The sequence below is a fragment of the Labrus bergylta genome, chromosome 2 (assembly GCF_963930695.1).
Source record: "Labrus bergylta chromosome 2, fLabBer1.1, whole genome shotgun sequence".
Lineage (NCBI taxonomy): Eukaryota > Metazoa > Chordata > Actinopteri > Labriformes > Labridae > Labrus > Labrus bergylta.
The window spans coordinates 12,160,917-12,219,593 of record NC_089196.1 but is presented as its reverse complement, the minus strand read 5'-3'; the positions used below and the strand labels follow the sequence as shown (position 1 = coordinate 12,219,593).

The window sequence follows — 58,677 nt, the reverse complement described above, 5'->3', positions numbered from 1 at the left end:
CCTCCTCTGATGGAAAAAAAAGAAAAGCAGAGGATGGTTAACTAACTCCACATGTTCACATGTTGCATTATGTCACATGCACGAATGGAGTGAGCCATCTTGGAAAGTATTAGGCCCCATTCAATCCTCAGGATATGTGGACAGGCTGCAGAAAAGCTTCTCTGGTGTTAATCATTTGTGACATAATTTGGGGGCAGTGCACAGGACATAGTTGAAGAAGGAGCTAAAGAATTTCTCAAAGAAAGCGACTCTGATTAAGATCTGACTTTTTATTTTGTCATTTAAAGTTGATCCATATGCAAGCACATTTTCTATTGGGCAGCTTTCAGTGGATTTCTCATGTCAAACAAACTCAGTGCAAGATGTAGGCTGCTGCCAGTTTGCGTTTCCACTGAGTATGCACCAATACAGCACAGCTGTCTAACATATATAAACATTACATCACAGATTATATAGATGACACGGACTGTCCCATATGGTGAGATTCAGCAACAAAAGACGCAACAGTTATGCAGCCTGCTATCTACTTTCAAGTAATTTTTGGTTAGACTCAGTTTGAACCCCAGACTTTAATTAGTGACTGACAGTTTATTGAAAGATTTTCCTCCAGACTCTTTCAGCTTTAAGTGAGAACAGCTTTGTGTTAAACCAACAGTCACTAGTGTCAGGTTTACATACAACTTGTGAGGTGGATTAGATTATAAAAAAACAGCTCATGTGTTCTTATGGTATGAGATCACGCATTAAACTCAAGTCCATATGGTTATCTACATTTTTCATCAACTTCTGATATATTTCAAATCAACAAGCCTTTTGAACACTGGGTTTCAAAGCTCTCAATATCAAGACAACTATTAGGTACAGTTCTGCAAATCCAAATGTTGCTTTAAAAGCAGTATAATATTTAAACATTAACTTTAGGAAAGTATTTCTGCTTTGATATACTGTTCATGAACTTATCTGTTTCATTTGTTGTCTCAAATTTCTTGAGGCTACTTGAATTACTAGTAAAGATACAGGAAAAGTCCAACGACTCAACAGGGAGATCTGTCAAAGCAGTCGTTTAAATTGTAGATTACCTGAGATGATTTTTTAATAAGCTTTCCTTATTTCTATTTTTAAAACTGTGTAATACTCAGATGCCTTAAACTGCTGTGATTGGTTATTCACGTTGGTAAAGGACTTGGGAGATACTCTTAGGACGTTAATGTTTCAGATTTGGCTCCATTCAACTGAAAAACTACCCATGATGCTCCGTGTGATTGGAAAATGGAGATCGACTTTGTCCAGAGCTTCAGCTGTTGTCTATGATTACTCTGCAACAGCAGTAGAGGCCATTGTTGTTGTCAGTCAGTGCAATGAAATCCTTCTGAGCATCGCACTCTCTTTCCCCAACAGTTAAGCATTTTACCTTTCAAACTTGATGAAGCAGAATCCATTTGTAAAGTTAACGCTGGCAGGTTTTCTGGACCAAGATGCACAAGATGTTTCGCCTGGCCTTCATAACACACCTCCAGAAACAACAGCTGCTCTCATTTGAGCCGCGGAGGAAGGAGAGGAGTTGCCAAATGGTTAAAGATGGTGCTGAATGCCGTGCGAGTTCTCTACAGATGTTCACTTTCTGTTTGCATGACCACCATGGCCCTCATCTATGCACAACTGTTATCCCTGTGCAGTGTTCAGACCCAGTGTCACTACACTTACGATTTCATATTTCATATGGATGCACCGAAACATTATAGTCCACCTTGCAGACTGTGACTGGTCACTCCTCACAGGCACTTGAAATCATTTGGGATCTGTCAACACTCATAAGTAGTCCATGTCTATTACTCTACCGCCTGTTTGAATAAAATGATTGTGAAAGCCTTTTGATCCCCAATATTTACATTTTCATATATTATCCTCCTTTTCAACAAGTTGAAAAATCTCAGAGCCGGCTGTTTCTGTGTCTACAGCTTTAAATGCAAGTGGGCTGTGTCTGACCTCGCCTCTCTGGAAGGGGATGTGGCTTGGGCTTTCTCGCTCCATGCCCTATTGTTTAGAGTAAGAAGGTAGACTCAGAGGGCAGAACAAACACCTAGCTGTGGGAGTGTCACTGCCCTTTGTGATGTCTTGAAGGGAAAATCTCTAAACGGTCTCTTTGAGCACACATTTTCTGAAGAATGGAGCAGGCAAAAAACAGAGAGGATGGACTTTTCTTATAATTGGGGGAGGGGGGGGGGGGTTAAAAGGCTAGGGACACATATTAATGTTTGACAAACATGTTTAAGGCAAAGTGTATTTTGCATTATGTATGTGACCTTTAAGACACTATTACAAACTTTGCTCAGACACTTCAAATGGGAAGTACTTGACACTTTATTGCATCAGCTCCACTAATAAATAGTGCCCCCACACACACAGAAATCCATCAGTCAGAAAATCATCATCTAACAGATTTCAGGATCAGTGTGGCGTCTTTTTGTCAATGTTCTTCCAGTCTAAGTAATCAATGGGGGGTGACAAAAGTACCTGTAATAACATCATCTAGTTTTCAAACCTGTTCACTGGCTCAGAAGAAGCTCAATGTTAGGGAAAAGAAATGGAAAAACTGAAAGAAAAAAAAAGGAAAGTTAAGGCTTGATTGTAAAGGTAAGATAAATGCATTTCAACTAAAATATGTGAGGAGAAAAACAAACACGCAGCTTAAATTTCTTCACTACTTAACTGTGTGTAACACATCGTCCTTTCCTTGGCCCTATGAAAAAGACATTTGGGCACGCACACACACAGACACACTCAGCTGGCATCTGCCTCTCTAGAGAAACATCTACAGTCTGACAAGCTGCCATAACAACCGTGTGAATGCCCACCTTCTCTCTTCTTCACACCACACAACCTACAGTAACCATGTCAGTACAAGTTTGGCTACAAAACAATATAACATATCAAATATATATGCATGTTTTGGTGTATAACTGCCATCATTGTACAGATTTTTGGTTTAACAGGACATTTTTAAATGACAGTAACATTCACGTTTCAAATCAACAAATAACTTTGTAACAAAATAATAATAATAAAAATAAAAAGCTTCAAATGGTCCCAATATTGCAGCAGTCTGTTGGCAGATTGTGGTCTGTTCTTCTACTTCAGGGTTTTAACTTCATATAACTTTAAATTTCTTCAGTTTATAATTCAAACGCATAGGAGACCAATGAGATCTCCTTTTTGAACAATGAAGCAACAGAGTTTAACACAAGATTCCAAAACTAAATGGTGCATGAAAAGCTTTATAGTAACAATATTTTGTAATCCAGATGCTTTAGTTCCAAAGAAAAATCAAAGCCAGAGTTAGAAATCTGATAGTCTTAGTTCATGCAGGATAACAAGCTTCACACAGTTGTGTATTCACAAGCGTTCCCATCATCTAACTTGTGATGCTGCTCCTGCTGTAAACTTTCGCGTCCTTAAAAGAAGAGAAACTGAGTCAAAACTGACAAACTGTGCGGCAATAATGAAGTCCTGACCTGTGGAATGATTTAAGCTTACTTCAACGGTGAAAAAAAAGACACTTTGAATGAGAAGCTGCCAAAGAAAAATATCCCAACTAAACGACGAATCATTGCACTGAAAAAAAGTAACAAAAAAGGAAGCCAACGAGGTCTTTAAAAATCTAGATTCTCTCAGTTAACATCAGCTTTAAGAGCCTTCCACCGAGACTAAACACCATATATTTAAACAACTGTCCAGGGTGAAAGTGAAACGACCTTAAACTACCGATGTCAGTTACTACAGCTTCAAAACACCCACACAATATAAAGGTTATAAGTCAGTGCCAGCCCAGACCTCGCCATCAAGGACAGAACTACTTCTCTAACGACAATACGACAATAATGAGAAGATAGAGGTGGAGATACAGAGAATATACAACAGCGAGATGCAGGACTGTTGATTAAGATTGCATTAAAAAGGGCTGTGACATCAGACAAAAAAACAGGACATTATCTTCTCTTGGTTTCTGCGTACAGACGCTCCCTGGTCGTCTTCACACATGTTTGTGTCTGCCAGGCTTTTGTTGTCGAGTGATGAAGGGCGCGCTTCATTCCACTGTCACAGACTTGGCCAAGTTTCTTGGGCAGTCCACCTGTATTCAAATGAAAAAAATTTGTTTACCATGTGGGGCATGACAGAGCTAATGCTGCTGACAAATTGCTACTGTCAACCAACTAAGTTTGATGTACCAACATCACAACATAAAACTAACTTCTATTTGTGAGCCAGACATGTGGCAGCAAATCCTAAGAGCTTTTAAATACTTGGACATAAAGAAACGGAAGTGTGGGCGTGTGGCAGAGCTGTGTTCACATAAGTGTTTGCTTAGAACAGCAGAGCGATGTGACAGAGTTGTGAGTAGTGAACTTAAAACGTCTGAGCCGGCTGCACTGTCGGGACATCTCTCTGAAGAAAAATGCTCTGTAAGCAGCAGAGCTTGTATTTACATGCTGAGCTGTAGTTAAGCTGTTTACTTTTAGCTTTAGCATCCAGTAAAGCAAAGTACACAATGGAACAACAGTAAGTAAACACTATCTACATCAAAACACCAGGAACAGTGTCAGTTTTGTTTAAAGCTAAAAAAAAAAAAAAAATTCACTGTAAGTCTGAATTTTGCGTTGATTGAGGTATTTACATGGGACTGTAATTGTTTCAATGTGGCAGCTAAAGTCACCATCACCTTCAGTGCAGTGTTCTGAAATAAGGACTACACATGCTGCAGCCAAAATGAGGTGAGTCAGAAGATGTAAACACTGCGTGTTTGTTTCTGCCATTTGTGCTCAGTGTCTTCAGAGCAATCAAGGGCTACAGAGCAGGTTAATCAGGGACACTGAGCTACACACCACTTATAATGAGCTGCAGCATATTTAGGAAAATTCACCTTTAAATGTAAAAATATCTATTATTTCAACTGTTTTCACAGATATATAGCACATACAGTATAAACACAAGCACAGTAGTGATAATAGAAGGTTTAGGGTGGATTAACAGTGCTTTTGAAGGGGGAGTGCTGAAATTGATATTTGACCACATCTTTAGTGAAAGATGACGTAAAGAGGCTCATATGTTAAAATAGTTAAGAGTCTCAGTTACTGCCGAGCCTGAAGGGTGAAGACACTTACATCGTAACCTCGGAGGACAGCCAGGTGGAAGGACAGCAGCTGCAGCGGGATGACGCTCAGCACGCCCTGCAGGCAGTCGACACAGTGAGGCACTCTGATGGTGCGACACGAGTTCTTGACGGTCTCATAATCATCTTTGTCGCAGATCACAATGGGGCGGCCCTGCAAAAATCAAATAAAGCAAAATCATCATTCAGCGTGTTCCTGAGCGGGGCAAGATTCACGAAAAAGCTTGATCTGAAAAAATACCAATATCCTCCCCCTCTTTTTCTCTCAGTTGATTTTAACAGCCCTTAAACCCACATCTGCTACAGATTACAGTCAGTAATGATGTCACGCTGAAGCACCCCCTCCCTGGGGTTTATTGAGGTGAAGGATCAGAGGTGTGGCACAGACAAGACTGTGGAAATTGACCTAACATGCACAATGTGTATTTTGATATTTTGATTGTATGCACAATCAGTATTTTAAATGTAAACTTTTAAACTCCCTCAAGTGTAGTTTCAAACTTCAGATGTTCTGGTTGGTATGATGTAATGTTGTACCTTTTTTGTTTAAAACATCACAGATAAGTTGTTGACATGTAAAAAGCATGTGTCCTGAGATTTGAACTGAGTGAATGAACAAATGACAGGAACAGGGTATTATAGAGAGGACTGATTTCACAGAGACACCTGTCTTGTAGAATGATCACAACTTGCTTTAACATTACCTAAATATATAAACATTGGCATTATAATAACTATTTCAGCAGTGTTGTGTGGTGTGATTGGGCCTTACCTGGCGGGCGACAACTTGCTGCAGAGCGTTCTGACATTTGGTGTATGTGTGATCTCTCATGATGATCATGATGACCGGCATGAGTTTATCAATCAGAGCAAGAGGACCGTGTTTCAGTTCTCCAGCCAGGATGCCCTCTGAATGCATATATGTGATTTCCTTGATTTTCTACATGAGAAGAAAACATCCACAAACATGATGTTATTATCCACAAGGGACGACAGAAATACAACCTTTTCTCTTTTTAAAGTGAAGGAGGTAAATCAGCTGTCAGATATTCTTTTGATAAAGTTCTCCATAGACATTTTGTTAATCTCTAATGAATACAATGGGAACAGTGGAAAATCTGAAAAATATTTTACTGGTAAAGACGGAAAACTTGCTCACCAGTGCTCCTTCAAGGCAGGTAGCATAATGGTATCCTCTGCCCATGATCAGCACACTCTTCTGCTGGTACAGCTCAGTCGCCAGCTTCTGGATCTCATCATCCAAACTGAGGACCTCCTTGATCAGATCTAACAAAGAGAGCAGAAAAAAAACACATCTTTGAGGATTTAAATGTTAATCAAAAGTGTCAACATGCTGCTGCTGTCATGTGGGCTCATAATGTTAGGCAGGGAGTGGCAGAGAGGCCAGACATTCTTGATTAGTTTAGGGTATCCCTAACTGAACCTGAAAACGTTTGTCTTTAGTTACCTGGAAGCACTCTCAGGCCCTGGATTATCTCACGCCGTCTGGGCTGCATGGAAATCCTGTCATCGCACATCAGGAGCGCAAACATGATCAGGGCAACAAACTGGCTGGTGTAAGCCTGGAGAGGAAAAAGTCAGAAAAACAAGAGTGTAGGTGTGATTCATGCAAGCACTTAATTAAGAGCCGTTAGTCCTAGCCATTGTGACCCATTTACTAAATGCATACGAGTTTGATGTTGTGCAGCACAATACTAAACACAGAAAAGCAGAAACCTAATAGTGCTTTAAGAGTTGCTTGAGTCTGTGCTTCTTGTCTCTCTGTTTTGATAGGGAGTTCTGTATCCAGTTTATAATCTGCACCAGATGAGAAATGGAAGGAGAGGAGGGTTGAGTACACGCAAAGCAGCAATAAGATTCGTGCATTTGAGCTCCGTCAAGCCATGGCTTCTCATCCCGGAAAACTATGTTAACACAACACTACAACACAGATCACTCTTTCTGGTCGCTAAAAAAAAAAATCAACGCACATAACCTCATAACATTTGAGACTTGATGCAAGTCATCATCATTTACCCGCTCTCTCTTTCTCTTTCTCTCGCTGTTCCTGCATCTCTGACTACCTCGGAGGCCATCCATGCCCATTTGGGAGGTTTAATTTGAGCACAAGTAAAGCCAAGTCATTTCACAGGACCCTGCAGACTCTGAAATGCCAGTGTCCAAAGCCAAGAAAAAAAAGCTGTAAAACCTTTACACTTTATTTCCTCATGGCAGCACGCAAACCACAGTCCCTCACAACTCTGACAGTTTGCTCTGTCGGGTCAGATATGGCATTATGATTAATCCACATTGTAAACTGTGGTGTGTTTTCAGTGTTCTTGTCACCAACTTTTTAGTGTTTTTGTTGCAGAACAAATGACCACCCTAACAGACAAGCTGAAACATGACCAGATTTGTCCAATGTAAATTCCTATAGATTCTTTCAGTTAATTCAATAAGGATGTGTTCTTTTATTAACTATCAGCTGACCAGCCAGAGGGGTTTGCCTATTGAAGCATTGAAGTATCTTTAGTCCTAACTCAATCCACAAATCTTTAGTAGGATCAAAGGAATAGTAACACACTTTTTTCTCCCATTTTCCAGTTCACAAAAAAGTCAAATTAGCATGAAAGAGAGAAACTAGAGGCCAAGCAGAAGAATTTGGATTAATTTAGTAGTTGGTTGCAATACATGTTCTCTATTGATTTGATGAGCTCGGCTGTGCAGCATTTGGTAGAGCTGGGTGTGGGGATGTGGCCCAGCCAGCCAAGCTGTAAATGATGGCGTCTCTGAGGCGTGCTCTGGGACTTTGGAGCAGCACAAGAGACGCTAAGCCAAGCCGAAGGGCTGGGCCAGGGAAGGACCTGCTCCCCCCCTTTTCTCTCTCTCTCCGCACTAACTGGGGCTCCAATGCTCCTCTGCTTTGCTCAGAGTCCAAACTGGCAATCCTTAGGGTTCTGTGGAGCAGGTGGGGGGCTAGGCATAAAACCAAGGATCCTAGCTTTGCATGATTTGAGATGAGATTTTCAGGCTTCTTTAATTCCCAGTGGGTTCAGAGGAGGAAAAAGTCAGCTTCCAAGGGGTGGAACCATACTCACAGCAGAGTTTTCATCTGGGTTTATTAAGTATCGGCGGTCGTTGAGTTCATTTATAAGATAATGCAACACATTTGTGCACAGTTTCTTGAAGCTCAATGTAAAAACCTGCAGTTTTCTCACTTGCTCTTCATTAATGCAAAGATGTACAGTATGGTGTAAAGTGATTTCAAGTGCACTTCCAGAACTAAGGTGGCAGTTCTGACAGACATGTTCTTATGAAGACATGAAAATAGAGACACAGGTTTGGAGGGGCGCGGTCAGTCATCAGTGTCAATGCACAAAAACAAAACAGAAATCCAAAAAATGGTAGGGGAACGTCACTTTAAACACGGGCTGTAAGTGATTATTCTTTTCTTTGTCTGTTGGTCTATAAAATGTTATAAAAAAATCTTTAAAGACATCTTAAGTTTAAAATGCTGTTCTTGTCTGACCAAAAGTTGAAAACCCAAAACATAATCAATTTCCCATCAAACAAAAAAACACAAGATTATGGAACAAATTAATAATTTAACTTTTTACGTTGAAAACGAACTAAAACATACATAAAAGTTTGATTCAGATACATTTGCTTTGGGCCAAATGAACAATCGATCAACAAGCTAACAGTCTACATGAAGATGAATGTTTGTAGATGTAGATATTATTTTATAGATTAGCATGTGTACTGCTTTATAACACAGCATGAAAAGAATGTGTCTTAAGGTAAAACCATTCAAGTGCCACAGGCTCACCTTGGTGCTTGCTACTCCAATCTCAGGGCCAGCGTTGATGTGGACTCCACAGTCTGTCTCCCTGGAGATGGAGCTGCCTACTGTGTTTGTGATGCCCACAGTCAGAGCCCCTCTCTCCTTACAGTAGTGCAGAGCCATGAGGCTGTCAGCAGTCTCCCCTAGACGATTGAAAGAAACGGAATACCATAACAGTTTATAAAATGTTACAGTTGTGGCAATAAAATGATGATGATTTATTAGTTTGTTAGGAAATAGCTTTTGCATCACACAATGATTTGAAACAGAAAAACCACCACAGTATTAATCTCACATCTTGCAAAAAAAAGAGAAGTACAGTACAAATACAGAAAACTCAACTCTACTGGATAACTGGCTAAGACTTAAATTGAGCACAAGGAAAGTTAAATCAGGAAGAAGCTGAGTGACCCCCGGGGATGGAAAGTGGAAGACAACTAGGGAATGTGCACTCAATCAAGTCCAGATGGCAGCAGCCTCCCCACCTGACTGACTGATAAAGAAGCAGACATCGTCTCGGAAGACAGGAGTATTCCTGTCCAGGAAGTCGCTGGCCAGCTCCACCATGACAGGCAACTCGGTGAGCTCCTCCAGGACCTGGCGGGTCTGAAAAGCAACAGAGCACTGCTCAGCGTCATTCTGTTAAAACAAGCCAGTCGAGGCCAAGCACGGAGACTGTGCCAGCACACAACCATTGCACCTGTGTCCACAAGACAGACCTCACATTTCCTGCAAGTCTGCTGGATTCAACATGGATGGCAGTGCAGACATGTTTCCATTATGTGCTTTAATAACAAAAAAGAAAAAAAAAGTCAGTGGCTACTCACAGCTACTCCAGCATGGTAGCTGGTGCCGCATGCAATAAGGATAAGTCGCCGACACCTCTGGATCTCCTTGATGTGGTCCTTCAGTCCACCCAGTATCACTGAAAGTAAAGCCAACAGCTAACTCATCATTCGGTTCAAAGATCTTTCACCTTACCACAAAAGAGCACCGGAGGAGAATAATGAGAAATAATGCTACATGGACATTTTTCAAAGAATGTATATATCCGTGTTAATCCTTTGAAGATGAATGAAATAATCATAATCATTCCTTTTCAGAAATCTTGGATCAAAGACATGAATGTGTCAGCGGGAAATGTTTGAGGCCAGAGTGGAAAAGTGCATTAACAGGTGAGTAATTACGTCAATGCTCCACAGAGGAAAGTGATCAGACAGCACTCTGACCTGTGTTGTTGTCAAAGTTGATTCTCCCTCTCATGGTGTTGACCACAGACTCTGGCTGCTCAAAGATTTCCTTCTGCATGAAGGAGCTGTAGTTTCCTGTGGTGAGAGGATCAGAAACAGGGGATCATTTCCAACACTAGTAAAAACAAAATGAAGGTAAATGCCACTTAAGAGCATAGTGATGGACTTTTTTATAAAGTGTGAGCCCACAAGAGGCTTTCTGACAAGGGTCTTATTGACTTACATGAAGTACCTGAAAACACAAACCACAGCCTCCTGGAAGAGTAACAAAACGGTTTATGTTTGACTGAAAACTGGAAACTTAGGGAGTCTTTAGTCTTCTTTATGAACATTTTAAAAGCTAGAGGGTAGGTCACTCCTAAAACGAAGAAAAACCAAACATGATACATTGGAGAGATGGTGTTTTTCCATCAATAAGAAACTGTGACAGTAAAATATGTGAACGTTTGTCAGTCTGCCTTTGACAGCAATTTGGGTCACGCAAATTAGGTTATTAGGCAGAAAGGCTCCAAAAACTGAAATGAGGAGAGAGGCCGAGTAATGACTGGACCACATAGGAATGTAGGGACCAGCCAACATCAGTTCAGCTCTGCCCTCTGCTGGTCCACAGAGGGAGAGTCAGAGGAGAAGAGGAACATGCAAAGACACACAGAATTACACAAACAAGACACAAAAGCAGGAAAATGCAAACAACTTCTAATTCAGCTTTTGTGTGTTGTCATCGATTGTGTTTGCATTGGACTACTAGTCACTTTGGTCATGGGGAGTGAGACTAAAGTTTTAAAATAACACTGAACAATGTATTCTTCAAGGACATATTCAGCAGATTAATCAGTAACAGAAATGGTGGAATATTGTTAATGTCTTCTCATATATCCCTAAGGCTTATATGAGAAGTATCACTCTTGTAAAAACAGCACAAAAGGAGCACACTCGACAGTAAACAACGATTTCAGGTACACGACCGCAACAAGAGTAAAAAGAGACAGAAAAGTCTGCTCACAAATGTCTTTTTAGTTTCCTTTATACGAGTAAGAATATAGCAACACAACAACGGACACATTTCAGTACTAGGCCTTCATCAGCATTAAAGCAAACTAAAAGGACATTTGTGTGCTGACTTTTCTGTCACTTGTGTGCCTGCAAGGTTAAGTTTAAGAGCTAATCTCTATTTACAATCATTCAAATGCAAATACACACAGAACTACACAGATAAACTGTGGTAGTGTTCTTGTTTCCGTTTCTAGTACATTTGTGGTCCTAGTTGTATTAACGAATTACATATCAGCAGACTTTGGTGTACGCAGAAGAAAAAGTCCATGTAGGCACAAATAATAGGTGGAACGTTATCCCCACTAATGACATGCCAGCTCCCATCGACGGTATCCTGACAATGATTTATTTGTCTCTATGTAACGATATCTGCATAAAGGATCCGCTAACAATCCATGAGTGATCAAACATTTCAACTTGAGCCAAAAAAAGAATCAGCGTTTAGATTACCTACCTGAGATAAATCAGAAACAATGGAACCTGCCTCCTTTTAACTTTTTTTTTTCTCCTCTTGAGGACAGACCTGATAAAGCTCAACCTTGTATATACCTGCATCATCAAAATGTTATTTCTGCTGAATTAATTCCCTTAAATGGCAAGTACATATCAAGAAGATTTCTTTTCTGGGCTCATAATACCAAGAAACAAGCATTTATTATTATTATTTTACTAAATTCTAATTGGTGTGCATTAGTCAATTTAACAATTTTTTTCAGACTACTTTTTGGTTAATTACTTTTTCTGCACTTTGAACTGAATTTGAATTTGTTTGAAAGGTGCTATGAAAATAAAGTGTGATTGATTGATTGATCTGTTCCCAGATAACTTTCATCGATTAGACGATGATAGACAATATAGATGGAGCGGACCACCAGTTAGTTTAGCTTAGACCTGGCGGGAAACAGCATGCTCTCCTAGATGTTAACATCTTCTTACACCTATTAACACATGATACCTTGTGTGTCTATAGTGTAACATCAAATTGGGTGTGACATGTTCAATTCACAGTTTTACAGGGTGTTACTTAAAATGTTTTACCATTTTACAAAGTGTTACATGCCGGACTACTTCTTTGCTGGAACCAGTTACTCCCTAAGTTCCAAAATGATTGCCTGGCCACTGTTTCCAGCCAAGAAGGAATCCCATAACCTCCTTTAAAACAGTGAATCATATATATTTTTTTTTTTGGAAAAGTAAGGAGGGTTAAATTCTTGTAGATGAGGGTTTATTTTTATAGCAGGTGCTCCCCTGGGGTTGAACTAATCCAGCAGGGTTGCAATCAGCTGAATGATAAAGGGAAGGCCTCGGGCTGCATGGTAAAAGTCAGCTCAGCTATAGGAGCGGCGACTTTAAAAGGAACACAATAATAACAGGGTTCAGGACATAATTACAAGGCAGTGCACAAATGATTTATTTGCAAACATAGCCAGGAGATATAACCAGAACAAAGGAGGACCTTGCACTCACCCTTCATGATCTGCTGCAGCTCCATCTGCAGGGTCTGGATGGCTCGGGCTGGGTAGTCTCCTGCCCTGCGCTTTATCCTGTGAATGGACAATCGGCCTTCCTTCACGGCAGCCACATCATCATCCTCCAGGAAGATCACCCGGTTTGTGTGCTCGATCACAGCGCTGGCATGACAGGAGAAAACCATTCCTTTAATTTATAATCTGCAGTTGGGGCTGAGACATATGGACTGAGGAGTATGTTTTACAGAGAATCTTTAAAGGCTGTTTAAAAAGGTGGACACCAAGACACAATTATCCGCTTACCTTGCATCAGAGGCAAAATAATACTCCACAGCTTTTTCGTCCACAGGGAACAAGCAGGTGTCCTGATCTGTCCTGGGTAGAGTGGCGCAGCCTTTCTTGTCTTTGGCAGCTGAGAAAAGAGAAAAACTGGGTCTCAGTCACAATTATGCTATCACGTGTGGACAGATTATACTCAAAACTGAATTTTAAACTCACTAGAGCGGTAGAGCACAGGGATATGATCTGCAGACAGCTTGTGATCACATCTCACTCCCATCAGCAGGGGACTTCCTCTCCTGTGCAGGGACATTTTTATGAGCAAACAACAACTTTTTCTTAAATAACCCACCGCAGTTTGACTGCCTGACAGTGGAAACATACCTTGTGCCAACTGCCTCTCCGGGGTAGTGAACGCTCTTGAATACCAGGGCAAAAGCTCCCTCCTGACAGGCGGAAGAAGAAACAATTAGACAAGCTATTTCACCTTCTGATCACTACAGGAACATCTGTGTGCATCAGCAGGTCCCTACCAGCTGCTGGGTCACCCGCTCCACCAGTGTAGCAAAGTTGATGTCATCATTCTCCCGGTTGTCATACATGTACTTCACCAGCTTGGCAATGGTCTCTGTGTCAGTCTCTGACTCAAACTCGTAACCTTTGCTCTCCTTCAGTGGTGGAGGTTAACAGAGTTAGTCCTGTCTGCTCCCAGAGTGATGAAAACAATATCTACAATATTTTCATGAATAATATTTGCTCACCAAGAATTTTCTCAAGTCTTTGTAGTTAGTGATAATTCCATTGTGGATGACGATGAACTCTGCAGAGCAGAAAGACAAACTTTAGGTGTCACATTGAAATTGATCAGGGGAAATGCTACACTTTGTGGAGTAAATGAGCTTTCTATCCTCAACACAACTGACCATTTGTCTTGTCAGATCTGTGTGGATGGCTGTTAACTGGGCTTGGTACACCGTGAGTGGCCCAGCGGGTGTGGGCGATGCCGACATGAACATCGAACTCCACATCAAGGTCAATATCCTGCTGCTCTAAAGGTCAAACAAACACAACCCGACACAGCCAAATTTAGGCATTCCATCCTTCCAACAGATTACAAATCAATGCTTTATATGTAAATGATTAATTTTTTTATTAGTAGGTTAAACACTTAAACTGGACTTACTGTGTATCTCTTCATCAAGTGCCTTCACTTTTCCACGTTGCTTGATCAGTTGGATGGACTTTGCATTTGACTCCCAGTCCTTTCCATTCCCACCATCAATACCCACACCTGAGGAAATTTAAAAAGAGAATGATGACGTTTGCAGGTTTCACAAATCCCGAAGAATAACTTTATTACTACTTGTTTTTAATACTATTAGAATAGAACAGGCTACACTCTCCATGCAAAAATAAGCTACTGAAACTTCCTGAAACACAAATGGACTTAACATTAAGTAAATTATCTCCATTAGTGGTTCACTTAGTCCAGTCCAGCAACATAATGCTTCTTTAATAATTCAGAATAAACATCAGTCTTTCTTTGTTTTCATATCTCATTAGAACAAATACAAAAATCATGAAGAGTAACTGATGAGAATAATGCTTAAGAATAATATTCCCATGACCAGGCAGTGACGAAAAAAAGCTTGAAAAAACAACAAGTGTCTGATGTCTTTTCCATTTCTCACCTGCTGAGTCGTAACCTCTGTACTCCAGGCGCTTGAGACCTTTGAGGAGGATCTCAAGGATCTCACGCCGAGTCCTTGGCACATGGTAGTTAAGATAGGCAAAGATTCCTGAGAAGGGAAACAAAATGTGAAGATTCTGTGCTGCAGCTGAATGAAATAAGACTTTTGTTCATTCATTTTTCCTTGAGAATATGTGAATGCTAAGATGTGCAGCTGAAAGCACAGACTGATTAAAATGCCTGTCAGATATACATCTACAATTAACCCTTTTGCAACTGACAGAAAAGATAAATCCTTCACAGTTCACAGTCTTGCATCAGTATAACCCAAAGTTGTGGACCACTACTTGGGCCGTGTAAAGATGTGTTTCCATTATTGAAAAAGCATGTACAAAACAGAGAACAATCTGTTCCTTTGCAAGAAGAAACCGTTCGTCTGTATAATTCTATACTCACCTATGTATTCAGTTTTGCCAAATCATACTTTGGCAATAAATCTGACGAGAGATTATTATGTCGAATTTCTGACAGATATATTTACATAGGAAACAAATGTCAAAACAGCTGCTGAAACCAAGAGGAATGTAATGTTGTAAATCCTCAGGAAAATGACCCAGTTAGACAAACATTACTTAGTGGTGTCATCCTCAGTATTCCTTTCAAAACCACATGTTGAATAATCCCAGAGAAACCAGTCTGTACAGTCTAAACAGGAGTATTTACAGAACTAGAAAAAACAGTCTTCTATCTGGGCAGACCTGCTAAAAGACAATAGAGTGCGTCTATCCATTGACCTGGGGTTACGCAAGTTGATATCTTCTGCCTACAAGAAAGGATAGGAAAGGAAATAACTGTCCACTGTACTATAGAACAAAACAAGTAACTGTGATGGTACACTCAAGGATAAGTAAGGATATGATACATCAACAGGCTATCAAGACTTTGGAATTACACAGACACATGTCAGTACATGTCCATCCTTACTGTAGACATTTAGCATCCCCAGAAAGTCTCATTTCTATCCAGCAAGTAACTCTCATGCAGAAGTTTAACCTAAATTGGCCCCGGGGCACCGCATAAAATGCAGCACTGTTTAACAACTGAGAGCCAGGGTGGGCTGCCTGGTTCAACAGAGAATTCATTCAGATCAGCAGTTGATGGGAGGACGGCTATGTGGGGCAAATTGCCAAGAAGAAAATGTTGCAGCAAGAAGAAAGAAAAAAACAACACAAAATGTACCTCTGCTTAAGAAACAGGTTTAATAAAGAGATGAAAACAAGTGCTGCCTGATGTAACACCACACTGTGTCAGAAGGTATTAATAGAGACATTTGTTTGGGGTCCCAAATAGTCTATCTGGTCTGATTGGTGTTTTCAGATTGCGGTGACAGTGATGGGAGACAGAGAGGCATCAGTCACAAGTGTGTGAGACAATCTGGGACAGTCTCAGATAAAAAAAGAAGAAGAAGAAGAAGCTAATTATTTAAATTTAAATCATGATCCCTTCCAGCTACTTCCTCAATCAATGCAATCTGAAATACTAACATTTTAACACCTACACCTGGCTGACCAAAGCTTTCAATGCTGCAACATCAAAACCACAGATGAACATGTTTAGTTCAGAGTTACGCTTTAGCCGTAATGGTCCGTAAAGGACATCACTTTAAACCACAGGGATGAATGTCGACTTGACGGTAAAACGCAGTATCCTCAAACTATAGAGACAGCAGGTACAATAAAGCGAAACACGCTTAGTGGTTTCTATATATTCTGGTAGCTTACAGCATCAGCAGCACTAGCCCTTGTTCGCTAACTCAGTTTAGCCACCTTTAGCTAATTTCAACTTATTTACATCATTAGCCTTAGCTAACAATAACAGCAGTAGTTTACATGTGTTCGCATTGCTGTTGTGATAAGTTATGAATACAACACATTCCCCATTAAAAGTGGTAAATGTAGAAATTACTCAATACTCACCACACATGTCTACAGCTTCGGTGCCAGTGACGGGTAGCTGCGAACGCCTGTCAGATAAGCGTCGCCCCCCCCCCTTTAGTTTTACTGACTCACGGCCCGCCTTCTTTCATGGCGCCTTCTGATTGGACGAGCGGCCTATCAATCAATTGGTAGCCACCAACGTCCGCACTCATGACGTGGCATAAGGATGCAAGACACAAACAGATCCGGCTGCTGTGCACCTAACATCTACGTTTGCCTTAAAAGAACAGGCTGGCAAGGTTTCAAATATTCATCTTAATTCATAAACATGAAGAAAATGTGGAAGGAAAAAGAAAAATCATAACTCTTTAATTTTAAATAATTATTTTTCTCTTAAACTATTCATGCTGGGGTCTATACAAAATGTTATTATCTATACTTCCTATCTAGTGAAACTGTTGTATGAAAAGTATGCCAAAGCCAGCACTAATATGAGGCAGCATAGTGCCTCATATCTGGAATTCATATTGGCTATAACATTCAAATTCAATTTGTTTCTAAGAAAAAAAGTTCAGACATGAAATTGTTAAAACAATAATGTTAGAATCAAGTTTTTAAAAAGTGATCCATGTGTTATGTAATATAAATGCCTGAAACGGGTAAGTGTATTAGGGTATAAGCCTAGAAATATCTCTAAAATTACACAACTGGTTAAAACAAAAATCACTATTACATGTTATGAAATGCATCAAATGTATCCTCAACTTTTTAAACCACATACAAATTGTCTAATTACTGCAGTGATATCTAGTTAATGCAAAGGCACAGTGCTCATAATGAAATACTCTTACATTAGGAGGCAAAGCATTGGTATCATTTTTTAATGAACTTTATTCATATAAACACAGTGCATGTATCCCAGCCATTAAGGCTATTTTTAACAAGGGACTTAATCAGATAAGATCCAACAAAGTGAAATAATAAATATGTTTTATTTCAGCTCGACAGTCTTAGGTTTCTATTACAGGGCTCTTCGTTCCGTACTCTTTAAATACTGTCATTGTACAGAGAGTATCTTCAAAGGTCAATGATAGCATCTGAATTATACTGCATTCTTTCACACAGCTATGCTATACAGAAGCTAATTGCATAGAAACTATAGCATAACAGGAGGTGGCTGGAGGGGGAGGGAGGAATGTGTAAATGTTACTCTGGTTTTTGCATTTTAAGCTTGGGCAGCGTCCTCTTCCTCTTCATCCTTCACCTGTAATGAAAAAAAGGTTTTGTTGACATATTTAGATCACATTTTCTTTAAGTATTTTTTGCCTGATAGTGTTATTCTTGCTGACATATATATATGTTAACATTTAACATTAAGATTCATACAGCAGTTATCAACTATGCAATAATTAGAGTCCCTTTTTATGAACAAAAACATGATAACACTAATGAGTAAGTCAAGATAAATAAGTATGTATTACTTTTACTACATTAAGCTGTATGTTCCTGTAACATATCTTCAGACAGGCGAACAAACCTGCTCCACTGATTCAACCTCAGGGACGTAAAACTGCAGCATGTTCTGGATTCCACTCTTCAAAGTTATAATGGAACTGGGACAACTTGTGCAAGAGCCCTGCAACTTCAGTTTAACAATGCCATCCTCAAACCCACGATACAGAACGTCCCCTCCATCCTCCTGCACTGTTGGTCTGGAGAAGAAGAACATCAAAGAGTCAAGTAAGGAGGGAACCACATGCTAACAGGGAAAAGCCATTGTTATCTTTACAGGACATCTTCACATGCAGCTACCTTATTCTAGTATCCAGCAGTTCTTTGATCATAGCAACAACTTCATCGTCATCATCTGAAGGTGCTGAAAAAAAGGACCTTGCTTGGACATTGCTTGGAATTCTTAAACAGGTTTTGCTAGAAAGTGCTTCCTATTTCAGTGTTTCTCTATGAACAATGGGTAAAGATGTTTACCTGTGTCTGCGTTGGGTTTGCTGTCCTCGTTTACAACAGGAAGTCCGGAAGTGAAAAAGTCCATGATGGCAGCAAATACATCAGGCTTGATTACTTTCCACTCCATGTTATCATCAGCCTACATAGAGAGAAAAGAAACAATTTGATATTAGGCTAAACTTAGCAGCATTCTTTGTATACAACATTGACCTGTTACATGGTCGTTTACCTTTGATATGGTTATGAAATCGGGGCCGAGGAAGACACCTTTGACTCCATCAATTCTAAACAGTTGTCTGAAGATGACACATAAATATCACTATGTAGTTTGACATCACATTTACATTTCTGTGAAATAACTGAAAGAGGGGGATAAAATTAAGAAATGCAAGAAAAGTGTAACTTTACAAATTTTCTATGAACGAGTATGACCACATCAAACTTTAAATCTAACATACATTATGTATACAATTATTTGAATAATTCATTTTAGTCATTTAGGACTGTTGAAACTTAATGATTTAATCCTCCAACAAGCAACCACAGTGAGAGAATGTAATGATTGCATGGTAGGACAACTGCATTGTGTTTCACATATTTATTCACATTGACCCAGGTGAGACAGGAGAACAGTGTGTCTGGCTTGAAAGACACTGGCTACAGACTCAAGGACAACCTGCGTGACACAGAGAACTCTCTCTACTCAAGTGTTCAAACGTATTTGTGAGTACAGACATAACACTAGATCTCTGCTACTGGTACAGCAGGTTTATAAATCACCAAAGTATCAGCGACGTGAAAATACAAGAGTTACTGATAATGAGAACAAATGCTTCCATTTTATTCTGGAGCACTGGAACAAAGCCAAAGTCAATATCATGATGTAACCTTATGCTTCTCCTGCTACTCCATATTAAAATTCCTGCGTTGAAAGTAATGTGTCATTGTGACAGTGCTTCTGTTTCATAAGTTTTATACCTGGCTAAAGGCGAGCAGTGAGCATCTCTAGGGCCAGCAAAATTCAAAGTTCCAGATTCAAGAACCGTGCGACCAGGCAGAAACTTCAGGCTGTTTGGATTCGGTGTGTCCTGTGTCTGCACAAACATTGTTCTTCCTGGAAAAAGATCAAAACACAAAGAATAAGATTGTGAGGTAGTTCTTATAGTATTTTGTTTTTGTTAAAGTTGGTGAGTCACAAGGATTCTGTAAGAATACAAACCAGGAATGACCCAATGGGGGTTTTGTGGCCATCTGTTTGGGAGTCCTGTGCTATGTGAAGGCAAATGTAACTTTGCACACTGAAAGCCATTGCTGGCAAGACTGAGACAACATGTAAGAGAGAGAAAAAAGGTTACTAAATTAAAAACTGTCTAGTTAAATAAACAACAGTTAAACAAATGTACAGTATTTATTTTTCATGTTTTGTATTCTTTATTTCAATTCACAAATTAACTAGTTACTACAGCTGTCATAAAAATGTTACTGAACTGCAGAGAGTGAAAGTACGACTAAAAAACTTAGATAACACATTAATGCTGCTAACTAAAAAAACATTCAAGCATGCCCTCTTAAATCCCTCCTAATAATGTGATGGTAACAGTTTTGTAAAAGAACCGTTAGAGTAAGTCCAACTTCTTTATGCTCCTCCTTTGTGCACAACACTAAATCCCTTTGTAAATGAAGCAATAGGTTGACTAGCATAGCTGTGACTCAACCTGCACATGTTATGTTTTGGTCATAACGGTCTTGTCTTCACCAAGGGGAATGAACAATATACTGACTTAAAAACATACATCAGGTTTTATGGTTTTCTGTGAACATGAGCTTTACGATGAAAATCACATTAGTTGTAGAGGCCATTTTAATCATGATAACTTTAGTTTCAGAAGTATGGTTTAAGTTTGTGCTAATAGAGTATATTGTTTGTGTTGTTAGAAATAAGTATTAATTTATGAGAGGTACTTGATTTGACATGGAAACCTTTATGGTGAATAATGGATTTATTTGGGCATATTTTGTGTTATGGGTGGAGCCGAGTTAATTCATTTGGGTGCGATGCACAGGTGGTGAGAAAAAAGGTAGATCGTTTTGTTTGTGGACTGTGGTGGAGGTATAGGAGCCACGCAGCAAATGTTTTTTGATCGTGACCTTTTGTTATGAGTTTTGATATATTCATTTTGGATCTGTTCTGGAAAGTGGAATTAAGAATAAAATAAGAAATCAAGTGAAACAACAGATCTGTGAGTATATTTAAGTGGACACGCATCAGGAACGAACAGGTTGGCTCCTATGACACAAGTGACAATTTTTATATGACACACAAGAAGAAATTGCCACTACATTAGGAATGAGCTCTTTATATACAGATCATTTTCTGGGGTAACAAGATGTCAACAAAAAAAGTATTATCCTGTAGTTTTTAAATATTTTCCTACTTTCAATTTAAATTAATTCAGCCTTTAATTTGAACTGTAAAACAGCTCTCTACTCTGTCCACAGCCATGATAAAGTTATAAAAAATGCATTAATGATGGTAATTATTTTAAAAAAAATTCTAACTCCATAAATATCTCCTGGCACACAGAGAAGTGGAATCATATGCAATGCTCAAAATCACGAAAGTAAGAATTTTGGCGCACGAGAGGATGGATTTGATTTTAAGGTGACGGCAACTCTGAACATGGAAAAACAATGTAACCCAAGAAGGTTAAAACTTAAGCATTTGTAAAGCAACCAGTTAAATTGTCATTATTGCATGCGCGGATGGAAGACATTTAAAACTGAAAAAATTAAAACACTTGTGTCCAAATAGGGACTGAAGTCTACCTTCCTCCTACACAGAGAACAAATCTGAACAATCTGCAGACATTTTTTGCAAAAAAAAAAAAGCTGACATCGTCGACTGTGATATGAAGGAAAATAGAAAAGTGCATTTCATGTTCAACTTTGGTCCCTCAGCTGGTATTGAGTGGAAACGACCTGTTTCCAACACAAGAGGCGAGTTGCAACATGTCAGCTGTGCTCTAGGTGTTGAGTGACGTAGGGCTCTGGACTAATATACATATATATATACATATATATATCTCCTATGAACTTGCATTAATAACATTTCCTTTCCTTTCCATAGCTTACTGTGATTTATAAAGTAAAAGCTATACAAGTCAAATGCAATTATGACATCACATCTCTCATTTAAATCAAACTGCGTCAGTGTGCACCGTCGCTAGCTGGCTACCTAGCAGTAAACCAAAGAGGAGCTCTGAGCATTAAAGAGCTCGATGCATCCACACAAGCATTAGAGGAGTAAAGTAGAAGGACTAGACTAACAAACAAGTTGACTTACGGACGTGAAAGTCTTGCTGAAATACCCAACAACCTGCCGACCTGTCTGTAAGTCGCCATGTTTGTTGTGATTATCTAAAGTAGAACCGGCAAAAAAAGAAACGGAGCCCGTCGACGGAAGTGACGCAATATTATTGTACGTTTGCAAAAACTGTCCCCTTTTCACCACCATCTGCTTTTCGTCAAGCGACATTTTACGAAAACTTAAATAAAAAAGCATTGAAAATGCCGTGCGGCAAAAACTTTCGGAGGAGAAGGGACTCATCAGATGTGGAGGAAGATGAGACCACTGAAGCAGTCAGGTAAATTACTTAAACTAAACGACATCAACACAACACGGTCTACATTGTTTTGTTAGCTGACGTAGCCGCCTCTCTGCGAAAGTCAAGAATGATAGCTTCACTGTTTCACATACATTTTTCTTTAGTTTGGGTTGATTCAGTTGAATAATTGTGTGTTGTCAATGGTTGTTTTTGTTCAGATCAAAATTAGAAGAGGCTAAAGAGCTTCAGAGTTTGCGGAAACGACAGACCGGAGTCAGGTAACTTGAATGCAGCACTTGAACATATTTACAAAGTTTAAGTCTCTGCGGTATTAGTGATATTATGAAATACAAATCCACATTTTACTTTTGTTTAGTGTGGCCGCCCTGTTGGTGGGAGATATGCTGCCGCCAGATGCTGAAGTTGATGTAAGTCTCCCTTTGTAAATTGTATCAACATGGATCACTTTTCAATTGTATTCAAGTTCAAATATGTATTCATTTAAACATCTAAACTTTCTCATGTAAAGAAGGAAGTGGCCTTTTTGAAATGTGATAAAATGTGATTTATCTGAAGATGTGTTGTCCAATATTGGACTATTATATCGTTATATTACAATTACACATGACATTATGTCCCACAGAATGACCCCTTTAAACTGAAGACTGGAGGGGTTGTGGACATGAAGAAAATCAAAGACAGGAATAGGGACATGTAAGTAAACCTTGTTTTCGCTTTCATTATTTGACACAGAATTGAACATATCCTATAAGTGCTAGTGTGTCATTTAAAAAAGAAAAATGAATGTCATCAAATCGGACCCTGATTGGACCTCTTTGATTTCTGTTCCACATGCAGGACAGAAGATGAGACCGACCTCAACCTGGGAACATCCTTCTCTGCAGAAACAAACCGAAGAGATGAGGATGCGGATATGTACGTATTACACATTTACAATTGCACGTCAATGAAACACATATACTGATACACCCTCACTCAAAATTCCATTAGGCAAACACTGTTCAGACTTAAGTTAGGCAAACAGGTTCATCCAAAACACAAAGCTTAAAATGCAGCACCTAATTCTACTTACTAGTCATTAATATATTTATTTTGAAAGAGCGACATTGAACATTTGCTTTGTCTAAGCAATAGTGCTAGCATGCTCTGTTTGTATTACTTTTTAGTTATAAAGTTAAGGGAATGTCAAAGATTGTACACCTAAAATAAAGGACAGTTGTGTATACCTTCACAGTTGTGCTTCATGGATGTATTTAAAACCTCTTTTCATGTATCTACTTGAACAGGATGAAATATATTGAGACAGAGCTGAAAAAGAAGAAGGGGCTGGTTGAAGCTGAGGAACAGAAAGTTAAGGCGAAAAATGCAGAGGATCACCTGTATGAGCTGCCAGAGAACATCCGAGTCAACTCTGCCAAGAAAACAGAGGAGATGTTATCCAACCAGATGCTGAGTGGTATCCCTGAAGTCGACCTTGGTATTGAGTGAGTATAGACTATTCTTGAAAAAAAAAAAGGATTCAACTTCAATTAGAAAGAAATCGATGAGTAATGACATCATCATCACATTGGAGCAATTTCCTTTATTTCTTTCCCAGTGCAAAGATCAAGAACATTATCTTCACAGAAGAAGCAAAGGCTAAGCTTCTTGCAGAACAAAGGAACAAGAAAAAAGACAACGGGACATCTTTTGTACCCACAAACATTGCTGTCAACTACGTCCAACACAACCGCTGTGAGTACTTTCAGTCTAAACATTTAGTGCCAGTAGAGACTGAGAGGTGAAAAGGTGGTGTAATTTACTAATGAATTTGAATTTTCCCAGTTTATCATGAGGATGTGAATGCACCACAGAGGCACCACAGACACAGAGAGGAGCCCAAAGCGAGGCCGCTGCGTGTGGGAGACACTGAGAAACCAGGACCAGAGAGTAAGACACGCTGTTAAAGAAAGCACATTAACACTACAATGCTTTTCAGTTCAGATCTTGAGCATTTCAAAACATTCTTGTCATTGAGGAGTAAAACTTTGATCTTAACAATATCCTCTGTTACTCGACAGCATCGTCACCACCGAACTACCGCAAACGTCCAAACAATGAGAAGGCCACAGATGACTACCACTACGAGAAGTTCAAGAAGATGAATCGGCGATATTAAGAGGCTGGATGTTTTTGTTTTTATTAATTTCTCAACTTGATGTCTTTTTTTTTATTAACATTTGAGCGTCCAAATGAGCTGTGACAAAATTTGCAGACAAGATTTATCTGAAGACTATTGACAAAAGGACTCCCAAGACAGTTTTGGTCTTGTATACATTTAATTTGCTTTGTCGTGGTTTATATAAAAGGCAAAGCGGGCTAAGGAATGTCAGATTGCAAATTTGACCACTTTCTGTAATACTACTCTAAATAAGGAACATTAACTTTTTATTTTGAGGTTTCATCTTGATGTTTTGTTGTAGATGATTACTTTAAGAGTTTTCAGGAACAGGTCAAATTAAAAACATAAAAACCACATGCTTTAAATTGTCCTTTTATTAAGAGACGTGATAGGAGTAAGAAAAAATAAAGCAATAACAAAAAAACAAGCGTACACTTTTAAGGTTAGATCACTTATTTTCACTACTTAAAGCCCCTGTGAGGAGCTTTTAGCTGGCTATGGAAGACACTGAAATGAATAAGGATGGTTATATGTGACCCACAAAAAAATCAAATAAGACCATCAGCATAAAGATTGACTATTTCTGCATTGTAAATTTCATCTGAAACTGCTGCTACAGGGTAGGTGTCACGAGATAACTTACAGTAGGCTAAACAAGATGTGCTGTTTTGTCCACAGGGGGCGCCAAAGAAAATGGACAAACTAAAAGCTCCTCACAGTAGCTTTAAGCCAAGTCACACAAGATTATTCAAATTGTACACTTGGTTAAAAAAAGAAAATGCTGCAAATTCACAAAGCCGAGGTTTAAGTCCATCACAGAAAATAAAAAAAAAACAGTTGCAGACCTAATTGTATATGAATAAAACAATACAGTACAAAATGGGCACTAGTGTTCCAGTCTTTGTCCATGTTCCTCCTTATGATTTCTCTATAGAAGATGTCCCGTGTCCGTTGACGTGGTGTTGTGGGACCGTCTCCTGTGAAGGAGGTCCCTCCACATCCTCTCTGTCTCCCTGGGTGGAGCTGCAGCTGCTGCCAGGGGAAGCCCAGCTGTCTCTGTGGCGGTAGGCGTCACACAGTGGCAGATCAGTGCTGTCCCACTGACTGTAGCTTTGTGGAGCGGAAACCGGTAGGAGACAAAGAATCAATGCAGCACAGAAAGAGAGGAGCAGACGAGAGCGGCAGGTCAGAATAAGCAGTCACGCATAGAGGAGCACGTAAAGGCGCACATACAACAGAAGCATGGAGGTTATGCAGGAGCAGCTGAAACTGAATCAATGCATAAAGCTGCTGATTATCTCAAAGAAACTGTAGTTTTTCAACTGTTGATTTTAAGCCCAGCAAAAAGGTGTTAATCAGTTGCTGATGGAGGAGAAAGCAGAGCGAATGCAGCGAGGAAGAAAGACCCACACTCCTTGTGCTCCAAACAGGACTAAGAGACATTTATACTTTCTCACAGAAAAACATGACAAACTACTGCAGTGTTTTGTCTCTGCTTTATTGCTGAAGTCATTGTGGGTCTATTGGAACAACCTGGAACAAACTAGTTCACATGTACAAACACAATGTGTGAGTGTAACAACCTGCATGCTGACAGCTGAAGTCACTTGAGGTCTTAAGGACGGAAACAGTTCAATTTAAGATCAAATTGTTTGTGGAAAAAAAAAAAGTCTACTCCTCAAACTTGATCTCAAATAAATAACATCAAACATACTAGTTTGACAGTCTATACCAAACAATCATCCACAGTCCAATCAAATCTTTAAACACCAAATTAATTTTAAAATAAATTATCCTAAATGAACTATACTTCTATAAAATCTATTCTCTGACATCAGTTTAGATAAATGTGCTTCTATTCTTGAAGCTTCAAAAAACCCTTAAAACAATTCATTAAACAGCAAGACCATAAAATGAATATACTTTATACGGTCATTACTTTGATTTAAATACTGTAACTGTAAATCAACCCACGGGCAAAGGGCTCATTATTTACAAATGCCTGAAAATATCTGTTAAAGCCTCTCTCCTTTAAGATGCTGCATACCAGGTAACCCAAAGTCTGATCACCATTTAGAAATGAACACAACAGTAGATCAACACCATGTTGAAATGTATCCTTGTCAACAGTAAGGCTTCATGTATCACACACTGAATCAGTGAACTGCATTAAATCCATCAAAAACATGTTCAACTATTAAGAGTGAATTCACACTGCTGAGATTCAGCTGTAAACCTCTTTAATGCTGAAGTCTACACTACTTTGACAAATTGGGATTCGTTGTGTTAACTTAAAAAACTGAAGGCACTTTCAAAGTTTCAATTCAAAGTGGCTAAGTGATAGAGCTTGTGACGCTTTATGTTGATGGATGTTCTCGTTTGACCATGAAGGTGGGAGAAATTCGACCCCAAAGTGTCATGTTAAGATGAAAGAAACCCCTTTGGGCTCAGCAGTGAATGGTAAAGGTGGGCATGGGGCAACAGAGGGGCGGTGGGATGGGGGGGGCTATGTATGAGCCTACTTGTACCTGGAGGAGTAATATTCTTCCTCTAGCTCATACAGGTCGATGGCGATCTCATCACGGAGTGAGGTGAGCTTCTTGTCACACTCCTCCTGCAGCGAGCGGAGCTGCTGGTTCTGGAGGCTGATTGCATCGTTCACAGAGGGAAAGTCGTTGAGAATCAGAAACTGCTTCAGATCAGACACCAGCTTCATCAGGGACTCACCAGCTCGTACCTGAAACGACAACAAGAAAGATGGAAATGGGTTTAGAAAATAATAATAATGTTTTTTTTTTCCTTTAAACATTCCCACGGAAGTATTACCAGAGGTACTAAAATAATCCTAAATTTGGTCAACTACAAATCAATACTGTGCAGCCATACTTTACTCCAACGAGTGAAGTATGGCTCTACTTTGAGATTCCAGTTGAGACCTGAACTTTACAAAGAAAACTAATGAATCAGGCTATAATTAACAAAGTGTGCACAAATGATGCATATCTGCAATGCTTTCATTTCAAGGAATGCTACAACCATTGTTGTTGAGGGTTTGAAAAATTGTCCTCAGCATAAGCATCTTACAAAAAGATGTGAAAAAAGTATAAAAAATTCCAAGCAACATTGTCAAACAAGGAATACAATTCTGTTTTCAGTCAGGTTTATCAGGAAGCTCCAAGTAGAAACCCCTAAAGATGGCTGCTGTGACATGTTGACTGTGAGAGATGTGGCAAGTCTGCACTGATAAAAGTGATGTATTTGAAATAATGGCATGATTTTTTATTTTTACTCAAAGCGTTAAGTTAATCTAACCACGTACTAGGGCTGGGCGATATGGACCAAAACTCGATATTGATTAGCTGAATGGCGATACTCGATATATATCGATATGTATTTTATTAACAGTGAAAACACATGGAAAATAAACAACCTTTTTGTCAATTTAAAAAGTAATATAATAAAATAAAAATGTTCCTTAAATACAATAAAAGAGAGAGAGAGGAGGAGCAGGGTTAAGAGGGACAGACAGTCATCATCAGTGAGATGAGAAAAAGGTGACCTGGCACCTCTATAACATTATTTTAATGCGACAAACTATATAACGATATTAACAATATTGTCTTACCCTATATCTTGTTTGAAAATATACCGATATATCTTAAAAACTCGATATATCGCCCAGCCCTACCACAGACTATATAAAACAATAAAACTACAGAGTAAGTTGTATGTGTTGCTCATCTTACAATGTTGGCCGCTCTGACGTGCATCTCATAATGGTCCTGCTCTGCCTGCGTTGCTCTGGCAACCTGTGTCTCATCCTCTATCTGGGAACAGAAAACAGTGTTAGAAATACTCAAACATGAAAATAACATGCTCTTATGTGAGGATGGGGACAGGATTTGAAAGTGAGGCTTATACCAAAAACTTTAAATGAGCAGTAGAACAGAGAAATGTATAAAAAATGTATAAAAAAAGGAGCACCGTCTCAGTGTACCTTTGCTGTTTTGACAATTTCTGTGAAGTTATCCAGGATGGACCTGATGTCATCCTTCAGTCTCTTGTTGTAGTTCTGAAGCAGAGTCTCTTTGCTCTGAGGCAGCACTCTCTGAGAAGCCATCGTGCTCAGTAAAAGACAAAGTTACCTATAAAAAAAAAAAATCAGGTTATTACACAGAAACCACTTCATTAGATTAGAAGACAGAAACTGTGAACACACTTCTCAATCATTCACAGGAGAGCAGCTAGCTCACGTTAAGTTAGCACGGTAAGGCACGCTTAGTAAAAGAACAGAATTAGAGAAACATATATCTCACGTGTTTTATTATATGTATTATCGCATTAATATGTTTTATAACAGCTTCTGTAACAAAATGACTTACCATTTAGCGCATACTTTCTGAAAGTGTTGACAAATAACGTGAGCGTTTCTTCTTCTTCTTCTTCGTTACTTTAATGAAGGCGAACAACCGGTTTGCTTTTTGTATTTCCGCCCTCTACCGGAATATCACTGTCGTCACACTGCATCACACTATAAAAGGTCGCTTTCATAACATAAACATTCTTTATTTATTATATATTATTTATTATTACTTGTTTGCGAGGCAATGGCACTGGCATTACTAATTGAGTTACAATTAATTATCATAATATGGACATTTTTGTATAAACCACTTAAAGAACCCTGTTTTATGGAAAGGAAGGAACATGTACATTCAAAAGTCTAATTACATCAGAATCACCATGAGAAATGTACAAGCTGCTTTTTTTTAATGTAGTATTAGGGTGAAGTTAAAAGCTTTACCAAACGGATTTCTTTGCAATGCTGAAATACATAGTATTCAACTACAATAACACATGTATCACTTATTAGTTATCACCAATCATTTTTAAGGGATAAAATTAAATTCTCAAATTGCAACTGTCTAAAACTGTACATGTGTATAACACCAGTATACCTGCTGACTTACATTCACAATCATGTTTCAAATATGAATGATGACGCCAAAATAAGAAAACAATGTTTTACATTCATTTAATAGTTCTTTTTTTAAGACTTACAACATCGTTTTTTAAAGGCAGACTGTGCAGCATAAGTATGTCGAGTGCTTTTTTTTGTCCGTCAGTATAATCAGCTGTCGAATCCTCAAAAGATTTCCTATTCAGCTCAGAGGGTGGAAATCTGATTTACAGCTGTGTTACAATCAAAAAAAACATTCTTAGGGATCCCTGATTCTATGTCAGGGACTATGTGCAACCTTCATGTGTACACGATGGGTGAGAAAAGTGAGCATTTAAAAAAAGATTGTACTGCTCAAAAAGAAAAGAGACTGTGATTTTACATTGCAACAAAGGAATACATGAATATAGCTTTGGGATGAAACAGTTCTAAAAGTGCCATGATGGGAACAAATAAAGTGTTTCATGATTTTACAAAGACAATAAAATGGCGATGGAAATAAAGTCATAAAGGAATGTTGTCAACCAGTTACCATTCAAGACTCATTCTTACAATCCCTGACTGGAACTGCTGATCATAAGTGCTGTACATACGCATTTGTGTTGACTGCTGGAGAGCATTTCTTGACGTTGCAGAGTAAGTTGTTCAATTGTCATAATGTGGAGTCACAGTTTATACACATTTGGAGTTTACAGAGATGCATATTATAGAGATGCATTACAGAGCTGACAGCAACAGGAAGGTGTACACGATTGAACACATTTTTTAGTGGGGAACTCAAGTGCCATACAATTATGTAGATGCAGCAGTTGCTTCTGGAGGTCATAAAAAGGCAAACGTGATGTGTTAGGAGGGAAGACCTGTAAGAGTGTAAGGCTTCAGAGATACCATCTTGTAGAGTAACACACAAAACAAAAAGTGAATCTTCTACTCTTAACATAACATATAAACTACTAAAATGGTTGGTACATAACAGGACACGGACCACACACATAATAAACACATCAAAAATGCAAACATTGAGGAGGAGATGAAATCATTACCTCTCATAACAGTAAATGCTATAGTTGAAGTGTGTTCGCATCATTATCCAGCATTTGTTTTAACACAAACTCTCAAGCATGAAGAGCCCAAAACATTAAAAGCATCATTTTAAGGCTGTTGACAGATTTCTTGTCTAATTACATTTCTGATAAATTCCTCTAAATCATTTTGTAACAAACATCTCAAAATAGTTTTGAGACACTAGACTGCTTATGTGCTACACAGTGGTTTTTCCTCATCTGAGCATCTGTGGAGTTAACGATCTTTTGATTCAAGCTTAGTCCATCCTTTCTGAGAACTAATACAACGGAAGAATTAAACATGGTCAGATCATAGTTTCACCCATAAAGCTCAAACAAAGGAAATGAAACTGCCACAACTGCAGACTATTTATCACTGTGTGGAATCACAGCATTGATACACAATGTAACTGAGGTAGACAAGAAAACAATCAAAAGCTTGACCACCACGTTGTCTTTGTGTCGATGTACGTACCACATGGTTGAAAAAAAAAAAAAAAAGGTGAAAGGTGTGACAGGAATGGAAAAAGAAAATGAGTCTGTAATTGTCAGTTTTCTTACACTACAGGAGAATTCAACTGTGAAGATGACTTTGCACTATCAGAACTAGTTGGAGATATTTAGGAATGAGATTCATGCAGGCCTGCAGTCCAGCTGCAGCGCTGGTGACAGCATGCAGTGTCTCTGTTATATTTGCATAATTTAGTGGTCCTGATTCCCACTGCCCTCCTCTCTGACTGTGCGTTCAAGGCTTTTCTTGTGGGGCCTTGAGATGAAAGGGTGCAGAGACGAAAGGGTCTACAGGGCTCACTTCTGAGGTCCATGAGTGAAGAGGTCCCACAGGGATGGATGCCACAGCGGCTTGCTTGCTCACGTTAGACACAACTCTATGAGCTGCTACTGGCTGCTGGGGCAGGGGTCCCTCAAAGTGTCGGGAGTATTTGGCTAAAGCTTGTGGGCGGAATGGTTGTTGGGCAACTTGTCCCAACGCACCTTGATCAGGGCTGACAGCATTACCGCCTCCTGCATGAGGGTATGAGGTCTTGAGCTGCGCTCCTACAACTTCTTTTCTTTTCCCGAAGGGAGCTTGAGAGAAAACGTCGAGCTGCTGCTGAGCATTCATGGAAGGAAATGGAGCGTTGGCAAACACATCATTTGAGTCTTCTTGCCCAATCCGAAAGGGGGCTTTTGTGAAAACATCTGTAAGTCCTTCAGCTGCCATTATTGGTTCGTGTACATGCTGGGAATGATTCTGAGCAAATGTGCTGGGAGCAGGTGGTTGGAAGGTAGTAGATGGTTGTGTTGGTGCCGCTAATGAGTGGAGGGCTGACTGTTCTTCTTCCTCGTCAGAGTCCATCAGTAGAGGTCTTGAGCCACTGCAGTCATGAGCTACTACATGACTCTCAGAGGCTCCCTCATCCTGCTCCTCCTCCTTATGGTCTTCTTTCTCCTCGTCTTCATCGCTGGAGTGCACACATCCCTCGTTAGTTTGAGAATCTCCTTCTGGAAGTTCGGTCTCTTGTACCTCACCGAGCACAGAGTAGCCGTTACTCTCCCCTTGCACATCTGGATTAGAAAGGAGATGGAGAAAAACACATCAGGAGTGAAACAGAAAAAAAACATCAGTGTAAAAAAAATTCACAAACATATTTTTACCATGCGAGTTACAATCTGCTTTTACATCTACAAGACCATCAAACCCCAAACACACAACACACTACATGACCAATGGATCATTTGTAACAGCCATAACCACTACAGAGTCAACAGGGAGAAACCCGCACAAGACTATCACAACAGATATTCTACTCTGAACAAGGAACATGAGACAGACGAGACTAACCAGCTCTACCAGCACATCGAATAACCTTGTTTCCACAAAATAGTTTCAGCTTAGCTGCAGTTTCCTCAAACAAACCCTTGTTTTAGGGGGCAAACTATGGCAGCAGATAGACTTTTAGTTAGAAATGAGGCTGAAGGTGAGGGAGCTCAGAGGGAATCATTAGGTATGTGGAAACAAGGACAAAAGAGTCTGCACAGCGAACGTTAAGAGGTCATTAAGGACAGACAAGTTTGCACAGATGAGCGGAGACAGATCAGTCTTACCTCAGCGATGTCAACAGCAGCTGTTAATTGGCAGCTCTATTGAAGATGTTAGTTGAAGCCATTCGAGAAAAAGCACCGTTTAACGTCCTCTATACCTCATATTTTTATACTATTCATGGCCCATTTCACTCTTTCTAAATGATCTGAGCTCATCAAACCGAAAAAAAACCCTTTCAGAGCTTACTAAAGAGAAACAACAACTAACACAGCTCATGTGATCATGTGGAATAACATATATTCTTGAATAACAGATGATCTAACGTAGGGTCTATCAAAAGCCCTTAGCCTCCTTTCCTGGTATCCAAACAGCAGTAAACAGTAGTGAGGGTTCAACGTGCATGTCTACAAGCATCCAGGAGGCACAGAATAACTTAAAAATAAGCAGGGTTAACAAGAAAGAGGAAAAAGACAAACTAGAAAACATGGGAGTAGTCTTTTAAAGCTCAAATGGATAACTGCAGGGTGGTTAAGATGCACAGTTAGACGATGCTCATACTAATATTCTAGGAGCAGAGACATTTCAATATAGCAGGGCACAAGTTTATAAACGATGTAATGTTGAAACCCCAGCACAACAGGCTTAAGTGGATAGCATAACATCATATTAGATTATCTGCAATGTAATTCGGTTCCCACAAGGAATATCCATCTGCAGCTAATTAAAACAAAGGTAAATGAAGCATAGATCTCCTTACTGTCAAATGACCCCCTTGAGTGTTTGCTCTTCTGAGTAAAAATCAAATAATGTGACCCCAAGACTCTTGATGTACATTCACATTACTTCATTTTATTCAGTGTCTGTCTTTTCGATCCTTAGTTCATAAAAATATAAGCACACACTCAAAAATGCTCCTGCTTTGACATATGAACATCTACCCTATCATGTTAAATATTATGATATTATCAGTTTTATATTTTTTACCCAGCCAGCACAACAAGTACACAGCAACACAAGTTAAACTCTACAGCCAAGGCTGGAACTCTACAGGAAACAGCACTGTATGGTCTGATTAATGTGAAGCATTATTAGAAGATTGCATAGATCAGCCACAAAGATGCAAATGACTTAACTGAACAACACCACAGGGAAAGACAGACGATTAGTTTTATTGAACCATGCCAGTTTTCACTGTATGGCAGATTTCTAAGACTAATGTTTGCATTTTGTTATAGTGAGGGGAGCAGGAGAAGAGGAGAAGTGATGGCACGTTAGAGAAACTGTACTGTTTTCTGTCTGTTATGCGTATATGTTAAGGTGATATGATAGCCTGAAATAGACTTTTGTCTTTGTAATGCACTTTCCTTGGCTACAGAAAAACTAAAGTAAAAAGGAATACTTGGTGGGATTTTCACATTACAGATGCAATACAGAGTCAGTGAAGTTTCTAACAGCCTTTGTAATGATCCTCGGACTAATTAAGTGATCAGATGTGGAAGGAGCCACAGAGATATCAGGAAATGAATCCCGTCATTAGCCCTGTTTTGCTGCCTCTTAGATGAAATCTATCAAAGTTATATACAGTAACTTACAAGAACAATTCAAATGTAAACTGTGATGGAGAACAATGAATATCTATCACGTCAGATAAGTCATAAGCACTTTGTTTCATGTATCGATGTTAACATCTCAAACAGAAGCACTAGCTGACAGTAACACTTTACATGAATGGAGAGAAAGACAGAGGGACTTTGGACAGAGGAGAGGGTCAAAATCTTTGCACTACTAATTACAGCTTCATACACAAATACTCTGTATCTATATATCCTCATAAATGTACATATTTCACAATGGTAGTCAGTTCAAACATTCATTATAAAGACCTATCAATTTATTCATATCATAAAGAACGAAGCGCTTTTTAAATATAACACCCTAAAAAAGTGCTGACAATGTCAAAAAAGGAGAAAAATAAAATTAAACAGTGATTTCATGTACACATAGTTTTATGGGTTTCTGCTCTGGCTGAAATGAGTTTGGCCGTGTGACCTCAGTGTATGTGGCTCTAAGAGATTGGCTAGACAAGACAGAGAGGATGACAATTAGAGATGGATTTTTCAACATGCCTACACACAATAACTCAACTAAATGTACAATGTATCTCAGTGTCTGTAACAGCTTAATGCTGCCAAAATCAGCTCCTGTGTAACAACCCTGACAGCACACTGACACATGGCAAACACAGAATAATCAGGAAATCTATGCTTAAGCTTTGGCAAGGCTACAGGTCCAACAATGTGATTCCCTTTTGATTCTTCCTCTATCTATACAATGGGTCAAAGATATGACGGTCAGTTCATGAGCTGTAATGCACACAAACCAGTAATTGTCTCACAAAGTGCTGCAGATAAAGATGAACGTGAAAGCATCCGGGCACAGCAACTTTATCATAAGTGACGGTTTGACAGAAGAATATTTTGTTGCTGTTTGTTTTAGGAGGAATATTATTCTGTTTAAACTCCAGAAAGAGATGACACTATACAGTCATGCTGAAGCTACAGCTCTAATAGGAATAGTAAGTTAGCTCAGATACAAAGCTGCTTCTGGAAAAGAAATAGCAGCAAAGAAATAAACAGATTTGACTTCAGGGGTGTAATTTGACTGAAGACTGTATATGTTTGTCTTTGGATTATCAGGACAAAATCTCTAGCTTCCTTACTCAACAGTAAATCACAAATAAATCTGCTTTTTTTTTTTTTTAAACTGATTCAATCGGCGCAAACATCTCTCAGTTGTTCACTTATTGGATTGGATCTCTGTTCGGCCAAAAGTTCAGTTCAAAGCTTTCACAGGAAAGTGTATCACATTTCCTGGAGGACAGCAGCATTTTGACTCCTCTGTCTTTAGTCAGACCCCTGACATAAATGAGCCTGCATGAAGGTGGTGTGTTTTCATAAAGCTTTGACCACGAACAAACACACCAACTGAACACAATTCAGCTGTGATCAAGCAGTTTCAGACGCGCTTATGATGGCAGCCGATCCCCATAGCAGTGCGCTTGATGAGGGATATTAATGCTAGGAAAGAATGAGGAGTACCATGATGAAGCTGGATAGAAGCAGATGATATGCTCAAGCATTTATGAAAAGATTTTATACCAGCGTGGGAATGCACACGGCCAGCAGAGATATATGAAACCAGCTTATCAGGCAGCTAGGGATGGAGCTGAGGCCAAGGAGGCACATTTAAAAGAAAAATGGTTCCTCTGAACCAATCAATGCTGGCTCCTCTGTCTCAATTCATAAGGTGCTACATATTGTGCCTCTGCTTCCCCATCTCGATCCCCCCCCCCCCCCCCCCCCCCATGTCCCTTTGTTAGGATTGCACTCTGCCCTTTCGACCTCTCCCACCCCCACTAGAGGTCGATGAGCTGATCCACCAGCAGAAGGGAGCGGGCCAAGTTGGGGATGCTGGACTCTGAGCTGCCACTGTTGCTGCGCGAGTGACCACCTGAAATGTGCCAGAAAAGAGAGAGAGAGAGAGACAGAGATGGACATGGAAGAGCCAAGGGAGAGGGTGGAAAAACAAGCCCAAGAATAAGTAATATTAACAGAAGAAATGATGGAGAAATTAAGAGTGAGGAGTTGATGAAAATGAAATAATGGCAGAGCAGAGAGGTGCATGTATGACGGGGGCAGAGAGAGAAACAGAGGCAGAGTGTGAGCTGGGATTGTCTTAATACAGCTGCATCAAAAGCCCTTCTAGGGATATGGGTTGCAAATCACCATCCGCTATAAACACTATAATACTTGCACTGGATGGCTGTTTCCTGTTTGTCTAGGTATACTGTATCTGTCCCTAACAAATAAATCAATCATTACGGGGGAGAGTCGGGGAATGCCTCTCTAGCTAAAGAGACTTTAAGGAGAAACTGAAAAGAGCCAAACACTAGCTGAGAGAAAGATGACTAATGTGAGGGCTTGATGGGATAAAAAGCCTTAATGTGACATGCCCACCAATATAAGACTCCTCTCATCAGCAGGAACCAGCTTTGTAAACGGTACTTAAGGGGTTCAATCATTATCTTCTCTGCTCACACTGGTCGGGGCTTCAGCAGACGTAAGTGCTCATCTCATGATTCTGTTAACCTTACCTTGATTTGAGTTTTTGGAGATGAGCACGGGGATAGGGTCAAACTCGTCATCATTGCCTTTCTCCCCACACGACATGAGGAGAGAACAGTCTGCGGTGAAGGAAGAGGAAGTGGAATGATGAAGGGGGAAAAGAAGTTAACTCAGCCAAAGAAAAAGAGCAAAAAGAGAAGAGGGTGCAAGGAGATTAAAAATAGATGCAGCCAGGGACAGTCAGTTTTTATAAGCCATGCATTTAAGATGGCTTTTAGCTCTTCTACAAATCTAGGGCCTTTCACAAGTGATTACTTGTGTCTATTTTTCAGTTTCAACAGCCCCTCCTGTTTTTGGAAGGATCTGTGATCTGAGATGGCGTCACAGGCAGAAACAACCAGCAGACATGAGGCTAGCTAAGGGGTGCAGCAAAGGGGAGGTCTTACCAGAAGCTGTCTGAGCAGGCTGCAGCTCCTCCAGACAGGAACCAGAGCTGGAGCCAGGAGGAGCAGAGGAGCAGGAGGAAGCGATAGCAGAAACAGACTGGTTTCCATGAGAGGAGTGAGATAACAGATCACAACCCAGCAGAGAGTCCTCCCCAGTGAGTGAGTCTGAGACAGGTTGAAGCAAAGCCAGAGGGACAAGTGGTCAACGTAAAGAAAGATTATTTGTTTGTAAACATTAATTGTACCTCTTTTTTTGGCAGGACTGTGCTATCCAGCACACTCATGATAATCTGTGATTAAGTTATTTGTGTTTTCCACAACAACAGTTTGAACCGATAGCAGTTTTACATGTTTTTAATAAAAACGTAAGTCTTCATTAGTATTAACAACTGGAGACCATCATTGCTTGGTGAAAATGCTGAAAGAGTTAAATTATGTTTTCCAAATTTGCAGTAAGGATGCTAACCTAGCATGCTGACAGGGATGAGCTCTGGCTGGCCTGAATGTCTCTGGGCCAGCGGGGCTTCCAAGCCAGGAATCAGTGAATCCACACACACCACTGCTTTCACTACATAGAAAAATCAAGGGGGAAATACAGTGACGAAAAGGCATTAAGACTAACCTTAACACAAGAGAGAAGCTTAGTAGGGATCAGATTAAATTAAAGGGCTCTGCACCTCTGTCTGGTGGGTGTGAACTGAGTGTGAACGGTGAGAAGGAAAGCAAAGGAAATACATGCAGAGCTGACTAGGTAATTTTAGAGGACGACAAGGGACAAAAACAGAGCTGGTACCATTGATGTAACTCTATGTAGAATGATTGAAGGGGTTAGCCTGGGTTAAAAGGTCAGGGAGCAGCAGAAAAGTGTCAGGGGACCCCAGTGTCTATATTCTCTGTGAGTGAGCATCAGAGACAGGACGATCAGAGGCAACAGACGGATGACAGAATACAGAAACAAAGGCCAAGAGGGAAGGAGTGTGCACTTAAAGAAAGGCAGAAAAACTGAAGTAATAGGAAACTGTAAAAATATGGTAATGTGGAACTGCAAGTTACCTACTTGTCAAATATTTTTAAGGGATTTAGACCAAGGTATGACAGGATGAAGACTGCACATAAAGATTTCCATGCAATTTTATTCACATGGCTCAAACATCAGGTTTCCTGAAACCATTGTGCAAGGATAAAACCACTGTCTGATGTGTTAGCGTATTAAGTTCTTCTTACAAAAGCTACACTCTCCAAAACTAATCAGAGCAATATCCACAACATTCAAAGGACATAACTCTATTAGACCTTCACCCAAACACTACTCGTACCCTTTAAGTACAAACGTATTCACATTATTTTTAAAAACACACCACAGCAATCAGTACATTTAGCCTACATGAGTCCACATGCCAAAACTCTCTTTTTTCAGTCCATTCTGAGAGCAGACAATTAAAGGAGGGCATCTTCTTCTTCTTGGTAGCGCTACTCTATTGTTGTAAAAATTGTGAGTAATTAAGTTGAAATACAGGCCATGCACTAAACCACAAATCTCTGGCTTTCCGCTGCAGCTCATACTTACAGGAAACTGCTATGGGGCAAAATGGGTAGGAGGTGAGGGTGGGGGGAGGGGTCTGTGTTGGAATGTGATGGCTCAGAAAATGGCACAGCAGATGTGACCTTTTTCCCCCTTAACTATAGGAAAGAGGTCAACACTAATGAACATCACAAAATGATAAAAAGTGAATACTTACTAAGTAAAGTCAATGGAGATAAAGTGTTGTGTTAATAATTGAATACAGCTTGCAATTTTCTTAATTGATTCAACTGAGACAGTCATCCTGCATGCTGCTCAGCTGAAGCTCTCTGCTCCATCACTGAGAACCAGAACGTGTTTGCTTAGGTGCATCCTATTTGAGTGAGCAGAGAGCGGAAAATCGACAGCTTAGGCTGGGTGGAGAAGATTAACCACACCCAGATTATGTAACAGCCTTCACATTATTTAAACTCTCAGTTAAAGCTTTAAACAGTACCTACACAAAGAAGGTAACCGCTAAGAAGCATTCTCTTAAAAAGGGGCTAAAGGCTAAACTGAGGAGAACATACAAGGTAGTGTCATTATTTTGACAGTAAAGCCTGCTGAACATTCTCTTGTTCTTAGCGGCCTCAGTAAGAAGCCTCGTCCAGCAGGAAGGCAATCCAATTAACAAAGGAGAATTTGTCCTTCATGTTACCAGGCAACAGCAAAAGCACAGGTCTGCAAATGAGATGCGATCTAGCTGTAGCTACGGCCTCCCTTCATGGCAGCTGACAAGGAGCCACTCTGAGGCTGTGTGCAACAAGAGAAGACCGTGTACAAATCTTACCCACAAAACCAGCACTCATAAGCCAACCTCTGGCAAGGATAATATCCAGAAAAAGAAATAAATAAACAGTAAAAGGTGACTCTTAAGCCCTAGGAATATATTTGTGCAATGCACGGCTAATCATGTTTGATGTTGTTACAAAAAAAATTACCTGTGGCGTCCGGGAGGAAGATGGTATTTAAGGGGTCCTGGACTGTCAACAATGCTGAACCTGCACCCATGATGCAGGCAGTTGTTTCAGCTTAACATTGCAGAGTGAATAAAGATGGTGGAAAGCAAATGAAGGAGCATGAACAAGTGAAGAAGAGACTGGGTGGTGTAAGCTAACTTTTATGACTACTTCACTCTAGACAGAACACAATACAGCCACAAGTGGGATTTCCATACATAATAACTTCAAGTTGATGTTGAAAAGTGATCCACTAAATGACTGATTTATCACTGACAGAACAGCATCCTTTATGTATTATGCAAAGCAATGAGACAGCATAAACTTTAAATAGCTTTACCTGGAAAAGCACTGAGCCCTTGAATGAGATTTTCAATGGAGCCTGTGACTTTCTCTCCTGGTGCAGCAGCTGTGCATAAACAAAGAACAGAGTAGCAATTATTATGAAATCACACACTCAAAGCTGCAGTGGTACATGATCAGTAAAATAAGGTATACTTACTCTCAGCTAGCTTTGCAAAGTCTTTGTTTAGCAGCTCCTCTGCTGTTAGCTTGGAGAAATTATCATCACCAAAAGGGTTCCAGCTGGACACAGAGATGGGTGCAGCAAGGGCTGACTGGGCATCACCATCACCTGGATGATAAACACTCTGCTGGGACGAGCAGGGGGAGCCAGAAGGCGTAGTGCTGGCTGATCTGCAGCAGACGTAAGTGTAAACATAAACAAGGGTAAGAGTGCATCATGAAACCTGATAGAGGGTGTTAGATCTGTGGACACTGGCCTACTGGTATATACAAATAAGAGTGAGTGCAGAGTTATTTAAAGACTGAATTGAGTGATTCTTCTTAAGCTGGATTCTCTGGGGTGTCAAAGGGTTGTTTATCTTCCTTTTGGTGCTCCCCATATGAATGGACTGTCTATGGCCGTTCACAGCACACTCACTGCTATGAAAGAACAGTTCATCCTCAGATCACTGAAGCGAGTTAATTCTGCTCACTTGGACTTGTTGAGGCTGGCCTCAGCTGCGGCTGACTGGAGGAGCTGGGTGGACTTGCTTACTGGGACTCCAAACACTGTGCTGTGAGTGACATCGCTCAGGATGCGTCTGTGGCCACTCTTAGTGGCTGTCTTTGGCGAAGAGGGGGGTGTGAGGGAGCCGACTTTGTGCAGCCCTCTGCCAGCCGTCTGTAAGGAGGAGAAAAAGAAATGGAGAAGGGGGTATGAGAAAAGATTTTCTTGACTTGAATCTTTTTTATTATCATTTTAAAAACCAATACCAACAAATCAAAGGGCCAACAATAGAAAAACCAATCAAGAAAGATTCACTGGAAAACAAAAGCTGTAAGAGGAGTTGGATAGTAAATTCTTGCAAAAGCTACAAAAACACCATAAAGAGGGAAAACTGTTATAGAAAATAGAGTAAGAATAAGTATGTAGAGCTCAAAGGTAGAACACAACTAGACACACCCTAGAAATAGAGAGTTACTGACAAATTGCTCAAACTAAGCTTCCAGAAGTGTGACAAAATATTTCACAAACTGTTACGATAGTTGGAAGAAGCAGCTCAGAATGTAGCAAGATGATTTGGTTATCAGATCAGAAAAGCCAAGTCTAAACGTGGCTTTCTTAAGATGAAGACATTAAAATGTATTTCTGCATTCCCTGTGCCCCGGAGAAGGAAAAGAAAAAAACAACTGGACGTGATTGGTTACAAGCTGTTAATCAACTCTCTGGCCCAAAAGAGTGGCAGGCGGCAGCAGGAGGATTTTACCACAACCTCTGGGTCGACAGCTGCGGACTCTGGGATGGCGGTCAGATGAGAGGCTGCTGTTTCATGGACAGGGGGTACATGCTGCTGGTGTTTCTCTTGCATGGTAGCAACTGGAGGAACAATCTTAGCTTTGGGCTGCAGCTTGGTAGACGCCTGAGACACTGTTTGATGTTGCTGCTGCTGGTGGAGGTTCTGTACCAGTTGATGCTACATAAGAATACCACACAGCCGAGCATGAGGAAGGCCCGTTTTGTAATGGTTTATAAAAGTGACAACAGCAGCAGCTTCCGTTCGTAAGATACTTCTAAGGATTTATCTTCTACATTTTGACAGAACACAGTGTAAATCAAGTGGAGGGGAGGAGGAGATTTATTCACAAACATGAAGAATATAACCAAAAACCTTGTCCCTAAAAGCAGAGATTCTGTCTGGGAAACACAACCAAAATACATAGCATTGTACATATGCAATGTTTTAGCTGCACTGGTCAAGGTCAGACAGACATTCAGGTCCACAGCACATGTTTGTTTAAGATAATGGCTCAATGCAGCATTTAGGTATAACACAATCCTTCAGTTTCCCGGAGGAGTGAGAGTAAAAAGCCTTTCAGTATAGCTGAAAAATACTTCTCCTCTTGTTCTACCAGGATGCTTACCTGCAGGTTACCCTGTGGGCTTAAGAAGGCATGTTGCTGCCTCATGAGGAGCTGCTGGTGCTGCTGTGAAGCCTGTGGCTGCAAGTTGGCTATCTGAGCTTGCTGTGGTGCTGCAGGAGTCTGTTGAAGAGGTTGGACAGCAGCTGAAGCTGGAGGTGGGACACCAACACCTGGAGGGCAGAAAATAAGATGGTAGACCTGTTAAATATGTGTGTGTGTGTGTGTGTGTGTGTGTGTGTGTGTGTGTGTGTGTATGTGTATATATATATATATATATATATATATATATATATATATATATGTGAACATTCCCTTTTAAAATACAACTGCAACTTCTAGTTGAAAAAAATTGTTGTTTTCGGCCAACTGTAAAGTACACAAATCCTTGAAATGTTTTTAAAAATGAATGCAAATTAAGTGTTTGTGCAAATGAATCAGTTTGAAAGAATTTGTGTCATTTAAGGCCTCCTCCAACGAGAAGGATCCTCTAATTAGAAAAGTCTATCCAAGTTAAGTCTGCTAATAACCTGCATTATGAGAGTAAGCTTGTGCTTTTGGCTTAACTGCACTGACAGGTATACATTTGAGAAAGTATACAACATTTAAAAGCAACAATATAAACATGTATTCATGAGAAAAGCATTTTAGCAAAACTAAATAAATACATATACAGAAGAAATCTTATTTAGTTGGAGACCCATCAAATGATTCGGCAAGCTCTGCATATAAATGTTAGAGAATGCTGCTGAAATGAATAAGACATCACGCCATCATGACTCATAAAATGATGATTAAAAGCCTCTTGGGAAAGCTCTCACTGAATCATTGGAAACAAACAAGCCCCCTGTTGACGCTAGAGACAAATTCTTAAGCAATTCACTGAGCTGAACAAATACGAGACATACTTTCTCTATTGAATTGCCAGGATTACTGTTACCACAAACATATTAGGCACTAATGAACAACTACAAACGATATAACCCAGACATGTAGAGCGATCACAGAGCTACTTATACCTATGGCCTGTGTTGCTCCAGCAGCCATGTTGGGTCTCTTTCGAGGGGTGAGAGCTGGCTGGATGGGGAGAATGCCTGATATTGGCTGGGGCTGAGCCTGGCCAGCCTTGGGTCGTTGCCGAGGTGCAATTGAGGTTTCTAGAGTTGGTAAAGGGTCTGTGAGTCTGAAGGAAGAAAAACAGAAAACTTATGAATTAAGTTTTCTTAATGAATTGACTTATGAATTAAGTTTTCTACAGTGACAAAAATCGATTGCTTTTGATGGCACTCACCTGGCTTTGGATTGACTCTTCTTGGCCACTGCTTCACTGGCTCGGATAGGCTCAGGGAGTTTTGCAGGAATGGGGGAATTCTACAACAATAATGGAATTGGAATTGTCTATTTTATTTAGGCAAGGCAAGGCACGTTGTTTTATATAGCACATATTAACAACAAGGCAATCCAAAGTGCTTGACACAAGACATCAAAAGCATCAGGACAAAGGAAAGAAAATAAACAATTCATTTATTTTGTTTAAAGGCTAATGCATCTTTCATGATAGCACAATTTATGCCCACTTTAATTATATTTAAAGCATCAGGTCAGAAATTAGGCTGAATCAGAAGACCAAATGCTGAGCTACTTTATAAATGCATTAAAAATACATGATGAATAGAGGACAGCCAACAGGCATGCTAAAAAGTACAATAACCAACATCTTTGATAACCAAGATAATTAAAACGGTATCTGGGTGTCAACAACGTTGTCATACATTATTAGAAAATGAAGTTGACCAAATCTGTAATATCTAGTACAAACCCAACAGATGATTCCTAAATCAAACTTGTGTAACCCTCTCACTGTGGGTACTTACATGTACATTGTGGACTGGACACTCTCGTCCAGCCAGTTTGAAGGCAAAGTAGGATATTTGGTAGATGTCTGGTCTGTTATCTGGGTCAGGTTCCAGCATGTATCCTGAGAAATCAATGAAAAAGGATGTAAAGTTCAGACACATGATAATGTATATGCACTCTCAGAGTCACGGCAAACAAACAGAATGTGCTTTGTGGCATATAACATAAGGAACTGGTTACTCACTGATGAGACAGTGCATGTCCTGGGAGTAGCGGGAGTTGTCTGGGATTGTGAAACTTCCATCACAGATCGCCACTTGGCTCTCTCCAAAAGGAAGCGTGAAGTAGCACAGCTTATACAGTAGACAACCCATGGCCTATACAGAGAAACACAATTCTTTCAAATGAGAGGCTGGGTCTAGTATTTCAGCACATACTAATACACATGGCATTATCAGAGTGATTAACATTAAATCATATAGTAATTAAAATGCACATAACGGTATTAAACACAGTCTCTCTCACCCAAATGTCGGCTTTTGTTGTGATGACCTTTTCACCGTAGAGGTTGACCATCTCTGGAGCACGGTATGACAGAGTAGTGTACCTGTTTGTAGAGCAGACCAATGAGTGTCTTAAATTCAAAAATATTAAGGAAAGAAGGTATGAAGTGCTAACAAAAAAAATAAATCACTTTTTGATTTCCTCCTCCACCAATGGCACCCCCTCTGTCTGGGGGTTTTGGAAGTGGTTAGTGGCACTTCCAAAATCACAGAGCACGTAATGTCCCCGATCATGCAGAAGAATATTTTCCACCTACATGAGGAAGACAAGACAAGACAAGCCAGAGTACATGAGGAAAACAACAAAGTCATGATAAATGACTTCCAAGATTAATGAAGCCTTTAATTAGCTAGCCTTGGGTGTGTATTTGGAATTAAATCTATCTTGCCTTGAGATCTCTGTGGATGATTGGAGTCTTGCACTGGTGGAGACGAGCGACAGCTTCACACGTGTCACAAAAGATCTGTAACACTTCAGCCTCAGTGAAGCCTGTCTGTAACCGCTGGTTCATCAGGTTAACAACCTGTCCACCTACAGAAAACCAAGGTCAGTGAAATATTTCTTGTAAACACGTCTTACCCCATAAGTGATTGATCCATTTTTTTAAGAGACACCTTCAATCGTTTATTTAGCTAATCATACAATGAATTGATTATAAAACAGCCCATTTTCAGGTCTGTCAACTTGTGTCATACATTTAGTTTCAGACAACTTGAGACAATACAAAAATTCAACCTGCACCCTCTGAAACATCAGCTTTGCCTTCTATAGAGCAAAAAATACCAATAAACAACTTTAAAGTAAATACAATTTTGAAATAATATGGTAATATACGTACATATTAAAGGCTAGTATAAATAAAACCTGCAACTATGGTATGGGAGCAGATTAAGATAACTTCAAACATGTTTTCTTTACCGACAGATTCATTTTAAATTATTAATTATTAAGACAAAAAAACCTCAGGACAATTTAATTGACTCTACAAAGATCCAACAACTACACAGTAATAATAAACTATCAAAAAGATAAAAATAGAAGATAATCCAAAAAGAGCTCCCTCCGATATCTATCCACTGAATCAAATCTTACAGAATTTTCTCTTTCAAACAAAACAGGATTTAATGATTACCTCGACAGAAGTCCATTAAGATTAACACTTCCCACACATCACCAGCCCCAACTGCAGTTATGCTGGAGTCCAGGAAACCAACTATGTTTTTGTTGCCCACAAGGTCCCTCTTCACAAACAAACACAGAGAAAAGGCAAATATGGACAAACATTTCACAGTTCAGAAAACATGTAGCTTAGTAAATAAAATACATTATATCTATTCCTTCTATTTTAATCTTTGGAGAGATGCCATTTATCTCCTTAGTCTGAGTGTAATGATGATAGCTATTCAATTCAATTCAAAAAACTTTATTTGTCCCCGGGGGGCAATTCAAAGGCACACAGAGCAGTAAATTAACAACAGTGCAAGTACGAAACATTTTAACCTAAATATAAAGTGTCAATTTAAATACAACTTAAAGCTTAAACTTAACTTAAAATAAAAAATATAAAAAGAGTAGATCTAAGTGGACAGTGATCGGACTAACAGAAACAGAACTATTTGCAGTAAACGAGAAATAAATATATAGATACAGAGCTATGTGCAAGTAGGCAAATACTAAATGATAAGTTATAAGGTGCAATAATGAATAATGGAACAACAGAACTAATATAAACAAAATAACTGTAAAAGGTAAGAATTAGATAAATAAAGTGACTGTAGCTGTAAAGGTAAGAATTAGATAAATAAAGTGACTGTAGCTGTAAAGGTAAGAATTAGATAAATAAAGTGACCGTAGCTGTAAAGGTAAGAATTAGATAAATAAAGTGACTGTAGTGCAATGATGGATAAGAAACATCAGGAATAAGTAACCAGAACTGTATGAATACTGATATAAAATGGATAGAATAAAGTGATGTAGTCCATGAGACCAGATAAAGAAGAGGCAGTTAAGGTGCATGGCAAATGGAAGGAAGTAAAAAAACAGCAAAGTTCACAGCTGAGAGCTGCATTGAACTATCTAGAAAAAATGCTAGTACCCAGGGTGTGGCTGCAGGAACTGGTTAGTTTCACTTACAGGGCTTTAGAATAAAGGGCTCTAGTTAGGAGATGAACTGACAGGAAAGTGCCAAGTCATAATTTTTAGAAGAACTGTGAGATAAAAAAAAGACATTATACTACTACCCAGCCATTTAGCTACCAACATTAAAGAGTACTTCAGGGTTTGTTCTTTAAGACACTAAGCCAGCCGTCGGGTGTCAGGACTTGTCAGGGAAGTCAGAACGTCTGTGGCTCTGGTTGGTGTGGTTTCAAGATCACCATCAGAACTGCTCTGGTCCGAGGTATCTTTTCATGTAACCCCAGTACCGTCTCTTTATCTTCTGACATTTTCGTAAGTCAAGGTAATTATGAATGCATTCATCAGAAAAATGATTAGCATAAAATATAATAAAGATGAAGTTATTGCTTCTCACGCATGTGCAAAATGCACAAACTAATTGGCAGTAAGCTGCTATCAGTTTGGTGTGAACAGCCCGACTTTTAGGCTCGACAACAGCGGACAAAACACGACACAGCAGTCGGTTTTCATCACAGCTTATTCTTTGTTGTCAGCTTGGTGTGTACCAGCCTTGAAGTAGTACTTCAAAAATTCAGGGTTAGTCACACTCAGACCTAAAAGATTATAATTCTAGCAAAATGTCTTAAAAAACAGAAAATGCAGTTTGCTACCATCAGCAGCCAGTCACTGGACTGCCTTACTCACCATAATCTGGATCTCAAGTTTGCAGACTTGCAGGTCGTGTTCATTGTTGACATACATCCTTTTAAGTGCACAACGTATACTTTGATGAGTCCGCACCAAAAAAACAATGGCAAAACCTCCTGCAAAGAGAAAAAAGAACAGAATGAAGAACATTAAGTTTACAAAAAACACTAAATACACTAGAACAACGATTGCACAGTATCCTGTTTTTATTAAGTGGTGCAGTGATTGAACACAATTAGTTTGTAATTTTCAGTGTAACAGTCAGTGGCTGATAGAAGTACCGTAGGTATTGTATGTCGGGCAGCATGAGGTCTCTTAACAACATATCTCTAAACTAATAATCTAATAATGCTAGCAGCAAATGAGGCTGATAATGTTTAATATTTATATATGATTTTCATGTTGATAAGGTAAGGAAATGAGGGCTTTAAAGTGGATACTGAAAGATATGATGAGTGCAAGCTTGACTTGCAAATTGCTAAAAGGACCTTTATACTTCACTGTGTGAGTCAGCAGTTGTGCTGAGGAAAAGATGCAACAGCAGCAACACTAACAGATGATACAGGAAGTGAGAGAATTCATCATCCCAGCTTTGGTCAATGAAGCTGACAAATAGGGAAAAACCACATGATGACTGTATTTATACATAGCAACTCAAACCACCAGCATTTAAACAAATTAATTATACAGGCACCCAGAAAGTACACATGAGCTACCCATTTCACGTTTTTCAATTTCCTACAAATTGATCTGTAAAAGACCATTGATATTAGATGAAACCCATTGATCTCTTGACTATGTCACAGTCTATTAAACATCTTTTTTTGTTGATCCATCCTCAGCTTGCACTTGTTTCTCTCTGGATTTTATTTTTGAAAGGGTGTAGCAGCTTTCACTACAATTTCTGAGTTTTGTTGGTGCTGCAGCTCTTCTCTTCAGTTATTTTCCCTCTCACAGCTTGTGTTAATGCCATGAACTGACTCATCCAGCTAGCATCACTAAGCCAAGGACGGCTCCACGTGACTGCTCTGCATGTCTTTTGATTAGGCAGTATTGGGCAACATAACCGCAAATCTTATAATGAAAAAACGTTAATAAGTACAAAAAGCACTGAATAATATTGCTGGATTTCATCAGCCATGAGTTTAATACCTGAAATTTCACAATGAAGGGTGAAAATCTGCAGCACCATGCTGCACCAACAGACATGTTCTGGCAAAGTACTTGACTGAGTAATTAACATTATTAAGACACAGAGAGTCACTGTGTTTGAAAATTATGTTTCATTGAGCACAACATCAAACTTATGAAACAGCTCCCTGAATCAGAAAGAGGAGAGGTGAGCAAAGATCATAATCATGTGAAACACAGGCTTTAAGATTGTGTGTGCTTGTGTTTGGTGTGCCAGAGTTCAGACAGTTGAACCCCTGCTGTGTCTCGCACAGTCTAATCTGAGATGCCTGTAAGAAATTAGAAGGATTAGCAGCCTTCTTAAGCAACATTTAGCAGTGGACTACAACTGCAGTGGAGGGTGTGAGTGAATAATTGTAAGAACAGCTACATATAGGAGCTGCCTGTTGACGTAAACAAACTGTCAGGATTAAACGGCTCTAGTTCATGCACGCTCAAGCAGATGCACACAACAATACAAGCGTTGGGCCCTTCTATGAAAAGCACAGTGCATGGTTCTAAGTGTTTTGGCAAAAAATTATCATAACGGTAATTTAACTTACATAACTATCATCTTGGCTTGGGACTACAACACATGCTCAGGAATACTATGCGGTTGACAAACACGGTTGCTGAAAGGTCACATGACACAGCAGTGACAAAAAAACAAATTCTAAGAGCAGTCAGAGACAAAAATAACTATCCAGTCTTATTGAGAAGAAAACTTGATGATTTCAGGTTACAAATGAGCACATGACTCCCTGGAGCTCGACGCTTTGGAATCAAAAAACAGAGACAAGTGACGCACACTGTTATAATGAAATGTTACTTAATACATCTGTCTTGTGTTACAAAGAGCTGTTAAAAACAAATGAAAGACCTCTGCCAGACAACCTCAAAATATGAAATAAATACCACAAGAACAGCTTGATTCCATGTGACATGTTCAACACGTCTCTTTAGGCCCAAAAATACAAAAGCCTGTTTCCCTCGCATGTAGGTGTAATGTGAAAATATGTTTTTATTTCAGCCAACATGAATGGAGTTACAATGTTACAATTCACTTAACAGACACTTTTATCCAAACACATCAGAGAGTTAGCACAACACTAATCCATTCATACACCGCCACAGAAGCAGCAGGAGCAATGCGGGGTTAAGTGTCTTGCCCAAGGACACATCGGACATGTTTCTTGGCTAGGGATTGAACCCTCGACCTTCTGTGCGCGGGCAGCTGTGGCTCAGTTGGTCGAGTCATCGCCTTTCAACCGAAAGGTCGAGGGTTTGATCCCCAGCTGAGCAACATGTCTGATGTGTCCTTGGACAAGACACCCTGCATTGCTCCCGCTGTTTCGGTGGCGGTGTATGAATGGATTAGTGTTGTACTTACTCTCTGATGTACGTCGCCTTGGAAAAAAGCGTCTGCTAAGTGAATTGTAAGTGAATTGCAACTGTGTGACAGGCGACGACTCTGCCAACTGAGCCACAGCCGCTGAGTTGACAACAAAGGGAGTGCGCAGAAGGGAAAAAATATTTTCTGAATGGAGCAGCCAACAATCAGAAACTAAAAGCTATCCCAGAAAAGACCCCAAGCCTGGAGGGAGTCTGATAGCAAGATTTGGCAACAAAGCAGGACAAAGTATGATCTGCAGGAATACATTCCAACTAGTATTTTGTAAAAGATTACTAATCATAGGGAAATTTATATTTTTGGCTCTTTGGGGAAAAAAAATGTTAATGTGGCATATAAAATGATTAGTGTCAAGGGTGACTCAAGGGAAGGTTGTCATCAAGTCCAAAGTTTTCTCAGAACTGATAAGAAAACACAAGTCCTCGCTCACAGCAATGAAGAAATTACAGAAACATTTTCCACTGGTATTGCAGTACAGGGTAGGACTGAAGTTTGGCATCTAACACATTCATATAGCCACAATGCAGCCAAATAGATGGGACCCATCTATAGTACTAATAAATTAATCAGTCTTGGTTCATCTATTATTTAGTAACAGGTGCTCTTTGCTAACAGAGCATGGCAGTCTCTCAGTACAAAGACAAATGACCATTGGTAACCTCTAAAATGCTACCACCAGGCCTGTTTAACTATGTTCTGGTAAAGACTACCTTTGAATTAAAGACGAGAAAATAAACACTTCATGGTAAGGACTTGAATGCACCTGAATTAACAAGCAAGATTGTTGTAACAGAAAAGTATGCAATGAAACTAATAAGCATGACCACCTTCTTCCCAAGAAATGATAAGTACCTCTAAAATCTACATTTGGGATATGTTACACCCTCTGTAAATATTAAGACGGATGACTCAGCATGGCATTGGTCCTAACAACACAGTAGAAAATCCAGTTATACAAAGTTCCTCCCAGCCTTCAGGTGAAGAGAAGTCAATCTGAATTACTCACAGCTGTATAAAACACAGTCTTAAAAAATACAAACTTCCAGTGATGAGATGTTATTTCTCCATTGTTTTGACTAATGCTTAAACAAGCAAACTAAAACCTGAAAAAAAGCTACAGTACCTGATGTGTGATGAGAACTTCTGGTTATAAACAGAAGTTACCTTACTGACTGGTTTTCCTGTCAGTAAGGTACACAAAGGTGATCATATCATTGTGTATGTGGTCATGCAGGGCTTACAGAAACAGGCCTACTCTTCTCAACTTGTGTTTGAGGCCTGAATGTCCATCCTCAAAACAATACTCAGACTGTGGCTTCAGTGAGATGTGTTTGCGTGACAAAACAGAAAGCCACATAATTCACCTTCTGCGACGATCTCCTCCACGGTCACTTGATACCGTCCAATGGTGAAGACCCGTCCGATGAAGCTGCCGCCGCCGCCGGATCCAGCGCCCCCTCCTCCTCCTCCTCCTCCTCCGGCACCTGGTCCAGGCCCGGAGCTCACCAACTCCCGACGAGTGTCAAAAAATTTCTTCATTTCTTTCTTTTACCGACGATGTCCAAAAAGTACGAGTCAAGTCCAAACTCTTATTAGTGTCGTCGCAAACACGTCGGGTTGTAAGCGGCTCGCTGAGCTGGGTGTTAACGCCGGAGCTGTTTTTAGATAATTGAATGAATGCAGCGAGCTAGCTGAATGATGAATACAAGCTAACTAGCTCTACCTCCAAATAACCCCAAACATAAATATCTGACGCTCCTTGGCTAACTCAAGGCATTAACATAAAGATGAGTCAGGATATAATAAATGCGTACTTTATGTGGAAGTCGCCGCTCCCCCCCCCCCCACCCCCCTGAGCACAGACTGAGTCAGGCTGCGAAAAAAAAGAAACACTTGTTAGCTCAGTTAGCTCAGTTAGCTCAGCAGCTAGGAGCGATGACAGCTGTCAGGTTTTACGACTGGCAGCCAGGTAGGTCCTTATTGTCCAATGTAACTTATTACACATCTCCACCGATATCTTCCTCCCGAGGATTTGCTTGTTACTCCCGCTGCTCTACTTGCGCGGTGTCGCTGTGTAAGTGCCAGTTCTCCTCTGCGTCTGTTGCGTCCAGCAGCTTGTAAGAAAGGCTGGTCGTCTAACTTAATGTGGGAGCTAACGTGGCTACAAATACACTGAATGCTATCTGCAAGAGTCCTCTCTGCTGACTCCGTCCTGCTGGACTCCTCTTTATTTCATTGGTCAAACTAACACTAACTTCCTGACAGTCAGCTGTGTGCCCAAGTTTTGTTTTGTTTTGCAAAAATAAATGGAAAAAAAAACAACTTCTTCGAACCCCTAAATTATTACAGTCTATGTTTGACCCCCACTCTTTAAATACAGATTTAAATTACTTTAATAATTTTTATTATAATAACTTTAAATACATAATTCAGACCAGCTCTTCGATGCACTGCATAGCTGCATCAGCTGTAATCTCATAGTTGCAATTAGTTAAACATATATTTTAGTTTTGCAAACTTTATTGATAAAGCCCACATAGGTTGATATATTGAAATGGTTCATGGGACATAGTGTAAAATGTAAAAAAAAAAAAAAAGATGTGATGTCCAAAACATTTAAATCCTGATATTTAATTGCAAATAGCACAAAGGAAACACATTAAATGTTGAAACTGATGAATGTAATTGTTTGTGCCCAATTTAAATTTGATTCACAAAAAAGTTGGGTCCCTGGCAACAAAAAAAAAGAACAGTCATGAAATGCTTAATTGACAGATTAACAGATTGCACTGCATTAAAAACAGACACAATTCTGATGAATACATCACTTTACCTCAGGAACACTTCCAAAAGTCATTGTCTGTGAGCGCCATTTGCTGCTGCATTAACAAATGCTGGCTTAAACTGAGCCATGCAAAAAGGAAACCGGCCCAGAGATGTCACTGCATGCCTTCTTTGGTTATGGACTCATTGAAATGGACAGAGGCGAAGTGTAAAACAGTCCTTTAGTCTGACAATTTCACATTTGAAATCATATTTGGAAATAATGGACGCTGCATCCTCCATGCTAAAGAGGAGAAGCCCTCCGACTTGTTATCAGTGCTCAGTTAAAAAGTCAGCATCCATGATGGTATGGGTAGGCCTTAGTGCATATTGCATGAGTAACCTGCACTTATATGAAGGCTCCATTAGTGCTTAACCATATTTACGTCTTTTGGAGCAACATATACTGCCAAGTATATGCACAGCTTATTTTTCATGAAAAGCCTTGCTTAAATCAGCAAGACAATGCCAATCCAAATTCTGCACATATTACAACAGCATGTCTCTGTAAGAGACTCAGGGTGCTAAACTGGTCTACCCGCAGTCCCAACCTCTCAATCAATTAATATGTTTGGAGCATTATGAAACACAAAATAATACAAAGGAAACCAGGAACTGTTTTACAGAAAACAGAAATGTAAAGAAACTGGTTCTCAAAGCACTAACAAAGTCTTCCAAAGATTCCAAGTCTACAGAAAAAAGTGATGCAACAGAGTGGTGAGCATGACCCTGTCACAACTGTCAGAGAGAGAGAATAGGACAACTTTGTTACACTGAAACATATTTTCACGGGTCACTCTGAAAGGAGCAGTGATGTGGCAGATTTAAGGTTATCAACATTGCAATTTCAATCCTGTACATTATTGGTATAATAAATAGCTCCTCTAATAATACAATTTTAAAATACTTGCAATAATCTTGTTTCTTAATAATACAGCTCTTGTTTACAATGTACAGCTTTGGAAATACAACCTCTATAATCTGTAAGATATTCAGGGATAGAGTCTTTTAGTCAAAGAGAAACAAATACTGCAGCCTTACACTGTGAAGTTGCATTATACTAAACATTGAGATCTTCTCTAAAAAAAAATAATGAGAGAGAACTGGAAGGAAATGTTTCTGATCCCACTTGGTGGACAGAGATAATGTGAAGACGCATCATAAAAGCTGTTTTGGGTGGCTGTAAAATGACTGACAATCCTCACTGTCTTTTGTTGTTGGTTTGTTTTTTTCTTTTCCGTGTGCTTCCTTATTGTCTGTTGAGCTTTGAAGAGGATATTATTAAAACTAATTCCTCACATCAAATCTATACCAAGATTAGTTTTTCTGAAACTTGGTTTCTGTTTCTTGTATTTATAAGTTCTTTCTCACCGTTGATATTTTGATTTATTCAACTTCCTACTTTACTCATGATTTGGGGAGTACAAAATTGTTAAATGAATGCTCTTTCTTGTAGATGTTGTGTTTAATCCTTTATTATAATCCTGCAGCAAAGTCTTCATGGGCAAACCGGTCTCATATACATATGAGTATGTATAAACTGCTATGACACGACACAAGAAAGGGCAACCTTATCAATCTCCTCAAATATTTACAGTATTCAGAGATGAAAATATCCCAAGATACCAGGCCTTCGTATGCTGGGTGAATATCTAAGCAACCAATAATTTCCACAATCAGGGAGAGTCTGTGGTGTCTCTTCTCTTTACCACTCTGACTCTGTTGGACTTCCAGTAGGCTTTTTTAAAATAAAAATGTAGTTAATAAAAAAAGCACATAAATTTGCAGACATTCTGCAAACTTGTTTGGATATACACCAAGCTAATGTGAGGGTCTAACCCCAAGTGTTAGAAATCAATATTTGGATCGATCAACCTGTGGTATCAATAAGCTAGCCAGTTTAAGCAAACAGCTTAAGTGTCGCAGATTCCTGAATGAAAGAAACATGACAATGATGACTCAATTTTAAATATTTTGCAGCCCATATTGGTAAGCAGCCTATTATGAACACATATAAAGTCCTAGTTACAAAACCATAAGCATCTCACAGGACATATAAGGGCCTTACTCAATTGTAGGTAACACTCGTAAGAATAAACTTTACATAGTGTGTTACTGTCTTCAATTCAGTCAGGCCTTGGATACAAAAGCTAAGACTATACTGATCGTAACGAACCAAAAGTAGTTGAAAACAGTCACATCTACATTACAGACAGAATATTTCCCAAGTTGATATTAACATTTGATACGCAATCGGGATAATATATTTATGTAATAGTTAAAAGTTTAATGTATAGCCTATATTTAATTAACGGAATTTACTAGAAAGCGACACAACGACACATACATGAGTTCTACATGTCTAATTACATTAATGTGTTTGACCTTTACAAACAAAGATGCTTATATATGAATATACATGAAACTGTATTGTATTGTTATTGTGGGAGGTTCATTTTCTTTTTTTAAATCCATTTTCTTTTTAGCTACATTAAAATGTATTTCTAAGCAAGCAAAATCCAACAACTCATATTGTTGAACTCATTGCACAACTTCTACAATTGAACCTCTAAATAAATGATCTAATCAGTAATTAATAGATGCAAGCAAAATACAACCTCTATTACATAAATGTGTAAGGAAAACGATTTTATACACTTCAGTGAGCTTTGTAAGGTCTGAGTTGAATCTATTTGACAGTGTGAGTATTTCGCCTGTAGGGGGCACTGTTTTATCACTTATAAAGGTTACTTTATAGACCAAGTACTTTTTTCTTCTACCAAGTTTAAAAAGCTGATTCGCATGAAACAAGAGTACTTCTTCATTTTAAAAACAGAGATTTGTGTGCGCGTGTGTGTGCGTGTGTGTGTATATTTAGATTCAGACTCAGATTCAGATTCTTTATTGCCCCACAAGGGAAACTGTGTAGGAGCACACAGAAGACAACAAACACAAGGAGAACATCATCGTAAAATCTTAATTAAAACAAAGTAAAAATAAATCAGACAACGGGGGGGCGCCGGTAGCCTAGTGGTTAGTGTGTGAGACCCATGTACGGAGGCTGTGGTCCTAGCGGGTAGCCAAGGTTTGAATCTGACCTGTGGCTCTCGCATGTCATTCCCAACTCTCTCCTGATTTCTAAGTCCATCCACTGTCCTATCTCTCCAATACAGGCATAAAAAGCCCCAAAATAAACCTTAAAAAAACAACAACATATAAAACAATATCAAACATTGCAATAAAATCAGTCAAGAGCTCATACCAAAATGGGAATTCCTACCAAAGGAGTTAAGTGCAAAGTGGAGGTGGTGTGCAAATGTGCAGTTAAAGTGCAAAAAGACCAACCAAAGCTAATTGCTATTTCATTTCAACCAGGACGAATGAGACCCGAGTCTTTTAGTTTTTCTCACCGGAGCTCTAAAACGACGACCTGATGGTAAACTCACTGTGAAGTGGGTGATTAGAGCAGACCAGTATAGCCTTAGCTCTCCTCAGGACCTGCTTGTTATACTGTAAATGGTCAGAAGCCCGGCCTGACCCCTCCCTGATATTTTGCTACTTGCTTTTACACACTTACAAGTCTGTTATTATTGGTTAAGATCAGGCTTCCAAACCATGCAGAAATACAGACTTTTAAAACAGATTCAATAAAACTTTCATAAAAGCGAGTCATCATTTCAGAAGAAACAGAAAATGTAAAATTTTCCTTCAAAAGAACAGTCTTTGCTGTACCTTCTTAAAGAGGTAGCATTGACATGAGATTCAAAACACAATTTGTCATCAAGAACAACACCCAGATATCTGTAGCTTTTCCACAATATCAGCTGATTTAATAGCAGTTGGTGTATGTGTAAGTTTGTGAGAGTGTCTCGTGGGAGTCAAAGGCTTTTGACAAAAAGACGTCTTGCACTTTTAAGGACTTTTTAAAAACTGGTTACAGCTTATATTCCACAGGAGCCACTCTCCTCATTCATTCTGCCACCTGTAGTGTTTGCAGCAAAGCACCCAGCACTGAGTTCATGTGTTTAACATTTGTAGTCTGAGAGGTTTACATACTTATCACATAATGTAACTGTTAAAGAAACATGGCTGTCAGTGCATATAATGCTCTCATATCTGTCTCTGCTTGTGTACTAATGCATAATTATTTGTTTTCAAGTACGGGACATTTGTTCTGGCATAGCTAACGCCTTGGCATCAACATAGCTGCACTTTTAAACATGTGGGGACCATTTTACTAAAATAATTGAGCCATTAGGCTGTATGAGCTGCAGAGTTGTTAGGGCTCTGGTGATAAATGACGAAGCTTTGGGGCTTTTTTCCTTCTATGCTCTTCTACAGTATGTTAGATTTCTGCTTACCCAAAAAGGAACAACAAAACATAGTTTGCCCTCATTTTGTGTGGTCCCCTGAGAACTAAAACATTCTTGTATTGAAAAGGCAATGCACAAAAAGCGTGTGTCATGTATGCAGACCAGCGAGCATGAGCACGGCGCTGAACGGTGTCTGTGGCCTGAGTAGAGCTGCAGTTGAACATTTTTGTGTGTGTGTCAGTAGATTTTTGGTTACATTGAATATCTGAGATGTAAATTATTGAGCATATTTAAATATTAAAGACAAAATCTATTTTATTTTTATTTTAAAACTTTTGTTAGGCATGTGGTATAATAAATGTCAAGGTTGTAAAAAATTGCAGTTTTCTTATCAGCGGAGAATAATAGGATGCTAGATTCCAAGTAAATACTGGTTTAGAGACAACACACTCTCATGTTGTCTCCCTTTGAAAAAAAAAAAAGCCCAGAAAAACATCTCAACTGCAGAAGTTCACCATGACTGAGACGATGCTATACCCACCCCGATACTGTCGGGTAAGCTGTGGATCAGTGGTAGAGTTGGTACAGTCTCTCAACTGGGAGCGCAGGGGATCGATACCCAGATCCTGCGGCCAAATGTTGATGTGTTGGACCTTGTGTAAGACACTTAACCCCAAGCTGCTCCCACTGTAAATGTGTATGAATGGGGTTAGTTGATACTGATGGAAATTAGTGTGTACTTATGGGAATGGGTGTGAATGGGTATGAATGGGTGTGACCTGTGCTGTAAAAGCACTTTGAGTAGTCACAAGACTAGAACAGTGCTATACATGCTCAACTTAACAGTACTTTCAACAAAAACACTTTCTAGACAACACGAGAAAGTAAACCTTTTCTACACTTCCACAATGAGAGGAATGAAAATTTTGGTTACACTTTTACCTTATCTTACCTCTAATGACTGATTCGTATAAGAAGAAATCAAGATGGTCTTGCTATTACTGCAAATGTTGGTTATAAGAAAATGGGACACTAACAAAGGCTCAGCCTGACCTTTATCTTCATAAATTCCAGGTAGCAGTATCATCAAGATGGCCTTTTCAACTTGAAATGACCTTTCATTATCTTTCAGTGACATCACACAATACATTCCCACTGTCAAACTGTCAGAACCATGTTGCTAATTGTTCACATTTATTAACTCAGTTATAACTTAAGTCAAAAGCAGAAACTTTACAGTGCACCTATGGTTAATTGATCTTAAATGTTCATGCAGGATTGCATTACAAAAGGGAAATACTGTGTGTCCATACTTACTAGAGATAAACACAGACACTCAAACCAGCATCCAAGTTCTGATTAGATACTCATCACACTGAGAGAACACAGAAGAATGTAGAGATGACTGTGCATAGGCATTTTATTTTTGAAGAACAAATCATGCATGATGTGTCAGATTCCTTCCTCTCTGTCAGCTTGTTTTGGTGTTCGCTGCTGTTTTAAAGTAGCTGATAGACATTTGGACAGTAGTCTATCCACATGTGAAAGCTGGAGTGCGCTCTTCCAGTCTAGTAGCAGACACAGCACACATCTGGATCTCATCCCTCTCCCTTAGAGAATGCCAACCATCACAATCCTCAACAAAAAATCTTGACTTCCTTAAGATTTAATAAGGTTCCAAGTCTTGAATATT

The 58,677-nt window shown here is 39.4% G+C and overlaps 5 protein-coding genes across 15 annotated transcripts; 1 reads left to right on the top strand and 4 right to left on the bottom strand.

The window, feature by feature from the left end:
* Nucleotides 1–2,343: 2,343 nt before the first annotated feature.
* gfpt1 (glutamine--fructose-6-phosphate transaminase 1) lies at nucleotides 2,344–16,821 on the bottom strand. The gene is made up of 19 exons (XM_020657569.2): nucleotides 16,729–16,821; nucleotides 14,754–14,861; nucleotides 14,246–14,353; nucleotides 13,986–14,111; nucleotides 13,824–13,882; nucleotides 13,596–13,730; nucleotides 13,447–13,508; nucleotides 13,282–13,361; nucleotides 13,087–13,195; nucleotides 12,782–12,945; nucleotides 10,241–10,336; nucleotides 9,839–9,936; nucleotides 9,497–9,617; nucleotides 8,997–9,154; nucleotides 6,636–6,750; nucleotides 6,327–6,454; nucleotides 5,940–6,107; nucleotides 5,160–5,321; nucleotides 2,344–4,129 (listed from the first exon to the last, which is right to left on the bottom strand). The coding sequence occupies exons 1-19, from the start codon at nucleotides 16,733–16,735 to the stop codon at nucleotides 4,085–4,087; spliced, it is 2,049 nt and encodes a 682-aa protein (XP_020513225.1). The 5' UTR covers nucleotides 16,736–16,821; the 3' UTR covers nucleotides 2,344–4,084.
* A 741-nt stretch (nucleotides 16,822–17,562) lies between these two features.
* On the bottom strand, nucleotides 17,563–22,112 carry nfu1 (NFU1 iron-sulfur cluster scaffold homolog (S. cerevisiae)). Its single transcript, XM_020657419.3, has 8 exons — nucleotides 21,998–22,112; nucleotides 19,874–19,974; nucleotides 19,633–19,768; nucleotides 18,884–18,950; nucleotides 18,676–18,793; nucleotides 18,502–18,565; nucleotides 18,227–18,401; nucleotides 17,563–17,953 (listed from the first exon to the last, which is right to left on the bottom strand). The coding sequence occupies exons 1-8, from the start codon at nucleotides 22,054–22,056 to the stop codon at nucleotides 17,915–17,917; spliced, it is 759 nt and encodes a 252-aa protein (XP_020513075.1). The 5' UTR covers nucleotides 22,057–22,112; the 3' UTR covers nucleotides 17,563–17,914.
* A 13-nt stretch (nucleotides 22,113–22,125) lies between these two features.
* On the top strand, nucleotides 22,126–24,795 carry c2h9orf78 (chromosome 2 C9orf78 homolog). The gene is made up of 9 exons (XM_020657409.3): nucleotides 22,126–22,298; nucleotides 22,478–22,537; nucleotides 22,636–22,687; nucleotides 22,903–22,973; nucleotides 23,118–23,195; nucleotides 23,567–23,764; nucleotides 23,878–24,014; nucleotides 24,105–24,209; nucleotides 24,341–24,795. Exons 1-9 carry the CDS (start codon nucleotides 22,222–22,224, stop codon nucleotides 24,436–24,438), a joined length of 876 nt encoding a protein of 291 aa, XP_020513065.1. The 5' UTR covers nucleotides 22,126–22,221; the 3' UTR covers nucleotides 24,439–24,795.
* A 2-nt stretch (nucleotides 24,796–24,797) lies between these two features.
* Nucleotides 24,798–28,952, bottom strand: med22 (mediator complex subunit 22). Its single transcript, XM_020657432.3, has 5 exons — nucleotides 28,824–28,952; nucleotides 28,439–28,586; nucleotides 28,188–28,268; nucleotides 26,970–27,178; nucleotides 24,798–25,551 (listed from the first exon to the last, which is right to left on the bottom strand). The coding sequence occupies exons 2-5, from the start codon at nucleotides 28,559–28,561 to the stop codon at nucleotides 25,359–25,361; spliced, it is 606 nt and encodes a 201-aa protein (XP_020513088.1). The 5' UTR covers nucleotides 28,562–28,586; nucleotides 28,824–28,952; the 3' UTR covers nucleotides 24,798–25,358.
* Nucleotides 28,953–29,459: 507 nt separating this feature from the next.
* LOC110002228 (AP2-associated protein kinase 1) lies at nucleotides 29,460–52,057 on the bottom strand. Of its 11 annotated transcripts, XM_065964956.1 has the most exons (21): nucleotides 51,213–52,057; nucleotides 47,265–47,383; nucleotides 45,577–45,685; nucleotides 44,833–44,975; nucleotides 44,575–44,696; nucleotides 44,406–44,487; nucleotides 44,125–44,257; nucleotides 43,898–44,001; nucleotides 43,315–43,394; nucleotides 43,043–43,206; nucleotides 42,027–42,196; nucleotides 41,378–41,578; nucleotides 40,598–40,785; nucleotides 40,102–40,295; nucleotides 39,940–40,008; nucleotides 39,582–39,671; nucleotides 37,546–37,647; nucleotides 37,080–37,244; nucleotides 36,663–36,752; nucleotides 35,920–36,019; nucleotides 31,893–32,031 (listed from the first exon to the last, which is right to left on the bottom strand). In XM_065964956.1, the coding sequence occupies exons 1-20, from the start codon at nucleotides 51,385–51,387 to the stop codon at nucleotides 35,925–35,927; spliced, it is 2,595 nt and encodes an 864-aa protein (XP_065821028.1). In that variant the 5' UTR covers nucleotides 51,388–52,057; the 3' UTR covers nucleotides 31,893–32,031; nucleotides 35,920–35,924. The 11 variants fall into 11 exon arrangements, with proteins under 11 accessions (XP_029137684.2, XP_065820990.1, XP_065820994.1 ...); XM_029281851.2 differs by lacking the exon at nucleotides 35,920–36,019 and having other exon boundaries at nucleotides 29,460–32,031; nucleotides 51,213–52,050; XM_065964918.1 differs by lacking the exon at nucleotides 35,920–36,019 and having other exon boundaries at nucleotides 29,460–32,031; nucleotides 39,582–39,641; nucleotides 51,213–52,050.
* Between the last annotated feature and the right edge of the window lie 6,620 nt (nucleotides 52,058–58,677).

What these genes read in the sequence shown, in the direction of transcription:
- gfpt1 (XM_020657569.2), bottom strand. An exon ending in CTTCTTTATCAGTCAGTCAG is followed by an intron (nt 9,155 to 9,496) that starts GTGGGGAGGCTG and finishes TCAATCGTCTAG; the next exon opens with GGGAGACTGCTGACAGCCTC. An exon ending in CCTGCCTTGAAGGAGCACTG is followed by an intron (nt 6,108 to 6,326) that starts GTGAGCAAGTTT and finishes CTTCTCATGTAG; the next exon opens with AAAATCAAGGAAATCACATA.
- nfu1 (XM_020657419.3), bottom strand. Translation starts at nt 22,056, where the DNA reads ATGGCGACTTACAGACAGGTCGGCAGGTTGTTGGGTATTTCAGCAAGA. An exon ending in CACTGCTCGCCTTTAGCCAG is followed by an intron (nt 18,951 to 19,632) that starts GTATAAAACTTA and finishes TGTCATCTTCAG; the next exon opens with ACAACTGTTTAGAATTGATG. An exon ending in CAAACCCAACGCAGACACAG is followed by an intron (nt 18,566 to 18,675) that starts GTAAACATCTTT and finishes CCTTTTTTTCAG; the next exon opens with CACCTTCAGATGATGACGAT.
- c2h9orf78 (XM_020657409.3), top strand. Translation starts at nt 22,222, where the DNA reads ATGCCGTGCGGCAAAAACTTTCGGAGGAGAAGGGACTCATCAGATGTG. An exon ending in CGCCAGATGCTGAAGTTGAT is followed by an intron (nt 22,688 to 22,902) that starts GTAAGTCTCCCT and finishes TATGTCCCACAG; the next exon opens with AATGACCCCTTTAAACTGAA. An exon ending in TGAGAAACCAGGACCAGAGA is followed by an intron (nt 24,210 to 24,340) that starts GTAAGACACGCT and finishes GTTACTCGACAG; the next exon opens with CATCGTCACCACCGAACTAC.
- med22 (XM_020657432.3), bottom strand. Translation starts at nt 28,561, where the DNA reads ATGGCTTCTCAGAGAGTGCTGCCTCAGAGCAAAGAGACTCTGCTTCAG. An exon ending in AAATTGTCAAAACAGCAAAG is followed by an intron (nt 28,269 to 28,438) that starts GTACACTGAGAC and finishes TTCTGTTCCCAG; the next exon opens with ATAGAGGATGAGACACAGGT. An exon ending in ACGTCAGAGCGGCCAACATT is followed by an intron (nt 27,179 to 28,187) that starts GTAAGATGAGCA and finishes TTGTCGTTTCAG; the next exon opens with GTACGAGCTGGTGAGTCCCT.
- LOC110002228 (XM_029281851.2), bottom strand. Translation starts at nt 51,387, where the DNA reads ATGAAGAAATTTTTTGACACTCGTCGGGAGTTGGTGAGCTCCGGGCCT. An exon ending in TCATCCACAGAGATCTCAAG is followed by an intron (nt 44,697 to 44,832) that starts GCAAGATAGATT and finishes TTCCTCATGTAG; the next exon opens with GTGGAAAATATTCTTCTGCA. An exon ending in TGGAGCAACACAGGCCATAG is followed by an intron (nt 42,197 to 43,042) that starts GTATAAGTAGCT and finishes TCTGCCCTCCAG; the next exon opens with GTGTTGGTGTCCCACCTCCA.